Source organism: Calidris pugnax, unplaced genomic scaffold (genome assembly GCF_001431845.1).
Source record: "Calidris pugnax isolate Ruff unplaced genomic scaffold, ASM143184v1 scaffold287, whole genome shotgun sequence".
In the NCBI taxonomy this organism is placed as follows: Eukaryota; Metazoa; Chordata; class Aves; order Charadriiformes; family Scolopacidae; genus Calidris; species Calidris pugnax.
The window spans coordinates 192,175-245,202 of NW_015091025.1; the positions used below are offsets into that span (position 1 = coordinate 192,175).

At 46.6% G+C, this 53,028-nt stretch overlaps 3 protein-coding genes across 5 annotated transcripts in view; 1 reads left to right on the top strand and 2 right to left on the bottom strand.

Annotated features, from left to right (window-relative positions):
- FAS (Fas cell surface death receptor) overlaps positions 1-2,242 on the bottom strand; it is a 12,375-nt gene extending 10,133 nt beyond the window's left edge. For both annotated transcript variants that reach the window (XM_014955881.1, XM_014955880.1), the window contains exon 1: positions 2,180-2,242. In XM_014955881.1, the coding sequence (XP_014811367.1) occupies positions 2,180-2,209 (30 nt within the window). In that variant the 5' untranslated portion in view covers positions 2,210-2,242. The remainder of the gene's footprint in view (positions 1-2,179) is intronic.
- A 13,273-nt stretch (positions 2,243-15,515) lies between these two features.
- Positions 15,516-25,771, top strand: ACTA2 (actin, alpha 2, smooth muscle, aorta). Its single transcript, XM_014955859.1, has 9 exons — positions 15,516-15,560; positions 18,198-18,369; positions 20,059-20,187; positions 21,483-21,593; positions 22,086-22,170; positions 22,396-22,557; positions 23,210-23,401; positions 24,143-24,324; positions 25,480-25,771. The coding sequence occupies exons 2-9, from the start codon at positions 18,241-18,243 to the stop codon at positions 25,621-25,623; spliced, it is 1,134 nt and encodes a 377-aa protein (XP_014811345.1). The 5' UTR covers positions 15,516-15,560; positions 18,198-18,240; the 3' UTR covers positions 25,624-25,771.
- A 1,582-nt stretch (positions 25,772-27,353) lies between these two features.
- On the bottom strand, positions 27,354-49,717 carry STAMBPL1 (STAM binding protein like 1). 2 transcript variants are annotated; one of them, XM_014955858.1, is made up of 11 exons: positions 49,550-49,717; positions 37,613-37,806; positions 36,492-36,709; positions 34,438-34,513; positions 34,220-34,315; positions 33,471-33,825; positions 32,713-32,795; positions 31,634-31,771; positions 30,651-30,763; positions 28,998-29,097; positions 27,354-27,679 (listed from the first exon to the last, which is right to left on the bottom strand). In XM_014955858.1, exons 2-11 carry the CDS (start codon positions 37,694-37,696, stop codon positions 27,623-27,625), a joined length of 1,320 nt encoding a protein of 439 aa, XP_014811344.1. In that variant the 5' UTR covers positions 37,697-37,806; positions 49,550-49,717; the 3' UTR covers positions 27,354-27,622. The 2 variants fall into 2 exon arrangements, with proteins under 2 accessions (XP_014811344.1, XP_014811343.1); XM_014955857.1 differs by having other exon boundaries at positions 32,671-32,795.
- Between the last annotated feature and the right edge of the window lie 3,311 nt (positions 49,718-53,028).

Below are 53,028 nucleotides of genomic sequence, written 5' to 3' on the forward strand. Positions count from 1 at the left end.
CAGTATCACTTTTCCCCCATCTTATTTTTTTTTTTTCCCCAGCACTTAAAAGAGTATTTTTTGTGTTCAGCAGTGGAATGTTTCCAGAGTTGGTGCCCTCGTACTTTGCACTTGAGTCTTGGGCCACCCCATGAGTTTACAGGTGTTCATATGTGTATATATATAAAAATATATATATATACACACACATGGGGGTTGCAACTAGATGATCTTTAAGGTCCCTTCCAACCCAAACCACTCTACGATTCTGTGATTTAAATGCCTGCATTAGTTGCCTGGGAAATGAGAGAAAAGGGTCAGCGCAGCAACGTAGGAGTTGTGTTTTCCATTTCCAGAGAACTGCCTGCTCCGGAGTCGTATCAGATAATTGCAAAACATTTAGGTAACGCTTCGCCCTCTCGAGATGGCCTGTGCCCCTCAGACTGTGTCTCTGACTGGTGTGTGGTTTTGCGGCCTGTTTTAGGGGTGAAGTTAGCTCATTTTCTCTCTGCGTAGGCCAGCGCTGTTTTGCAGGACTGTCCCCTGTGATGGTGCCTACTCAGGGCAACGAGGAGTTCCTTGCAAAATTGAGGTCTCATTCAACAAACTACTTTCATGTTATGAATTAAAAAAAAAAAAAAACAAACCAAAACACGGTAATTTTTAAAAAATAGAAAGTATGTGGGAGTGCGACAGTCTTTCTAAGGGGTACCGAAACTTGGGAACACGTGGGAAATAAGAACAGGAATGATATGTATTCTCTGGGAGAAGTGCGAGAAGAGAAAGCATTTTTAAATTTGAATTTATATTCTGCATAGATCCAAGATATTGAGTTAGACTGACGTTTCTGCCAGTTTGCTGCTCCTGTACAGCAATAGAGAACACACACTTCTGTCAGCAGATGAAAATTCTAGTTAAATTTGTAATTTAACTGTGCTCTGGTGCTTTGTGCAGGGCACGGGCAGAACCTGCTGAATCCCTTCAGTTTACCACCTGCTGTATAGGAAATCACATCAGAATTCGAGTCTGTCTGACCTAATTTTAACCTGCCAAACCCTGAAGTAAATAAACTACGCTCATCAGCAACTGTGACCGCACCGTGAAAGAGGTTTTCAGTACGAAATCTGGTGAGTTCTCTCTGAAAGAGGCAAGAAGTAGGGCTGGGGAAGGGATGCAAACCCCGGCCAGGCTTCCAGGGGGGTCAGGGCTTGGCTCTGCCATGGGGTGTCATGTCACCTGCCTGGTCCCCACCACCCCTGGGCTCCTGCCTGTGCCCAGGTCTCCTGCCCAGGACCTTGCTGTCCCTATGGCTCTTCCAAATACCCCTGCACCAGGGGAGCTCCCTGTGCTAAAACACCTCCTCGCCCTCCCCGCTGGCAGCAGCCCTTGGGAGTGAGTGTTTGTGAAGGTAAATTTGCTGATGACAATTAACACACGTGACCTCTAGAGCTGCAGGCTCACACTCTGCACTGGGGATGATTAAGGCAATTAAGGAAGAGCCCTGCCCTACTGCTTCCAGTAAACCCTGCGCTTCGTGCTGCTGGACTGGGGCTATTTCTCCCTTTTCCTGGGATCCTGTCGGTCAGGGTTCAAATATTCCCTTTCCCAGCTCCCTTTGCCATGGATCCCCAGGTGGGGTGCAAAGCCAGCTTTCATGGAGGCAGTCTTTGCCCGGGCAGATGCCCACTGACCCATCCACCCACGGCTGGATGCTGACCTGCCTCCCCAGTGGCTCCAGGTGGCCACGGATGGTGGCCAACGCCACTGGGGGTCGGGGACACCCCGCTTCGTGCCCTGGATGGATCCACCACATCCAGCCATGGCGTGAAGGACACCTTCCCCGACAGCCACCTCCATCCATCCATCCAACCCTCCTTTTCCCACCCTCCGCGTTCCCCCAGCACCCTAAAAAGGGAAAAACCCTAAAGCGCCCCAACTTGAAGGTGGGGTTTTTAAAAAGTGGGGGGAAAAAAAAACCGCAAAAAAACCCCAAAACGGTAGAAATGAATTAGCTGAAATATGGGGAGGGTATATATATATGTATATATATAAAAATAATAGTGGCCGGGGCCGATAAGCAGCCGGGCAGCGCCTCCGGCACCGCGTCCCCCCAGCCCGGGGCTGTCCCCGCCGGTCGCGGCGCTCCCTCCCGTCCCGGTCCCGTCCGGTGTCCCGTCCCCCGCCTCGGGCAGACACTTACGAGGAGCACGTCGAGGACCCCCCAAGCCATCCCGCCGCCTCTGCCCGCCGCCTCTCCGGTAAAGCGAAACCGTCCCGTCCCGTCCCCGCCGCCTGCCCTCCCCCGGCTCCTCCCATGTTGGTAAACACGGCCCGGGCCCGCCCCCGCTCGGCTACCGACGTGGGGGGGGGGAAGGAGGGAGGGCAAGTGGCGAGCAGGGCTGGCCATTAGTCGCCCAGCCCCGGGGGACAGTCTGTCTTCCCCCCCCCCATCCGCCCCGAGGGCATGGGACGGGGCGTCCTGCCCGGGGGCACCCCCTCGGGCACGGTTGGGGCGGGGGGGACACACACAAGGGTGTTCCGACCCCTCTTGGGGGTCGTAGGAACCGCACCGCCCTCCGGGGGGGGGGTGGCTTGGTCACTGGATGGGGCTTTGGGCAACCTGGGCTAGTGGGGTGGGCAACCTGGGCAGGGGGGGTTGGGAAGAGATGGTCTTTAAGGTCCCTTCCAACCTAACAGGAGTGGCCCTGGGGGGGTCGCTGGGCTGGGGGGGCTGGCTTGGTCACTGGATGGGGCTTTGGGCAACCTGGGCTAGTGGGGTGGGCAACCTGGGCAGGGGGGGTTGGGAAGAGATGGTCTTTAAGGTCCCTTCCAACCTAAACCATCCCATGAGTCTGCGTGTCTCAGTGGCCCGGGGCGGGGGGAATGGCCTCCCTTCCTGGGGCAGAAACCCCAGTTTTGGGGCTGATGGTGAGGGTTTGGGGCAGGGGGTGCTGGGCCCACGGGAGGGGAGAGGTTGTTCAGCCCCAGAGAAATTCCCTGCAGCAGGAGATGCTGCTGGTGGCTCCATCAAAAGGGTCTCACAAGCCTCTTGACTTTATTTCATGGCCCTTTCACTGAATTTCACTGAATTCCCAGTCACTCCTCGTGTTTTTCAGTGGTTTGGGATGCCGGGGGCCCAGGCCTCCTCCCTGGGGTTACCAACACCACCAGGGGGAAAGTGTTTTGATTTTTCAGGTTGTGAGCTGACCCCCACACCCCGGGAGGACCATGGCTGCGACTGAGCTGGCGTTTTCATTTTAAACACCCTCTTTTTCAGTGGGTTATGACTCAGATTTCCAGAAACCCTTGGGCTGCTCCACCAGCATGGCTCTCAGCTGCCGGGCAGATAATCTGGATTCGCGATGCTGTCAGCAGAGACACAGCCATGCGCTGGCTGTTTTCAATATTTCAGGCTTTTTAACCACTTCCGGATAACCCCAAATGGCGCCTTTGCAGAGATGCTGCCTTTGGAGCATCCTTTAACAATTCCATTTTTTTGCCAAAAGGAGGAAGGAGAGGCAGCTCTCTGGGGTGCACTCCCCTTATTCCTTCTGGGCAAACCTCAGTAATGTGCCCCGGGGCTGCTAATTTTGGGGGAAATTTGCCCCGTGGGGAGGGGCGGAGCAGGGACGGGGAGCGGCATTTTCCGGGTTGGGGTGGCAGCCGCAGCAAAAAGCTCAGCAGAATTGTTTCCAAATTCACGGGTTTGTCCTCAAACTGAACCCCTGACGTGCCTGGGCCCTTGGCAGATGGTGCTGGTTGTTTGGTGGCACCTCGTTGTGCTTCTGGCCCCTCGTTTTCTGCCATTTTCTGCTAACGACTGGGCGCATGCGCTCTCCCCGCCGCCCCGGGGGGGTGGGGGAGACTGCAGAGATAGCAATATACATATATATATGTTTGTTTTGCGGTGGAGTGTTTTTGTCTTGGCCGGGAGCTCTGAGAGGTGTTTGAGAAGCTGCCAGATTCTTGTCAAAACGATAGTGTCTCGTATGACTTGGAGTCTCGCCTCCTGCAGTTCATAACTGTAGCTCCTTGAGGTTTGGTTTGGTTTGTTTTTTAATATATACATATATATATATATATAAAAGGGATACAAACCAAGAGACAGCAGTGTGTTTGGAGGATGTTTTTGTTTGTGGTTTGACTATCCCGAGCTGGTATCGCTGAGCCAAACGCTACCAACCAGTGTTCTCCTCTTTGCACCGTCCCTTGGGTTGCTGCAGGGCTTTTTTTGGCTGGTAAAAGTGCCAGTTTGGGCTGTTTTCTTTCCCCACCCTCACCTACAGCTGGAATCAGGAGCACAAGGCTCTGCTCTATTTTTCTTACCAGCAGATGGCCTTGCCCCGTTCCTGATGTGCCAAGAGGGATCCCACCAGGGTGGCATCCATCTCCAGGAGCAGGCAACGCAGGGAAGAACAGCTCTTAGGTTCCTTTGCAGTTCCACCTTTAAAAAATATAAGGTTTTTGGAATTAAAGTGAGGTTTTTGATTTATTTCCTGGGCTGGTTTGATTATTTTATTTTTTTCTCACTATCATTATCCCATGTCCACACACGTGCACGGGTCCTAGGAAATTCTGTCCAAGGGAGCTGGAAGAACACCCGAGGGATAATTTTGGACACATTCGAGGGATGATTTGGGATACACAGGACTCTGGGAGTCACTGCCTTGGAATCTGTGCTCGTGCCTCACCCGGCATCAAACCTCTCCTTCCCTCCCCAGAGCCCTGCTCCCGCCCGGAGAAACGGGCTCCATCGGAGGGTTAGGGTCTTAGGAATTAATAAGTTTTTGGGAAAGCTGACTTAATTCATCTCTGCAGGTGAAGGAAAATTTGTCAAGGTGAAAATAAGACACGACCAAGGCCCCAGAGGCCTGTGCCATGTACTGGGCGCAGCTCAAAATGTTGAATCCATATTTATATTCCAGAAGGAAAATAACAGGGACAGGGGTGAGGGAAAGCATAAGGTCTGACCTGCTTTCAGCTACTTCTTCCTTTGTTAAATTGTTACAGATTTATTTTTTTAAAATATAAATACACTGTTTGGGTTTTTTAAATACTGGGTTTAGATTTGTTTTGGCGTATTCATAATTATTTAACAGTTCTTTTGTGCTAAGATCGGGCAGTTAGATTAATGTAGTGCAATTTAACCAAAGTAGTACCATCAAACTTAAAATTTTCTTTACAAGACACATTAGAAGATTATTGCTACACAGGAGACTTAATATACCTTAATATAAGGTACACCTTATATAAATATACCTTAACAAACGTAGGAGCTGTTGAATTTGTTCTGAACTCCTCACTGCAATTGTCTCCCATTAGCTTTGCATTTTTTTTGTCTTGTATATGTTGAGTTATTCCTCTCTCTTTTAGCAGATACCAAGTTTGCCTTAAAATGTGGATTAGGGGACACAACATTTTTATTTGGACAACTTGTTTTGGCTGGAAAAGGAGAAAAACAGGTGAGAATAGAGCATCTATGTTTTGGAGATACTTAAAATGAAAACGTTTTGTTATATGATTCATGTTTTGTGAATAACCTGAAGTTTAAGGGGAAGGGGGGTAAAGTTTAAGTAGTTACTCATCAGGCCCAAGGCAGAGTCTTTTTTTTTTTTACTTTCTCTCTGCATTTTGGGGTGTTTTTTTCTTTTTTTTTCTCTGCTTTTCTGTTTTGCCTCCCCCCTCCCTTCTCATGTGTTCAGAACGACTTTAATGTTGACTTTTGGTTGAAGTATGAGCCCGAGTAATCCGTTCCTCAGGCTGCTGCCTTGCCTCTCCTTCCTCCTGGGAGGGCCAGAAATGATCAAAACCCCACCGTAACTGTTGGGTATTTTATGGAGCAGATTCTGACAATGCCATTTTACCTTTCTCCCTTTCTAAGGAACTTCTGGTAATCGCCCAGGTTTGTGGTGCAGTGAAGGGTTCTTCTTGGCTGGACAATGTGGTCCCAAAGCACCGTGGTGGCCCAAGCACCCCGTTGGGCAGTGGATGGAGAAGATGAGATGATGACGTAGACGTAGGGAAGGAGCATGTGATTGGAGGTTTGTGAACCCCCTGTGGGATTGTTTTTTTTGGTGATGGTGCTGCCTGGTGTGACATCAGATCAGATGGAGGACTTGGGGCAGGCAGCACGGTCCGATTAGAAGTGACAGTGATGTGATACCCGGCCCTGGGGAGCCTAAGATCCTGATGTTTACCCAAAAAAAACCCCCACACTAGCAACAAAGAGTGAAAACACAACAAACCCGAGTGGAACAAAACAGGGTGGAAACTGAAAGTCGTAGCGAGTGGCTTGTCCCCTCTGACAGCTCTCCTCTGGGATGGTGATGGAGGAATAGTCCCCATCTCTCTAAAAGCAAGCTGAAAGAGGTGCCTGGCCTTCCTCTGGCAGTTCAGCTTCTTGCCCCAGCCCTGGGTTCACTCTTTTCTCCAGCAGACCCTGTTTGGTGACGTCAATGCATTCTTCACAGCAGGGGAAAAAAAAAAAAATAACAAAAAACAACAAACCATTTTTCAAATAAACTGAGCATTTCCTTCGACTGGGAAAGCAAACTGGCCGGGAGCCTGGTGGCTCCCACAGCCAATCCCTGTAACCTTACCATAAATGTAGATGTGTTTCTATCTTAGGGCTGGCTATTGACTTTATTTTAGCCCTGGGACCATCCTGTCCCAGCCCCCTGCCCTCTGCCAGCGGGCGCTGAGATCCCCAGCCCTGCATTATTTGGCAAATAGATGGCACATCGCAGGGGCTCGCTTAGAATTGGACTTTGTGACTCGGTATTTCGTAAATGCATCTCATATAAATGTTTCACAGAGCTCTGTCTCCACCCAGAACTCACAGTTTAGCTTCAAAGGCCCCCCCCTTTTCTTTTTTTTTTTTTTCCAGGCTCACTGCTCTTAGCTGTTTGTCGAGGATGGTATTACTAATACTAAGACTATGCCTTAGACTTGTAAAACCTGTTGTGCAGCAAATACTAACTGTCAGATGTGTAAGGGATGAGCTGTAAAAGCTCTTGAGATAACGTGCTGGGGAGGGGAGGGCGGATGTTCTCCAGGGTTGGGCGAGGAAGGGCTCAAAGGCTCTCCCTTGCTGCCCAGCCAGAGCACCACTCATTGACTGTCTGAATAGTGGCTCCTTCCTGCTTTTGTGAGTTAAATCTGAGGCTAAATCCTCGCACTGAGGATGGGAGAGGAAAGATCTGTAGAGAAATGCCTGGAGTTTAGAGGAAAATGTGAGTTAAAGGAGGTCTTTAGTTTTGCTTTTAGCCATCCATGTGAAGATGGCAGCAGCAGGCGCACCCCCCCGGCTTTGTTTCCGATGGTGAGTGACACCCCAACAGCCACCCTTCGAGGAGAAAGGTCTTCATAAGAGTTTTGAAGTTAACTCACACTTTATTGCAGGTGGTGGTGGGGAGGAGCAGCTCAAGGACACATTTTAAAAGATCTTGGTGTGCTGTAGTGGATCAGAATTTCTGAATCTTTATATTATAATATATAAAGCAGAAATAGTATGTGTTTTGGGGACTCAGTGCCACCGGTTTTGGTCGCTCTGTCACGCTCCTCTCTCTGGGACGTCACCTCACAAGTGAAACCAGCCCTCTTGGATAAAGCAGCTCCTCAGGGCTCAGACTCCAAACCTCCCAGGTTTTTTTGGATATCACTCAATTCTCTGGCAGGGGTTGGGGGGGGGCAGTCAGTGATAGGAAGAGTTTTTTCTCCCTCCCACTAACGTCTCGGGTGCCGTTTAGCATCCTCTGCGACATCAAAGGCTCTTCAGAGTGAGAACAGGATGCAGACACCTCACCCTGAGCCCGTGTCTCCTGGGCGCTGCTCTGAACCAGGGCTCGCCCCCCAGGTGCTCCATGGAGGGCTGAATTCTGGGCCGAGAAGGGGCTGTTGAATCAGGGGCGAGGTTTGGAGGTGGTGGGGCTGTCGCTGCTCCCTCCCCGCTCCTTCACCCCCATCTCTGCCCCACATCTGCAGAGGCAGAGGGGACGAGTGAGTCATCTCTCCTCCCTCGGGCTGCAGAGTCAAGCTTTCGTGAGCACCAAGCAGATTGCAGGAGTGCAGGTTGCACGGGCTGATTTGTATTTCCATTTGATTGTTGGCTGTCGGTGGCTCTCCTCAGCAATTCAATTAGAAAGCTCTGCAGCTCCAGGGGGGGGGTGGTCCTCACAAGAGGGCACACGGCGATGCTTGCTGCCTGAAGCAGGCTGTGAAGTTCCCAGATAAGCACGTTGGTGGTGGTTTTTCAGCTGAATCATTTCTCAAATACCTCTCTGAAGCCAAGTGTTTCAGACGAGGCATCCTCTCTGCTGTCAGCAGCTCAGCCCTGTGGCTCGGGCAGCAGCGGGAGACCCAGCGGGGAACCAGGGAGGGATGAGCAGCAGAATGTGGGGTTCTGCTTCCCCGGGATGGGCAGGAGGGACCGGTGCCAGCAGAGGCCAGGGCTTTTAACAGCCACAGGGTTCCCAGGCATCTTTCCCATCTCAGGGGTGCTCAGAACACCCCCCTCTCTGGGGGTAACCTGCTGAGAGGTTCCTTAGTCTGGTGTGAGAAATGAGGGAGAGCTCACATCCCTGAGCTGTAGTGGTGTAAAGAAATCACCTTCCCTTCTTGAAATGGAAGTTTTGGGCTGGATTCTTGGCTCTCATGGGGATCACTTCAGTGCGACGTGATTTTACGTGAGATCGATGGTAATTTTGGTGTGGTCGGAGGTATTTCCAAGCTGGGCAGACGTGGTGCTGAGGGACATGGGTTAGTGGTGGGCTTTGTCAGTGTTGGGTTGATGGTTGGACTGGATGACCTGAAAGGTCCCTTCCAACCTGGGGTGATTCTATGAGTCTAAGATTTCACTACACGTGCATAAAGCGGATGTAAAGATATGTTATATGGGTAGCTGGGGACTTTGGGGACTTCCACTGGCCACCAGCCCCTTCTCCATCACCCCCCCCGCCAAGGGGCAACCCGGTCTGCCCTGCACTTGCCACCTGGGCTTGGTGCAGCGACGGGCTGTTGGTCCCTGGAGCTTGTTCCTGCCTCTCCTGGCTGCTGTCCCACCCTTCCCACAGGTTTTCTTTCCAGGGGGCCTGCCCGAGAAACAGGATCTGACAAAACCAGGAAGAATTAACTATAAATTATTAAAATCAGAGTAATAGGGAAGGTTCAGCCCTTGTGAAAACAGTAGCTTGTATTGTGTAAGCCAAAAAAAAAAAAACAAACAGATGTTGGCACTTTCTTTTTCCCAGGTGTGGTTGTCCCCTGTTGTCCCCTGTTCCCACCAGCTCTCTTTTTCTGAGGAAGCCAATTGCAGGGCAAGTGGCACTGGGTTTTTCCTGCTTTAAAATTCTTTTTCTGAGGAGGCCTGGCCAATTGCAGGACAAGTGGCACTGGGTTTTTCCTGCTTTAAAATGCCATAGCAATGCTGTTTTGTTTAAGTACGAGTCGGAATGAGGGGAACGTGTTTATGCTGAAGACCTGCTAATTGCATAATTTTCTTTTTATTAAACAATGTGTTCACGCTGTGCTAAGGAGGCTAATCAGAGTGCAGAGGAAAGATTTATATTATGCTGACGAGGTCTGAGCTTTTGACCTTGTGAGTGAATTCCCAGCGAGAGCGAAACGCAGCGCAGTAAGTAACAGGCTCTAATTGGGAAGCTGAGAGAGTTGTGTGTGGTTCTGGTATCCTGACGTGGAAACTGTCCAGGCATTTTCAGGATCCTTGGGCAACTGTTTTGCAGCAGAGGAAGGCGTTACTACATCCATTCAAGAAGTTCCTCGTGAGGAACTGAAAGAAATAGGGACCTGCCAAGTGCCTGCGGCAGTCACAACGCGGTAGAAACCATCCTTCTGAGACAGAGATACACAAAACCTTATCTTTTATTTAGCGCTGTGAATCACTTGCATCAAGAACAGAACATGAATCGCCAAGATTTAGCGTTTTCTGCCTGTAGATACTTGGGATGTTCTTGAAGTCCTTGAAAACCACAGTGACACCAGGCTGACGTGAGCCTTCCCTCTGTGGGATGGAGAGCTGTGTCTCTACTGGTCACTATGGGTGTATTATATGTGTGTGTCCAATACAGAAAGGTATTTGGGATCTTATCCTGGTTAAGAAGTGGATCAAAAAGCAGTTGAGATTGGAAAAACCTCCATCTGGGCTCTAGGCAGGTTTGACTCGAGTCCTGGCAGTTTTCACCCCCCACGAGGCCAGAGGTTCCATCGGTTCCAGTGGTTTCAATTGGTTTTGGAATGGGCTGGGATGAGCAAAAGCTTTGCAGAATTCTGTGCTTTTTCCTTATTTCTGAAAGGTGGTTGTGTTAGTCTCAGAAATGTGTGTCTTAAGTCAATCTTACACGTCTGCACCAGCTGGGGTGTGGGCTGTGGGTGCTGCCTTGCTGAGAAGATGTAGAGCTTATTTCCACAAAAGTAGTCTCCAGAACGATGTGTTTAATTTGGGCAAATTTATGGAGGAAAAAAAATATCTGTCTGCTTCTATTATAGAATCATAGAGTCATCTAGGTTGGAAGGGACCTTTAAGATCATCTAGTCCAACCATCAACCTAACTCTGATAAAAAAAAAATAATAATCAAAAGAAAACTGTGCAAAAGAACCTCCCCCCCATTACTAACCTATATCTCTAAGCACTACGTCAACCCCTCTTTTGAAAACCTCCAGGGATGGTGCCTCAACCCCTTCCCTTCATTGTGCATGACGACATAGGTACAGGCTCCCATCTCAGGAAATCCTTATGCTGCACATAAGGAAGCAGAAAGAAAATAGGAAGAAAATTATCTCTGTAGGTGTCCCGTTTCTTTCCTAAGCATCTGCTGTCAGGAAATCTCTGAGACAGGATCCTGAGCTGGGTGAATCTCAGCCTGACCCGGCAGGGCTCGTTCTTATGTTCTGTTTATTTATCTAAGAGGGATGGGGAGGGGGCCATTAGCTCATTTTTGCTTTGAATACATTCCTTTGATTTTTTAATGGGTGAGAACTTCACCTTACATCACCACAGGGAAAGATACCTTGTCAAGAAGATGAAGGAAGGTGGTGAATTAAGGTGCTCCACCAAGAGGCTCAGGAGGACAATGCTGTACCCTCTCACTCCGGAGCAGCACTGGAAAAACTATTTTCCAAGCTCTGTAGGTTGAAAACTGCCATATTTGAGAATGATTAGAGCCGGTTTGTCTCAGCTGTTGGAGAGAGACCAGTGCAAGAGGCTGAAAATCACAGAGAAAGCTGGTCTTGTGGGTCTGACAGAGGTCTGAGACTTCACAGGGGAAGGGCGTGTGACAGCTGCAATGAATCAGGTTCTTAGAGGGACTTTCTGCTCCCTAAAGCTGATTTATTCCTGCCTTCCTCAAAAAGGGGGGGGTGGGGAAGCGTAAGGCCTATCAATGAGATAGAGGAGAGGGCCTGAAGCCAGACACACCAAAACATCCAGAGATTCTGCTAATGCTGGGAAGATGAAAGGAATCCCCAAATAAAAAGGAGCCAGGGACATATTTAGCAGCGTCTCGTTCCGAAGCAGCCCATTGGGCGCAGGCAGGAAGGTCTCCACGCACAGCTGAGAAGTTGTTTTCCCTTATAAAGTAATGGCTTGTCATGTTATGAGTAGAGAGGTTCCTTTATTCCCCGTTTTCTGCAGTGGTTGGGTTGGGACGGCAGCTCCTGCCCTCCTTTACCAGAGGAGCAGGGACATCTTGGAAGCGGGGCCTGGGCTCCGAGCGGGTGTTCCTGGGGCCAGCTGAAGCCCATTTTCCAGGCCTGGTGGCCACACAGCCCCTGCTGCCCTGGAGTCCCCAAGCACTTTTTCTGTCCACACAACAATAATCTGCACAACCTACTGAAAGCCAAAGAGCACGTAGCTAAGAGTTGTTACACTGGTGTCTCATCTTGACATCTTGTGGGAGCTTTGGTAAAATGACTATAAAGAGAGCAGGGAAAAGGGGATGAAAGAACGAGGCAAAATTACTTTTTTCTTCTTATTTTCCTTTCTCTGGTGATACTCTGGAGATGCTGCTGTGATGGAGACTGCAAAAGGGTTTAGCCCGGACAAAGAAAAGTTCTCAGGGGAAGCCAAATAAAACCCATGGGTTTTGGCCATGGATACGATGAAAGAACCAGAAGCTCAGGGCATGGACACTCTGGGCACATTGTGCTGTGGGGGTTTCTGTACAAATGAGCAGGGTAAGTACTGAAGGACAGGCAGCAGAAAGTGGTGATGGAAGTGGCTTCCAGAGGGGAAGCCAGACTACTCTCAGGAATGGTGTTGTGTTCTTTTTCTTGCAAAAAGTTTATATATATATATTTGAGCTAAACTGGTACTTGTCCATAGAAGAAGGTTCAGAGGTTTGATCCCCAGCATTTGGGCTCGGTTCTCAGAAGATTTGTTCTGTTCAGTTCTCTTTAGGTTCTTACCCCTGTCTCATGCCAAGTACATTCTCCCCTTTGCCCCTACCCCTGGGGCAGTGACCTGTGTTTCTGAGAAGAAAGGTATAAACTACTAATGTCATTTTTTCCCCCATGTATTTTTATCTGTAGTAATATCTGTGTGGTCATAACTCGAGCATGGAGTCACTAAAAAGAAAACAAATACCTGCAATGTCCCTTGAGCTGCACTGACCTAATTTCCTTGTATAGTTCACCTTTTTGCCTTCCTTCCTTCCTACCCCGGCACCTTCCATAACGTAACGCCCCAGGGACCAGCTGAGCGAGGACTCTCCCTTGTGTGCTGGAGTCATCGTTGGGCAACCTCTGCATGGACAGGCTGAGAGAGTTGGGGTTGTTCAGCCTGCAGAAGAGAAGACTGTGGAGAGATCTTAGAGGCCCTTCCAGTCCCTCAAGGGGCTCCAGGAGAGATGGAAAGGGACTCTTGATCAGGGAGAGGAGCCATGGGATGAGGGGAAAGGGATTTAAACTGAAAAAGGGGAGATTGAGATAAGATCTCAAGAAGAAATTCTTTTTTGCGGAGTGGGTGAGAGCCTGGCCCAGGTTGCCCAGAGAAGCTGTGGCTGCCCCATCCCTGGAGGGGTTCAAGGGCAGGTTGGAGGGGGCTTGGAGCAACTTGGTCTGGTGGGAGGTGTCCCTGCCCAGGGCAGGGGGTGGCACTGGGGGGTCTTTAAGGTCCCTTCCCACCCAAACTATTCTATGGTTCCCTGCTGTGGTGTTCCTGTGTGCCTGTCACTGCTGCTCAGTCGGTCTCCAGTTTACTTCTCCCTTCTGGTCTGCATCACACCAGCTCTAACAAATACCCTTCATATGGTAGATCCCCTCAAACAGCTGGTGTTTCCTCTTTATCAACAACTGCCTGGTCTGACTGAGACTCTGTGTCACCCATATCTTTTTCATGAGCACCCTGAAAGCTGGGATTCCCACATCTTTGGTGCCCACCAGAGGCACGGTTCTGTGAGATCCCCACCCAAATGAGCATTCCTCATCGCAGCCAAGGGGCTGCTGCCACCATTGCCACCACCAGTAATGGTGGTACACACCAGGCTGAGTTTATGGAGAAGCTATGGAGAAGCTTAACAGAGATCCAAAGTGCCTGTGGTATCTGCGTGGCCTCCTGTAATGCCACAGGGACCTCTTGTAGAAAACTGTGAATGGTGGTGGACCAGTTCTGCTGAAGCGTTATTTGGCTCTGCAGTCTCATGTGTGCTTCATACACTACAGCATCATCACCGGTAAGCTTTTTGGGGAGTTTGAACCTCTTCTCATTAAGACAAAGAGTTTGGATTCTTTTGAATCTTTGTCCCAGTCTTGGGATTTCCAAAGAGAAGTAGTAGATGATGCTTCTGAAAACCTTGGATTATGTTTCCTCTGGTCTAGGAGGCAATTGTATCAAAATCAAATGTGGTAACTGTGGTGAAGAGTTCTGCTGTGTGAAATTTGAGTTCCCTTATTTAATACCATACGTTCTATGTGAGGTATGTAATTTTTCTCAGCTGTGTTTTGCAGTGTTGTTTGAAAGCGAAGAATTTGGGTTTGGCTGTCCTTGGAGTGGCAGTTGGAGATGTGCAAAAAAGAATCTCTCTATATCTGCTGTTGTAGGTTTCTTACCTTGGTGGGGTTTTTTTCTTTTTTTTTTTTTTTTTTTTTTTAATATCTCTTATCTTTTGCGCTGATGCTTCACTGGGAGTGAAATAACAAATAGCTTTTGCATGGCTCATGTTCCAACACTTGCTAGCTTCTGTTTCTGACCCTCCAAGGCAGTTACATTCCTTAAAAGTTCCTTTCCTTAAAAGTTAAATTCCTTTTGGCCTTCAAGTCCATAATTCTGCCTCTCTGCTCTCTCTACTAGTGGCCTGGTCCTGATAATCTCTCCAGCAGAGAAGCTGCTGCCGCGGCTCTAGGGGAGATTTTCGTGCATTAAAACCACTCAATTAGGCAGCAAACACACGATGCTCCTCCCAAAGCCAGGATCTCACTTGGGTTCTCTCATCTTCCGTGGCTTGTGGGCAATTTTGAATTTGTAATGGTTTAGGACTTCGGAGGAGTTTAGAGATGCTGATTTCTGGTCTTTGGTGCAAACTCACTGACAAAATGTGGTTGAGTGCGACGGGGCTGCTTTGTTGGAGTCTCCCTGCCCAGAGAACAGCTGGCTCCAGCTGTGAGAATCCAGCCCAGCGCTGAAAATAACTTGTGCAGTGAGAACCCTCGCTTTATGCGCTAAAAATATGCCCAGTGGAAAAGAGCTGGATGGGGGGGGGTGCATGTTGTAAAATTTAACAACTTAATTAGGAACAATTTGAGATGAGCTTACCCTGGTCCAGCCTTGTGGCCATCCGTGGAGCAGCGCTGGGGCGAAGCTGCCCCCCGGGGTCCTGGGGGTTTGAAAATGAACTGATGGAGAAAGAGGATGGACTCTAACCCATCGTGGTCCAGAGGGGACCCTAAGGATCTGTTAACAGAATGTTTTCACAACCTTTGTAGGCTTTGCTGTGAACCTTGTACCACAGCAGGTGCTTTTTTCATTACCTACGGGTAATTTAGCATACAGGAAAATTTAGCACGCAAGAAAAAAAATGAGCTTTCAAAGAGACTGTTGAGCTTGCCAGAAATATTTTCATTGTTGTGTTTTTTGTTTTTTTTTTTTTCTCAAGATCTTTAATGAAAGCAAAGTGTTTCTTATAAAAACGCCTCCCCCGTTATAAATGACCGCTCTTCCCATTGATCTTGGGTGTCACCCTGGAGAGCCCTGGACCTCTCCTGGTTGAACACGTGTTCCTCCTGCCAGAGGGTGCCTGTCGCTCCCTCCTTCTCTGTTTTAGCAACTCTCCTGAAGTTTTGAAAGTGTTTATCTTGCACAGCTGAAAGTCTCCTCCCGTTTCATGAGCTCCGCGCTGGAATGCGGTGGAAGAGACCCAGGGCCCGTGGCCACCCGGATTAGAGGATTTTTGGGATAAGGTCCCTATATGGTTTTGTTAGAGACTCCGGCTCTGTCTCTGCCTGTCTCTGCTCCTTGTTTGGGAGGCGGGTGGGAGGAGAGGAGCCGGGGGGGGTATATAACCAACCTCCGGGCTTTCGGACAGAGAGAGCATCGTCCCAGAACATCCCTCCCCAGCCCAGCGCTGTCAGGGTAAGTGGCACCCAACCAGTGCCCTGATTTGCAATTGCCAATTAACTCGTGCCAGAGGGGAGCCGTTTGGGAGGAGGTGATGCTGGGCTGCAGCAAACACACTCCTGGGGTCAGGTTGATAAAATGCTTGTCATGTCTCTGCTGGGTTGTCTTTATTTTAATGGCACTTGTGAAAGGGAAGGAAAAGTGCTGCCTGGTGGTTTTGCTGATTCCCCCGGCGCTCCAGCAGCTGTGCCAAGACAGTAAAGCTGGAATAAAGCTGGAATTACAGCTTTATTCGTGTTTAAATGAACCCAGGTGACCTTGGGGTGTCGGTTTGGGGGCAGAACAGAGCTCCTGAAGGGGTATATCGTGGTGTTTCTCAGCAGGATTGCCTTAGTGCTCTTACCTCAGTGTGAGGTGATGCGAGTGTTTTGAGGAATGTGGCTGTAAGAAGAGCTGGAATTGTGCAAATGAGCGATGTCTAACAGGCTGTAATGAGGGGGTGTGTGTGTTCAGCCCTGTCTCTGTCTGGATGTGTGTGTGTTCAGCCCTGTCTCTGTGTGGATGTGTGTGTGTTCAGCCCTGTCTCTCTGCATGTCAAACTACTGCCATATAAAATGCCAAGCATTTCATTAAGGAACAGGCTGCACACAGGATTTCTTGTGGGGCTGGACTTCTCTTAACATCTTGTGGAGATCGGCAAGGGGATTGGTTATCTTTAGATAAAAAAAGCAAGTAGGAAAAAAAGAGTCTAAATACTGTCATTAATTACTTGGGAGAAAAATTTCCTTCCTTCCACGGTGCAGAGTGGCATTTGCTGCTGTGAGATGTTGCCCCCACGTGCCATGGGGAGCCCTGAGCCGTAACTCGCTGCCTGGCAGCAGAGCGCCCCGTCCCAAATCACTGCGCTTGGATTTTTCAGCTTTTTGTGCTTTATTACTAAATATGGTTTTCATTTAGAGGCCGCTGAGCTCAGAAGCGTAGCCTTTCCTGCCCTCTCCTTCCCCCTCCCCCAAGTGGTTTTTGGCACAGCCTGAGCTGCATGGGTTGGAGCAAACCCCCCCTGACCTCCCACTCCCTCCCAAAAGCGGGCGGTGGAAAAGCCTGCTTCCTAATTAGGAAATGGTTTGTCCAAACCAGCCTGTTCATTCATGCCAGATAACAATCGCGCTCCATTCGGGACGTCTTCGGATGTAAAGAGCTTGTTTTCCCAGGAGCCTAATAAATACAGAGATTGCAACCTACTGCTTTCCTTTAATGATATGATAATGGTAACATACCTGGAGCACGTCAAGCTGGGATTCTCCTGTCCTTCTGCTGGCTGGGGAAAGCTGGGGGATCCCAAACGAAGGATTTGGGAGAGTCCTCTCTGCTTTTTCTGTGCGTTTTAGAGGCTGAAGAGGCCGGGGGCTCCTTTCCTCACCAGCCACGGCTCTCCCTGACCCCATTCCCACTTTGTCCAGTGCTCCCAGTATTCCTGCAGCAGGAGGAGGCTGGGGACTGTCTGTGGATGGCAGCTGTCTCCCTTAGCTGTTAACACAGCACAAGCTGTTGGACTCTGCCTGGAAGCCCCAGGCTCGGAGCGAGCCAAGTGATTCCCTGCCACGCTATAAATTGTGAGCAAATAGTTGTGCTTGACTCCTGGAATTCGGGGCTTGTGTCTGTAATCGACTCTAATACAAAGCCTTCAAAGCATTTTTATTACCCATATTATCTGCCCGTTGCCAGAGGAGGAAAAGAGCTGCTTCTTACTGAGACAAGGAGCCAACATGAATTGCTCTGCTGCTCCACGAGTGCAGTTTATTAACTGCTCTCAAATGATGCTGGAGCACACGCTACGGCCTGATTTTAAAACACACACTGTCCCTGAATTCACTTTAAAAGTGGGTTGTTTTTTCTGGGTGACTCCGGGAGGCCTGGAAAAAGCTTTTTCTTTTTTTCCCCTTTTTAATTGGGAACAAGTCCTCTCTTTTAAAAGGTTAAATGTAAACTTCATTGGCCACCTTCACCCAGTGGGTTAACATCTCCATTGGGAAAATGCCCCTGGTGTGTGCAGAGCATTTAGTGGGGTTGGTTTTTGGGGAAGCCTGAGACTGAATGGGGGAGACCAACCTGCTCTGACCTTTGAGAGCTTCCCACGTGTGCCAGGGCTTTGTTGGGGTGATAGCAAAACGGGGGAAATTGTGCCGAATCTGACGCAAAGGCATCTTTGGCTTTGCAGCTCCCAGCCCAGCGGTCTCTTTTATCTTCCACCCACCTCCAGATTTGGGTTTTCTGTGACCAAATTTAGAGTTGCTGCTCCCCGATACGTCTGCCCGTGGCGTGGGACTGGGAGTCTCCTCTGGAATCCCCTGGACAATCTCTGGTGCATCCAGCCCTCCAGCAGACGTGGCTGAAACCTCTCCCCCTTTCCAAAGGAAGCCCATTCCCTCGGGTGGCCCCGTAGACCTTGCCATGGCCAAACCGCTGCCATCCCTCTCTTTGCTGGTGCTGGTTTCCACACGAGTATGGGGTTTTTTTTTGCTGTTTTTTTTAAAGTTTTTAATTATTTCCTGCTGTTTCCATAGGGTTGTTTTCTGCCTGGAGGGCCTGAGGAATTATGCGGTTTTTTTGCTGTTTATTTAAGTTTTTAATTCTTTCCTGCTGTTTTCCTAGGGTTGTTTTCTGCCTGGAGGGCCTGAGGAGGTTGAGGTAGAAGATGTGTGAGGAAGAGGACAGCACTGCCCTGGTGTGTGACAACGGGTCTGGGCTCTGCAAAGCCGGCTTCGCTGGGGACGATGCTCCACGGGCAGTTTTCCCCTCCATCGTGGGTCGCCCCAGGCACCAGGTGATGAACTGCTTTGGTTAATTCCATACTGGGTTTGTGGAAGGCTTTGCTGCCCTGGCCCCAGCCCTCCACCCCAGGGCCACCTTTTCCCATGGGTTGCTAGCCCAGCCCTGGGTGACCTGTGTTTCCAGGGCAGCAGAGCACTCACCCCAGGCAAAGGAGGTCTCTTGCTGTGTGGAAGGAAACTTTCTAACGTTTTTCACTCCCTTCTATGCCCTCTTTTCCCTGCCCCTTAATTTTGGATCACCCAGAGAATTTGGTGAGTGAAGCTACTTTAAAAAAAAAAAAAACAACAAAAAAGCCCAATAGAGAAGTGTCTGGAAATTTTGGCTGCCCTAACAGCCGATGATGGGTGATGTGTGGAAAAGTAAAGGAGAAAGGACAAGTTTCCAGTCCCTTTATTCATTTAACTGTGTCACAAATGGGGCTGAGTTTCTTTAGCTTTCAGGTTTCCATTCGAGTATCTGACACATTCCTCTTGACTTTAATAGCTTGCAAAATACATTTATTACCTGAGATGTTAAATACAGAAAGTTTCTGAGCCTGATCGACACCAGCATGACCTAGAGCAGCTTGGCTAGGCCACAACAAGCTAATCCACCTAATTAGCGGATCCACCTAATTTCTTCTGTGGCATCCGAGGCCCTGGTGAAGTGGAAAGAGGTAAACTGGTTGTAAGATGTGGCACTTTATATTCCCAGCAAATGCATTTTAAGTTCTTCAGGGCTGGAGAAATGTCTGCCTTTCAGTATAGCAGCGAGGGATGGAGCTCTAATTAAGGCCTCTGGGCATTAATATAATTAAAAAAATATATTCAAATGCCAGCTTCTGTTGGTCACGTGAACAGTATTAGTTGCTCAAAAACAAGTCCTACAGTCACAGTGAAAATAAATACAAATTTCTAGAACTTTTCTTTCCTGGTCATGTATCACAGATAGTATTAGTCCCCTGGAGGAAGGATCATCCCATCAAAAACTGCAAATCCAGGTTGCCTGTTTTTAAGACAAGAGAGTTGGAGATGCCAAAGTTTGGAGTTTGTAGGGACTAAGTTCTGATAAGAGTATTATGCACTCAAAGCATCCTACTACGTGCTATTTCTCCCCAGTATTTCTGACTTAAACATCAAGACTTGTGTTTATCCAGAGTATTTTCTGGCTTCTGGTCCATAGACCATTTCTATAGCATCCATGAAAATACCTGACAAGGAGGCTGTACTAGCAGGTTTGTATTGTCTGGCTCTAACGACAATGTTAGTGTTCAAAAAGAAGAATAAAAAATGTTGAAATCTAAGCTGTGGAAAGTGTACAGTGGGACAGTGTTGCTCTGTCTTGACCCTTAGATGGCACAAGATCACTTTCTACTTTTACTCTTTATTATAGTGTAGTGGGCAGTTCATCCCTAAGCAATAATGAACATTAAACCAACCTTGTTTTTCCACTTTATCGCGATGCATTTGACATTGTAGTTGTTGGGTTTACTTAAACTGTAGTGGAAGCATGAACTCCAGAGGTTTAAGTGAACTAAACATTTAATCGTGGCAATTAAAGAGCAACAAGTAATTCTCCATTCATTAGTATTTATATTTTGTAACTCGTATGACTGGCAACCGGATTTTTTTCACAGCTAATGGTCTATCTACTGTGTGACACCCCTCCCTGAGGGACTGACTCCCTTTGTGTTATTTTGCAGGGTGTGATGGTTGGTATGGGCCAAAAAGACAGCTACGTAGGGGACGAGGCTCAGAGCAAGAGGGGAATCCTCACCTTGAAGTACCCCATAGAGCACGGCATCATTACGAACTGGGATGACATGGAGAAGGTACTTCAGCTTCCAAAAGTTGATGTGTGTCGCTGGTAAACAGAAATACTCAAACCAAATGTTTATGGAATATCCACTACGTTTCAGATGAAAGCATCACGCTGTCAGGTGTGGCTTAACGAGAAGCTTGCTCCCAGCAAAGGGCAAGGGCTGACCTGCTTCTAAAGCTGAAGTACCACCAGGAGTGCATCAAAGTAGTTATTGGGAGTTCTTTCACTCCAGTGTGACCTATAAATCTTTGCTAATTACTGGAGGAGGGGCTGGGGAAGGAAAGAAAGGGAATAGCCTCAGTCTGCTAGGGAGGAAATGGAATTTAAGAAAGAGGCTGTTTCTGCAGAAAGGCAAAGTGTGTGTGTGAATCTGGTGTGAAGGACACTGCTCACACACAGAAGGTGTAATGCTTGAAAGATCAGGGGTGTTGCAGTGCAATGCACCCATTTCAGAGCTGGTATTTGGAGGAAAGGCTTCAGGAACCATTTTTATAGTCATGGTCTGTATGGTTGGTATGATTTCTAAGATGGTATCTCTATTTAATGTCATGGTCTGGAAATAAGGCTATTTGGAATAGCCGGGACATCACAACACTCTGTGGAGTCACACAGGGCTGACTGACCCCCACAGTGTTGTAGCTTTTACTTGGAAGCAAAACCTTTCAGATGCTTAGCTTATCAACTGGACTCTGATCACCACCAGCTTGAAAGCAAGCTTAGAAAGTGGCCTTTAGAAAGTGTCTGGTGGTTTCACTTCTTCCTGGTGTATTGACCTCCTCATTGTGGTCCATGTGGCCTCAGGTTTTTACAGCTGGTAGGAGTGTCATGTGGAGGTGTTAAACACGAGGTGACTTTCAGCCTCACTAACCAGTTATTTGCCTTCTTTTGGTTCTGTGAATTCTTGGGCTGGCCTCTACAAACCCAAAGATGAAACTGCCTTCAAGAGACCTATTGACCTCTACTGCATGGGTTGGCTTGTGTTCCAGAGTTGTTCCGGGACTGTTTCCCTTTCAATCATTATCAAAATAGTGTTGCTGGAACCAAGGCTGTCTGTCTTGCTCTGTCACTTCTACTGTAAGAATAACATATTTATTTACATTAACTTACGTGTCCTTAAAATAAGTCATATATTACAAGGATGGTGCTTTGCTTTACTTTGGTGATCTCTCTGGAGGCAATAAGAATAGCTGAGTGAGAAAGGTTCCTAGGTATCTCTAGGGCTCTGGAGCACAATGCCTGGCTGGAATGATCCTGTGCTGCTGGCTGATGGTCTTTCTTTCCTTTGCCTTCTCCCATTGTCCTCAGATCTGGCATCACTCTTTCTATAACGAGCTCCGCGTGGCACCTGAAGAACACCCCACTCTGCTGACTGAAGCCCCGCTGAATCCCAAAGCCAACCGGGAGAAAATGACCCAGGTGAGCTCTCACTAAATGGAATATGCGTGGAATTATTATGTAATAATTCGAACTTTGTGTATTCAACAGAGTGGGAACTTCAACATTTCAATTAGTCGTGCTGCCCAGAAGTCTGTCTCTTAGTTAGGGAAGATGGGAAGTCCACAGTGACCACTGTGCATATTATTACATTTAGTTTAGAAAATCAGTGTATCTGCTTTGAATGGGAGTACTTCAGTCTGTCCAAGCTTTATGGCATCTTAGTCTGGTTTTATCCCCAAGCCTATTACTAAATTATCTTTAATATGTGCATGTGTCCATACGTTAAAGATATAGACCAGATACAGGGAGATGTCTTGTAGGATAATTATTTTTCAATTTAGGTTTTGTATTTTCCTTCCTTGTTATTACCAACCACCAAGAAATAGGAATATCTTCCCCCTCTCTTTCAGTAAATTGCTTCAACTAAACTAAAACCCTGGCGTTAACGCAATTACTTTAATTGCATTTCAGATTATGTTTGAGACTTTCAATGTGCCAGCCATGTACGTCGCTATTCAAGCCGTTCTGTCCCTCTATGCTTCTGGACGTACCACAGGTAGGTCTCTGGGCTAGAGTCTGAAATAGTTTGATGTGTTGATAGAATCACAGAAACATAGAATTGCCGGGGTTGGAAGGGACCTTTTAGATCATTGAGTCCAACCATCAACCCAACACTGACAAAAGCCATCACTAAACCATAAAAGCCATCACTAAATCATCAAAACCGTCACTAAACCATTGATGTGCACCTGGGAATGACTCGTGTGTTATCTCCTCCAAGGGATTGTGCTTGACTCTGGGGATGGTGTCACCCACAACGTGCCGATTTACGAAGGCTACGCCCTGCCCCACGCCATCATGCGCCTGGATCTGGCTGGCCGGGACCTGACAGACTACCTCATGAAAATCCTGACAGAACGGGGCTACTCCTTTGTCACCACTGGTAAGGACACATGCTGATGCACGAGGAGGAGAGCTGTTGAATGTACAATGTTTCTAGTGGCCTTAGAAGGACTGGTGGAGGTTCTGCAGTTGAGTAGATGCAAGAAGGTGTCTGACAAAGAAGTGCCCTGCAGGACTAGCAGAGGATTTGTGTAAAAAAATGGGGAGGGTGTTGGGGGATGAAAGGGAACAACCTGTCAACGTAGAATCATAGAATTGCCCAGGTTGGAAGGGACATTTCAGATCATCCAGCCCAACCATCAACCCAGCACTGCCCAAACCACCACTAACTCATGTCCCTCAGCACCACGTCTGCCCAGCTTTTAAATCCCTCCAGGGATGGTGACTCCACCACTGTCCAGGGCAGCCTCTTCCAAAACTTAATAACCCTCTCAGTGCAGAATTTCTTCTTAATATCCATCCTAAACCTCCCCTACTTTATAACCCTCTCAGTGTAGAAATTTTTCCTAATATCCATCCTAAACCTCCCCTGGCACAACTTGAGGCTGTTTCCTCTTGTCCCATCACCTGTTCCTTGGGAGAAGAGACCCTGGGTCCTTCCTCAATGCCATTCTGAAGGTTGAATCCTCTTTGACAGAGAGACCCTGGGTCCTTTCTCAGTGCCATTCTGAAGGTTGAATCCTCTTTGACAGCCGAGCGTGAAATTGTCCGTGACATCAAGGAGAAGCTGTGTTACGTGGCCCTGGACTTTGAAAACGAGATGGCCACTGCTGCCTCTTCCTCCTCTCTGGAGAAAAGCTATGAGCTTCCTGATGGCCAGGTGATCACCATTGGAAACGAACGCTTCCGCTGCCCGGAGACCCTCTTCCAGCCATCCTTCATTGGTAGGTCGAATGATTGTTCTGCCTCTGTCAACTGCATATAAATAGCAAGTCCCTTTTTGATTGTGTCCCTTTTGTCACCTGGACCTACACACAAGTATGTCCAAGCACCCCTTATAAAATAATATTTTAGAACAGTGCTATTGGTACGGTGGGAGGAAATTTGTGTCAAACAATAAGGCCAAATGCTTCCCCAAAATAAATATTGGGGGAGCAAAGCCAAGGCGATGCATTGCTGATGGACAGCCGTGAAGGCAGACGTGCTGCAAGGTCACACCGAAATCTGCTGTCAGTTCTGCCAACGGGCAGGATTTCAGCTCAGAAATAGATAAAGTAGTTACATTCTTAGGGGTATTAGGACATTTTTTGACTGTTCCGTCTCTGAGCTGGCTCAATTTAAAAAAAAAAAAAAAAAAAGAAAAAAGAAAACAAAATATTCCAAGACCTTATAAGGAATTCTTAGGACATTTGAGATTGCCTGCAAAGGCCCACTGGAAACTTTAATATCCCACACCCCCAGCTTTCTTTTTAAGGAGGAGTTGTGTGTGTAAGGGGGAGAGGAGGGCTGAACACCAAGGAACTCCTAAGTAAATAATTCAGGCAGCTGCAGAACAACTTTCCAGATTTCCTCAGCTCTGAAGAGCGAGCTCTTCCAAAGAGACATTAAAGTTGTCAGTCCTGCGTTAACGATTTGAAGTCTCTGTAGGGAGCTGTTTCCTCAATGTTCTTCTGTGACCTCCCCAGGCATGGAGTCTGCTGGCATTCACGAAACCACTTACAACAGCATCATGAAGTGTGACATAGACATCAGGAAGGATCTTTACGCCAACAACGTGCTGTCTGGAGGCACCACCATGTACCCGGGTATCGCAGACAGGATGCAGAAGGAAATCACTGCCCTGGCTCCCAGCACCATGAAGATCAAGGTACGGCGCAATTATTTGTCAACTATTTGAGTTGGCACGTGCAAAGTCCTCCAAAATCTGATGAAATGTGGTAACACTTTACAGAGTAAGTGCTTTGTACATATTTTGAAGCATGTCTCTTCCTTCTAGCAAATATTGACCAGCGAGTAAGTTTGTTGCTGGAAGAGGAGAACCTTCTCTCCTCTCCTTTCCTTGTTCAGGGGGAATTCTCCAAACTGCCTGAACATGAATAGCGTGGACCCCAGCAGCATAAATTTCCTGCTGGGGCTACATCTGAGCTTCTTTAGCCCTTTTGGCTGGTGCGGATGGGAGAGAGGAAATGCTGGGTTTTGTTCTCGGCCAACAAGTTCAGAAAAGGAAGAGTCTCTGAGGAGCCTGTCTTCCTTCTGCTGCTTCAGATCTTTGGCTCCTTGCTCTGCCGGCGTTTTGGCAGCTGTACCAGTAAGAGTGTCCCGTAGGTCACTCACTCCCCCAGGCCCTCCTCGGATGCCACTGTGTGTTTCCAGAGCAATTAGCTCCCTTTTTTTTCATACCCTGTCATGAATACACAAATACATGACTCAGGCAGAGAAACTGAGGATTTACACTTAAATAACAACTTTTAAACTTTACTGCTTCCAGCAGTAAAGGGCGGCAAGGGAGATTTAGATTAGATATTAGAAAGAACTACTTTACTGAGAGAGTGGTCAGGCCCTGGAACAGCCTGCCCAGGGAGGTGGTGGAGTCACCATCCCTGGAGGGATTTAAGAAACGTATAGACATGGCTCTTCAGGGCATGCTCTAGTGCCCAAGGTTATTGGTTTATGGTGAGGTGTTGAGTGTGGGGTTTAGTTGGTGGGTGCGGTGTTTTTGGTGGGCGTTTGGTGTGGTGTGTTTTGTATTTGTTTGGTGGTGGGGTTTTTTTTGGGTTTTTTTTTGTTTTGTTTTGGTTTGGTTTTTTTGTGGTTGGACTCGATGATCTCAGAGGTCCCTTCCAACCACTAAGATTCTGTGATTCTGTGAGATTCTGTGAATGGCAAACTGTAACACCAGGGATGACACTTGCACGTAGATACAGTGCTTTTCTTAATATCAAATATCACTGCTTTGGTATTATAACGACTGTACTTTCTTCACAGCAGATGGCTGTACTTAATGCTTGTATTTCTTAAACAGATCATTGCTCCCCCTGAACGTAAGTACTCCGTCTGGATCGGGGGCTCCATTCTCGCCTCCCTCTCCACCTTCCAGCAGATGTGGATCAGCAAACAGGAGTACGACGAGGCTGGTCCCTCCATCGTTCACCGCAAATGCTTCTAAATGGCTTTCTCTCTGCGCGTGGCCTCAGCGCGGTAACTGTGAATGTATTCAGGAAAATACATTCTTATAGTTTCATTCCATAAATCCTTCATCGTAGTGACTCTAATTAATTGGATGCTATGGGTTTTTTTTTAAATATGCTATGAAATTGCTGCTCCTATTTAAAAAACCAACCCACCAACCCAACGTGCAGCTGTGAAGGGACCTTTACAGCTGGTTTAAAGCTCCATCTTGTGACATAAACTTATTACTACATTGTCCTGGGCTGAAGAGAAAAAGCAGTACTTTTTGCTCAGTGCTGGCATCGATAGAAAACACCCAGCTCTGAGGCTGCACGGTGTCAAAGTCTGGCCCCAGAAACATTTCAGTCTGCAGAGAGACCCCAAAGTTCTGGGCAGTGCTAAAGGAACAGAACATCTATTTGATGTCAGGATAAGCACGTGCCCTCTGCTTGGTGTCTGCTCTGGCCAGAAGCATTATCCATCCCCATCGCTCTTAAGTCAGAGCTGTCGCTCTGGAAAGGCCAATTTTCTTTGTGGCCCAGAGGTGCACGGTGCATTCTACAACAATTCTGGGGCTTTTCTCTAAAGAAACCAAACCTATTCCTTTGGGAGCACATCTAAACCCCCATATTACATTGACCACAAAACTTTCCTACCGTATGCCCTCAGAATGAGTGCAGCCTGTTATTTTTATGTTTCGATTCCTGGCACGGTCTAAAGGGTAATTAAGCTGGCTTAATACACTTTCTCTTCAGAACTTTTTTTTTTTTTTGAGGGGGGGGCTAATGTAATCAAAGTAGATAAAAAAATGTAGACAATTTTTCTTTTTCTGTGATTTTTCTGATTCCTTTTATAGTCTTAAATAAATCAAAACTAATATTCAACTAGAAATATATGCATAGAAGCTGAAGCCAGTAATACTATCTTAAAAATATAAATATATGACTAAAGAATTCACTGAGACAGACCTGGAAAAGGTCAGTTCTGAGGAACCTGCTGCAATCTGTATTCATTAGAGTTCAGGATAAAGGATGCTATTTATTTTTGTTACCTATTTTCCTGTCTAAACTGAATAGTTTACCTCACGTGCCTGTTACTTGTTCTCTTGCCAACTGTAAGCTCTTTGCCACAGCACCCATGACTTACCACATCTGGGTAACCCCTGGCTTCCAGGTCTTGTCCAGCCTCCGACTGTTAGCACCTTCCAAACTTTTTTTGTACTAAACTTATTATTTAAAGTATAGGTTTATCTATAGGTTCTTGGAACAGATCTTAAATAAACTCTTGTGAGAGCAAATAACTTTGTACTGTTCTTCCTCCTAACTCCATCTAGAGCCTTTTATCTAACTCTTTATAAATCCAGGGAGTCCCTTTCAGGATAAGAACCTGGTTTCAAATAAAAGTTTCTCCTGGAGGGCTGCTGGAGAAGACACGTTTCTCCAAGGGACTCTGGTGCATCTCTGCTCTTCCAAGACGTGTCGAGGGTCAGCTCTCAGGTAAAGGACTTGTGTTTTCAGCTTAGTAACTTGGCCAAAACTTGAGCTGGACAAGGATGGAATGGGGAAAAAAATCACCCAAACTGATGTATTTGCTGTTACTACATATAATGTAAATTCACAGAATCAGTGCATGGCTGGAAGTCACAAAAAGCCAACCATTGTTAAAAAATCTCTAATTCTCAGAAACCAATTAACAGCAACAAGAGAAACATCACTTGTTCCACCATAGTTATGGTTGTTTGAAGTTCATTTTATTGTTGTGTTTCATGGGTGAGATGTTGTTTACAGATTCAGGGGTGATGCCACTGAACTCCATCTTGACAGAGCAACAAAATAACTCCAAACCAGCCTAGAGCAATAAATATCAAACCATTCGATCTAAAATGTATAAATATAAAAGTCATTTCTGAAAATGTAGGAAAAGCAGGAATCCCTTTTTTTTTGTTGTTTTTCCTGTTTTGGCCGTCTGTGTGGGAACGTTGCCATCATCCGCCCGTATCACCTCAGGTCCAGCACAATTATCTTCACGTCTTTCCCGACCACGTGGGTACACGGCTGCAGGAGAAGTCCACCCGTTACTCACAGAAATTAATGTCAGTAAAATAGCATGAAGGCTACAATTGCCTTTTAATTTTCCAAGCCTGGCTACCCAGCTTTGGGACCTGTTGCTCTGCCCGTTCACAGGCCAACCCCACCATCACGGGCATGGACTGCTGCATCCAACATCCCCTTGGAAATACATTGATTTATTTAAATAAATTAATTATTAATTAGTGCTCAGCCTGTGAAACAGATTCTAGGTACAGATTAGGACTCTCTTAGTCAAGTTTCATGAAGCTTCCTGTATTGTCACCCCTGAGATTTTTTTCCTTCAGGAAATGAGGCTCTGATCTTCTCACTGGTTTTGCTGGAAGATCCCTGTGTTTTGGGGCTTGCCCTTGGGAGGATGTCTGTGTTTGATGTGCAATCCCAGCAGTGTGTCTGAGGATTATAAATGGGCTCAAGTGGCTGGTAATGTCAGTGATGAGCTGAGTCCTAAAGGACCACTGGAAAGAGCTCATCTGGAACAAAAGTCTTCAACTTTTTCAGAGTTGGACTTACCTCCTCGTTATCCCCACAGTCAGTGATAAAAGAACAGAACGACACAAAACAGAGAACCTCAACCTCTCCTCCTTTTGGGGAGTAATATTCTGAGGGTCCTACAACAAAGAAGTCATTTCCCATGCCTTTCAGCATTGCTTCTCTGCATGTCATCAATTTATTTTGACCTGTATGAGATGCTCTATATTTGAAGTGAGCCCCATTTAAAAAAAATAATAATTATTCAAAGGCAAAGACTGTTGTCTTCCACAGAGCAGTGACATTTCTAGTAATTGACTGACTCTACTGTTCAGCCATCCATCCAGTGTACTATGCTAACAAAACATTAAAAAATATGGCAATTACTGAGAAAGGCTTATGAGAAGCCAGTGGAAAATTACGGGCAATGAAGGAAACAGGGTTTAATCTGCTCCCAGCTGCACCTTTTAGCAGCTGGGATGTTCTGTTGGGACACTACAGCTGGGGAGACAAACTGAATTCCTTGTTTAAAAACCAAAGAGCTCGGGAATAACTCCCACTTTTGAAACTGGGGCTTTTTGCTTCTTCTGAAAGCAGGTAAAAGCGGTGCCGGATGGGGACAGCCTCTGGTTTGTCACCACTCGAATGGCCGTGTGTAACACTTATCTCACGGCTGTGAAGTGAGGGTAATGAATTCTTAAAATGTGGGGAAAATTCTAACCTAATCTAATCTGGAGCACGTATAATCTCTGCTTGCAGCAGAACCGTGGGCAAGAATTTAAATAGTCAAACCCATGTTGGGTTATTTACTTACATTAAATAACCTGGGGTCCTTCGTATGTGGATGGAATCCCTTCTTTTTACAGGCAGAGACTTCCAGCATCCCAGCGTTGGTGAGCCTGAAGATGCCAGTGCTGGAAAGCAAAAGTGGACACTCCTGTTACACGCTGTGCCTGTAACACACCTCCAAGGTCCCACCTAAAAATCACTTTGTGTAACAGAAGGACAAGAGACTGGTGCTCAGTGACCTTTGCTGCACAGGAGCCAAGGCTAAGTTAGACTCTTAAAGGTATTTGAAATCAAGGGAAGTTGTGTTCCTGGGAAGGATGAGGAGGGGAAGGGGAGGAAAAAAATATAAATCACAGTTCTGGTGCTATTGCCATGAGGGAGGTTATTCCATAAGGGCCCAGGCTGGTTCATACAGGAACAGACAGAAACCAGAAATTTAGGTGTTCTGGGTTGCATTTCACTTGCTGAACTCCAGAGGGGTGATTTAAAAAAGAGCAGTCTTTAAACCAGTAGTATAAATGACACATCCTCCCCTCTCTCCTCGGTCATCAAGTAGTACAAAGCGCTAGAAAATGCACTGCTGCATATGTATGAGCTAAAACTTTAAGTGTGGACTAAAACATCAGAAAACCCACCCTTCTGTAAAGAACATTAATACCTAATAATTACAGGGCAGCACCTGGTTAATCAATGATACAGACAGGAGTAACAGGTTGGAGTTGGGTCCAGGATGTCAGCATAAACTATGAGAGACATTTGGAAGAGCAGAGATTGGAAAAGGTGTGCTGATGTGCTCTGGGTTCCAAAGCCTTACACTTCCCCTCCAGCTGTATCTACAGCTCTGCTGCCTGAGTGACCCACATAAGAAGTCAGGCAACCAGACTGGGATTCACAGTAGCCATCTGTGAAGGCAGGAGGCCAGAAAGGCTGGAGAAACGCATGGTCTAAACACCAGGGTTAGCCCCAAGGCCTTGAAACACCAAGCACACCAAAGCAGAATCACAAAATTGTTGAGGGTGGAAGGGACCACTCAAGGTTGTCTTGTCCAACCCCCTCCTCCAACAGAGTCACCTCGAGCAGGTCGCCCAGGACCACATCCTGGCAAGGTTGAGTTATCTCCAAGGATGAAGAATTCACACCCTCCCTGGGCAACCTGGTCCACTATAAACCTTCACATCCATACTTAGACAGTTCCAGATTTTCCAGATACTCACTGTTTGCATTTTATGAAATACAAAAATAGGACCTTATCATAAAAAAAAAAAAAAAAGATCTTTATCCCTCTGCTCCCCAAAGTGTGATTCTCAGATCACCCTGGAGAAATACACCCAACCCCTCCTCTTCCTTCATCAGACAGAATGAAGACAGGTCTGTGGTGGGGCGCTGGCAACGAGGGCTCTAGGAGAACAGCTCCTGTCAATACTACTTGGGTGAGCTGAGTATAAAAATAAATAAAATTTAAAACCTGGAGCTGGGAAGGGAGGAGGAGAGAGACGCCAGAAACAATACTGTGTGTAGAGCCTGGAATGCAAATCTAAACAACTCAACGAAAACAAACTCCCAACGCAATATCCCTGCCCTTCATCCCAGTGGAAACGTGCTGCTCCTCTTTGATCGAATGTTACGATAAGGAGCAAGGGAAAAATACCTAAGTATTACTTAGAAAATCAGAACTCACTCATTATGCTTTGGTGAACAAACAATTGCAATGGCCTCTGGCAACATTAGCTGATAGGAACAATGGGTGTGAAGATCAACACTGGATAAGAACGCGGTTTGTGTTGGATGTGTCTACAAAAAGAAAAGGAGAACATCATGAAGTATTTCTTACAAATCAAGGTCAACAGACATTCGAGATCAACATCATGAAATATTTCTTACAAATCAAGGTCAACAGACATTCGAGAAGGAAAGTCAAAGCCTCAGTACTTCCCCAGGCTGGTTTCTGAAGGTCCTATTTAAGGCAGAGTCTGCATTTTTAGGGTGGCTTTTCAGTAGGGGTTTATGGGGGCACATTCACAACTGAATTTACGAGCAATTTGATTGTCCAAAATCCCCTAGAATGAAATTAATATACACTACACCATACCCCCCCCCAAATTTTGAATATGCTAGAAAACCAAACAGCATTAGAAAGTAATAAAATACCCCTTTCGAGAAGGAAAGTCAAAGCCTCAGTACTTCCCCAGGCTGGTTTCTGAAGGTCCTATTTAAGGCAGAGTCTGCATTTTTAGGGTGGCTTTTCAGTAGGGGTTTATGGGGGCACATTCACAACTGAATTTACGAGCAATTTGATTGTCCAAAATCCCCTAGAATGAAATTAATATACACTACACCATACCCCCCCCCAAATTTTGAATATGCTAGAAAACCAAACAGCATTAGAAAGTAATAAAATACCCCTAAATCCACATAAACAAAAGTTGCACTGGCAAAAGCAGGTCCATTTTGTCAACAGGTGCCTCATCTGCATTAAGAACTACTCATCTGTGCGGAATGTTAGTGCTCATTTCCATCACTACAACTAGAATTAAGTGAGCAAATTAATTTGGATTATTCCAATTATTTCTTTAGTTTGTCATTTCCAGGTTTGGCTTTTTTTTCCCCCCCACAACGTGCAGAGTCAACACAGAAAAGCCAGAATCTCTGAGTCACACCTACGTGGATCCAGCCCAAAGTGAGGAGGTCGTACTGATCCTGAATCCCAAACAGTTCCTCCACGTTCTCCATGTCGCAGTAGTCTGGCCCTGCAGATTGCTTTGGCACGATTACATGGGTGATGGTAAATTCGTTACGTGTCTGCAAAACAAACACGGGCTTAGGGTGGAACAAATGAAAGCAATGAATAAATGCTGAATGGGCACCTGAAGGTTGCAGCCCATCGGCTAAAATAAGGAATATTGCTCCCCTGGTTCTAGTGCAGCCACACAGATTTACTGCTCTTAGCCTTTTAGCATGAAAACATGCAATTAGTATGATTTTAGTATTAATAACAATGAGATCCTTGTGCTGAAACGTTCTCAGAGACCAATGTGAAAAGGTGGTCCTTTAAAATAATTAGCAACGTGAAAAAAAAGAAGAGGTTTGAGAATACTCCGATTGCTTCCTGTGAAACTTGGCACATCACTGCCCTTGCTATTCCTTCTCCTTGTACCATTCAGACAGACTTGGACATCATCTTTAAAATTCTTGGTGTGCCAGCATTACCCACCACATCTCTCCCCGCCCCAAGAGGATGTTAAGTGATATTTAGGTCAGAGGAAAAAAACAGCCTGGAAATCAGATGTTTTACAGCCCGACACGGGGATTCTCCTCGTCTATTTTTTTTTTTTTTGTTGTGCCATTATGAATTTGATGACTCCGGTAGATTCTAACAGTCTTTATGTTTCATTGTCCTGCGACTAAAGCTGCCTTACCTTCGATGAATGCCAGAGAAAGTGCTGGAAAAAGCCGGTGTTGCACGGCGTGCTGGAAAGCTGGCTGCATTTTATAACGACAGCAGGCAACTTAAATCACATGTTTCCCTACTAAAGCAAGCCCAAACTGCTGAAGCGACCACTTAGGTTACAACATGAAGTTAATTGTGTTAAATCATTAATCATTTAGATCTGCTTTTGCTCCAAAACGGATACGTTACAGAAAAAATACAGCCCTGTCAAATATGCCTTCCCCATACAAACGTGAGGGTGAAACTGTACCAGTTTTCCACAGAGAATTCCACATGTCTCTATTCCTCTTACTGTATTTGCCTCTGCGAGCAGCAGGAATTTGTGACAGAGATCCCTGGGCAAAATGACGCCTCTGAGAGCTTCGGCCAATTGAGCTAACAAAAAGAAAAGAAAACAAAACAAAAATAAAAGAAAAAGAACACAAATGCGAGAGAGACAGAAAGGCATTTGCAGCTTAGACAGTGAAGTTCCCTAAAATAAGAAAATATACATAGTTCCAGGAAATTACTGGAAGTGATGGAATTGTACTTACCACGTCACGGATTTCTAATGAGGATCAATCTACATACAAAGTAGAGTGTCATCTCACCCACCAGCCCATAGGACATGCTCGTTAGCCTGCCCCTGGGGGGACAGTGACATGATACCACCCCCCAGGCCAGGGTCAGCCACCCTTCTGCTCCCCTGAAGCCCAGGGCAAGATCCAGGCTTCATTCTGCAGGAACACCAAGGCTCCATCTCTGGATCTATCTATTGGCTCCACTGGAAAATGCAAAACAGCTACTAATCTCCTCTCTTGAAATGATCTCCATCTCTGGATCTATCTATTGGCACTCAACAGGAAAATGCAAAACAGCTACTAATCTCCTCTCTTGAAATGAAGAAGCTCTGTGGGACTGTTGTGTGTCCATCAACCTGCTCAGGCTCGTTTCACCATGGACATCCTCACGGTGAGGAAATCCGTATGGAATGTGTGGGCTGCTCTAAGCAGCAAAGTGACTGGTAAAAGAAAAAAGAGGGGGAAAAAGGAATCAAACCTCTGCACTTACTCTGAACAGCACTTAAAGTGGCTGCTGGTTTCAAGACCCGGTTTACTGGGGGTGAGTGTCCAGCGCAGCCAGAGGTGCTGCTCCTCTCCTTTTTCTCCAGCAGCGTGGTGGATAAGGAACTGTTCTCCGGCACGGAAATACAGGACAGCATATTCCCATCTATCTGCTCGGGCAGGACCACGCTCTCCTTGATTTTCTGGTCTCGAGCGAGTTCTTGCTTCTTCAGTTGGTCCTCGAAGAACTGGAACTGCTCCGACTCCAGCTGCTGCTGCCGCATGTGGGCGATCCGTTTCTTCTCCGCCTCTATCAGCTTCTGATGCTCCAGTTTCTTCAGAACTTCAGTTCTATATTTGATCTGAAATATACGCAAAAACGGTGACGTTCTCAGAACACTAAAAAAAAAAAAGATACAAAAAATGAAGGGCTTAATAAACCCATAAAATCCTGCCATTAAAAATTACATTTTTTTGGGGAACCTGCTTCGCTGACCTGGCAAAAATACAACAATGTTCCCCAAAGCAGAGTGATGTGGAAGGAAAAACAGTGAGGAATTCCTAACACAAAGCTTCCAATCTGCACATGGGTGGTGCTGTGTGTTTTCACTTCAGCAGTGATGGCACCAGCCTCGTTTGCTGATCAATTGAAGTAATTTTGAAGCATTTACTAATTTTGATATATAATAATTTTAAAGTTTTATGTGACAGAAAACATTCATACTGACAACTGTTTAATAATCACATGAAACTTACCTCGTTTCGCATGTATTCTTGATATTCTAAGTTATATTTCTTTAAAAGATCTCTCTTCAGTTCATCTGTCCGTGGAAATGCAACCTCCTTCAGTTTCTGTGGGGTGGGGGAAAAGGATACTTAAGGAGCCCAGCTGTGGAGGCTGGTGTGGGCTGCGGGAAAAGCAGTGCTGGGATTTGGGAAAAACATTTCTTAAAGGCCAGAAACCGTAACCTTACCTTAATAATAACCTGTTTTTCTGGTACTGCACATTGGTGATAGTCTCGGTGACTGGGCAGCTTTTCTACGAACAACCTGGGAAATTAAACAGGCACGTGTTTGCCTCGGTAACCACGGGAATATCCACAAGAGCTTTTATGTTGGCAGAAAAAACAAGGTTGACATAACTGTTAAACACCGAATTCCAGAGGTCTTGGAGCGGATTTCTATATATTTGTTTAAATTGAGACTTAAATTATCCTGTAGACTTGTACGGGACACAGAGGGTAACGACAGGAGAGTGTCTCCCACATCTGAATATATTTTGGTTTTCATTAGTTGGGCTAAAAAAAGGACTAACTAGCAGCCAGCGCCTAAAAATAGCCCTCAAAAGCACCGTCCACCCAGTGTTAATAAGTCCTATTTTTACTATTTTAGCTGTCCTCAGCTGAAATGCTGCATCTGAAATGGGAAGTCCAAATTGCAGCACCGACTATCATTAAAGCAGTTATTTTTACCAGACCAAGCTGCATTGCTAACTATATTATATTATATTGCTAACTATATTATAAGAATATTATTAACCTGCCCAGATGTCTAAATGATGGCAAAGCTCAGCTGCAAAGGGTTGGGGACACACGGCTGGTGCCATTCTCTCAGCAATTTGTACCTTGTCCACCTCCAGTCTCCATCTCTTTTCACACCCGGACATTTAAAATTATAAGAGAGATTTCCTCTAGTTTTCCGAGTGTGGGGAAAATAAGGGGGGGAGGAACAGGGTCTCCTATTATAAAAAATTTCAAATATGCATATGAAAAAACCCAACCTTTCAGAAGTAAGACAACAACCCAATCAATCTCACAGCCAAACCAGCTAGTGAAATAGTTTAAAACTGCCACTGATATATTTTTCAGGTGGCTATTTTGAGAGTTGTAATGAAAGTTGTCTGGATTTAGGGATTTTTTGGGTGGGGAGAATAATCATAAAATAAAGATCTATTATGGATTTTGCATTTACTCCTGTAAGAAACAATAAATTATACTAAATTCTTTGGAGGAAGAGAAGTTAAGAGGCAAAAAGCCACTTTTTTCATGTTTTTTAAGTGCTGTGCAATACTACCATCTTTAAGATCAGCAGAAGCTCATGGGGAGTAACTATAAAAGGCTCAGAAATCTTATCTAAACTTTGCTTTTTGAACAATTTACAGCAAATGAACTGTATTTAACCAACCTGCTGATAGACACAGAGCAATCTGTGGGAAGCAGTGCTTGTAGTACGGCCTGGTACGGCAAAATTAAACCCCTCCGTATTGGGTTAGTTCATGCCTGGCAGTTAATAGATGGGTAGGACTATTATATTAACAGCTGAGATGAAATTATAACAAAGTCCATGAAAGATCTCCAGAGAACAAAGCTCTTCTGCAAGAACACACTGGACATTTTTCTGCTGATCACAGAATCATAGAACGGTTCAGGTTGGAAGGGAACTTAAAGATCATCCAGTGCCACCCCCTGCCCTGGGCAGGGACACCTCCCACCACACCAGGTTGCTCCAAGCCCCATCCAGCCTGGCCTTGAACCCCTCCAGGGATGGGGCAGCCACAGCTTCTCTGGGCAACCTGGGCCAGGCTCTCACCACCCTCACAGCAAAGAAGTTCTTTCTAGGGTCTAATCTCAATCTCCTCTCTTTCAGCTTAAAACTGTTACCCGGTCTAATCTCATTCTCCTCTCTTTCAGCTTAAAACTGTTACCCCTCGTCCTATCACTACACCCCCTGATCAAGAGTCCCTTCCCCTCTCCTGTAGCCCCCTTTAGGTACTGGAAGGGGCTACAAGATCTCCCCAGAGCCTTCTCTTCTCCAGGCTGAACAGCCCCAACTCTCTCAGCCTGTCTTCGTATCTGCTGGACCCATTCCAACAGATCCACGGCCTTCCTGGGCTGAGGACTCCAGAGCGGGACACAGTGCTCCAGGTGTGGTCTCACCAGAGCAGAGTAGAGGGACACCCTGATCTCAAAGGTCTTCATTTCCATTTTCTGGGGATTACAAGTCGTAATGACAACAAAAGCATTCTTACGTGATGAACTTATTATAAAAGACGAAGGCGTTCTCCAGGTTCCCCTCCTCCATGTAAACTGAGGCCATTCTCTCCATCTCTACTCCGGATCTGAAGTAGCGCCGGGGGGTGATGTCTTCGTTGATGGTGATGTTGCTGCCCAGTTTGCTTAAGGCACGGACTCTCTCTTCGGGGCTGACGGAGACGTCAGTGTGGTCAGGGATAGCTACCAGCTTTTTCTGGAAAAGAGCAGAGAGATGGGCAGGGAGAAGCAGACGTTACGTTTTTGCTTCCAGTAAGTGATCTCATTTCAAGGGACTCAAGGGAGAACTTCAGCTTTTTTCTCTCAAAACAGGCATTGGTTTCCCCACTGGTAGCCCCAGTTGAAACATTCCAGCGTGTTTCTCAAGTGCAAATAAATTGTGAGAGCAATTACAACTAAAAAGTGATCTCATCCCCCTCCACAAGTCTTCCAACTACAAAAAAATCCTAGAAAAAAAAATTTAAGATAAAATTAAGTAAACCCCTGTAGAAATGACCAAAGGCAACACTGAGAGTGTCCTCTTGAGAATCCCACACGCATGAAATTCTACAAGATTCTGCCTTAAGTTACTGAAATAATTTGATGGGGGCCCTGAATATTCAGAGTTCCGTTACATGAGGCGTAGGGCATGGCTGCTGGGTGTAGTTCAGCTAAAAGGAGAGCTGTAAATTCCCCTGGTGAATCAACAGTTCACTTCTAATGGTCATTTCCAGTTTCAAACCAGGCAGCTGAAGCCTGAGAAGTCGGAACTAACTCTACTGAAGAAGTAGTGCAGCTGCTTATTATAATCGTTACCTTCCTGTTGAGTAGTTCAATAATTGGTTACTGTGAGTTGCTTCCTCTTACTTTCATGAAAACTTTTACTCCATGTATTCAAAACGTTCACTTCAGCTTCTTAAAGACCTGGTGCCTGAAACAAGCTAAACCCCCATAAACCGCATGTATAGAAATACAATAAATCCCAACAAACCCATCGGGCAGGAGGTGGGAGAATCTGGGAGCGTTGCAGGAGGAGACCCCTGTATCCAAACATCTCCTGAATGGGTTCCTATTTGAAAGAGAGGGCTCAGCCACCAGAGCATTTCTGTGCGACACATACCAAGGAGCTGATGGTGAATGGTTGCTCCATGTTGTTCTCCGTCTGCAAGGCCAGGAGGTCGCTCTTCTCCTCCAACCCCTCCATCTGGCCGCGAAGGGCGGTGTCAACCCAGCTCCCAGGCTTTGCAGCCACGGTCTCAGGCTTGATCAGCCCCAGGGAAAATTGGACGTAGATGCATTGATTGTGGTTGTGTGCTGGAAAACATATGACAAGTCATTCAGACTAAAAATGCATTCAAATGTCACATAAATTTGGATGCCAGCACCCACTCACCGCTTGGGTATCACAGTACTTACATATTTAATAATAATCTAAAATTTACCAGGCATATAAATTTCAAACTGGAATGCCTGGGGGCTTACAGGAGAGTCGTGGAGTGGCTGACCTGTTCTAATATTATTACAGGGAATCAGAACACAAGACAACCAATTATTTTTACTTTTTCCTTTTTTTAAAAAAAAAACACACCACAACTTTCAAGTAGAAAGTGAAAAACTCAAAGGTCGAAGACTAACACAGAATCTGTGTTTCCTTGAGCATATGTTTTGACAAACACATTTATAAACAGTGTGAATCTGGCATCGCTTTTTCCTTCAGAGCCCACAATTAAAAATAAAACTTAGCATACAAACTCCTATCGGTAATAAAAAGCAAGGAAAATATTTCAGGCACCGTGTGTTCCACCTGCACAGCGTCCTGGCTCCAACAGCTCTCAAAATACAACGAGCTCTGATGAATCAACTGATAGCAACGGCCTCTTGCACAGCTTGCAACAAGTAGAGACAAATATTTAGACACGTCGTGGTCATCAGCAAAAAAACCAAACCAAACCAAACCAAAAAAAAAAAAACCCAACCCAACAAACCCCTGAAAGGGAAATGAATTATTTAAATGACACCGGAAATATGAAAATGAAGCTCCTAATGTGTTTTTTCACTTCCGTGCACTCAGTCTAAACAGATTCGAGCCTGAACGTCGAAGGCACTTCATGCACTGCAGTAAATAGGCTTTATGCTTTTGTGAAAGCATGAAGAATGGGTTCAGCAAAGCCATTTTCTCAGCTCACCTCTCTCCAGAGGCCGGAGCACTCTGGGTTAGAGAAAAACAGCCCTAATGTGTTTCTCACCAGCTGCCTTTCTCAAGTATTGATTTCTGTATTTGGGTCTCATTTTTATTTTTTTTTTTCCAAAACCTAACAGTATCTATTAGATGAGTCCTTAATTTTAACAATTAGTGCAAGTATTACAGAAGACATTAAATTCACTGAACTATTACACTTTCTTTGAAACAAGCAGACTCCTCCTGCTTTACCTGTAAAAGCCCTTACTGGTGTCCTCAGCCTTAATCTGCTTTTACCTATGACCCCACAATCTCAATGAATACATTCTTCCTTGACTTTACACCCATGTTTTCTATCCTCAAGATTTTTATTCTCACCATCAGGAATGTCACGGGTCTTTGAATTCCATGAATTCAATTTCAAGACCTCCTTTTTTTTTTTTTTTTTTTTTTTCAAATTAAGGTATTCAGGCCCGATTTGTCACAATTTGTGACCAAAAAGACCATGGAGCATGGCTCATATACAGCCAAGACATCGACACTAGTTGTGGTTGCAGGGCTAATGGAAACCATTTAATTTTACGTAGCTGGAGCTCTGGTGGAAATGCTCAGCTTGGCTCTGCTGCTGTTCGTTGCCCATTCATGGGCTGCAGAAAGGCCCCGTGGGACCACGATAATTAAATATTTTTGCTTTAGCCTGCGCCAAGAAACGTGCTGCCTTATGGCTGGTTCCACCTGAAACCCTTCTTCAGCTGGACCACTGTCCGTGTGGGGTGGGCTGTGAAAGGAGAGGGCTAAAAACTTGGCTCTTAAACAGAGCTCGTGTTAGTCCTCTAACTGCAGCTCACATTCTAAGCAGAAGTAAAATCTTCAATTAAGAGACTCTGCATTCATACGCTTTGTGTGGGTCAGGAATAACAATTTTAAAAAATATCCAAGAGGTGAAAAGCATGCGTTTTAAAACCCTTTATTACTCACTTATCCATCACTTTGTTTTTATTTCCCTTAGAAGCTATGGGGAGATGTGCAATAGAAAGCTAGTTCTGCTCTGAAGCATGCATCCAAGCATGGCAAACTGCAAAATAGTCTATTATCATTCAATTTATATATATATGAAAAAATAATTTCAAAGGCAAAAGGGTGCAGAAATGCATTTCTGTTCAATTCCCTATTTCAGTTGGCAGCTTTTGAGCCAGACAACTGCTTTTCCAGCTCTGTCTCCCTTACAGACTTCCTTCAGAGTCTAGTGAGGAAATGGACTCTTGAGAGAATGCTCTGGAGATGCTCCCCAACGGAGGACATGGGATACGGATCATGGGCTTCCTTCAACTACTACCACACCCGGAAGACCTTCCAGTGGCAAAATGTCAGTGCAGCAAGTGGGAAACACAAAAGCCACTAATTGGAGTTTTGTTTTGAGTTTTTTGGATCCCCAAAGGGATCTTTGTTAAAGAAACCTGTGGTATCACCCAGGCAAAATGTCTTTGGAACTGGCACAGGAAGACATCAGAGGACCCTTCACTTGCAAAGGTTTCTCACCTTGGTTGTCTCTAAGAATAATGAAGTTATAAATACGTTGAAATAATAATATGTTGTTTAACCTAAAGAAGCATTAAAAATAAGGCGGGGTGGGGGTGGGGGGGGGAAGTGTGATACCAGGTATTTTAAAGAGGAGACATCTGGTAACAGCAGAAAAATCACAGTTCCTCAAAATTGTGCCAGAGCTTTGAAGAAGCTCTGCAGAGAGCACAAGCCAAGCCATGGAGCAAGGGCTGAGCAGAAAAATCGCTGCAAATAAAAAGAGGAAGCTGACTTTTTAAGTCTGGTTTCAGGAGCACATTGAAAACTAGACACTGTAAATGAAGAACTACTAGGATGAATTTATAGCACTTTTACAAAAATGTCAAGTAAAACTCATAAATATTAGCTATAAAAATGTCCTAAAAAGAACATGGGCTGTCTTATGACCATACTCCAATGTATTATTACCCTTAACACGTGGGCATGCTGGCCAGAACTATAAATCATTAATCATTAAAATACAGAAGGTTAAGCTTTACTAAAAACACCACCCCGGGCACGTCCGTCGGAATGTCCCTGTGCACGACGTTCCTCACGGCGCTGCCCCACAGTCACCTTCAGCTCCATCTTTGTACAAGTCATAGCTGATCCAAATTAAAATCAAATGGACTTTTAAAAGTTTCCTCCTCAAACTCAGGCTGTAAGGGAGGTGGCAGAAACACGAAGCCAGCAGAACAGAGAGATTTGCCCCTTTCTGAGGCAATTCTGCCCTACACGGATACGAGCTGGCTACAAGAATTGCCCAGTTCTGATGAGCGACTTTTTCTTTTGGAAATACCCTCAAGAGCAGAGAGAAAGTCAAATACCAAACCTCTCTGTGCAACAGAACTTCATTATATTCACAAATACAAAATAATTATGCTAATGCAGCAAACAACACTCCAGCCCCAACCGCAGGGGACAAGCAGCAACACCACTGTGGAGCTGCCTTAGTCTATTTAGAGTGAAAAGTGCTCTAAATTATAAGAGTAAACGTGCGACTTTTTCTTTTGGAAATACCCTCAAGAGCAGAGAGAAAGTCAAATACCAAACCTCTCTGTGCAACAGAACTTCATTATATTCACAAATACAAAATAATTATGCTAATGCAGCAAACAACACTCCAGCCCCAACCGCAGGGGACAAGCAGCAACACCACTGTGGAGCTGCCTTAGTCTATTTAGAGTGAAAAGTGCTCTAAATTATAAGAGTAAACGTGTGGTTTTTTTCTGCTTTACTATTTCAGACATTTCAACTAACTTAGACAGGCTTAACATTTGATTAAGAAGAAATATCTGGACGTTTAACATGCAAATCAAGCTTTTCCTAATGATGGAACTTCTGAGAGTTGTTATCGGAATATCTGAATTTAACATCTATCTCTATATATTTATATATATGTATTTATTGTATATATGTATTTTTTCTCACTCAAAGCTTAGGTTCTGTGAAAAATAACAGTGATTTGGGGTATTAGCTGTGCATACTTTTCAATAGTGGCTTATTTCAGAAATACCCATCCTTTTGCTTAATATTTTGGCAAACTGTAAAGCACAGATGTGGTTCCCATCAAAGTAATCGCTCGAGTTCATCGGGATCAGGATCCTTGCAGTGTATCTAGAAATATTTGCTAATATAAGAGCTAAAATGTGGTGCAGTTCCACTTTTTACCAGCTACTCAGGAGCACTGTTCTGCATTCATCCTATGATGAAAAGAAAAGCTTACTTTAATACCGTAATAAGAAGTTAAACCAGAAATACTCTGTTTCACTACACTGTGAAGAGCGATGATTATAGAATCCTACAATAAAGGCGTGTCTCAAACCACACAGGGGTCAGTCCTCACTAAAATAACTGCATTAGAAGGTGCAAAAACCACCTTTTAGTTACCCATAATGGAACCAAGTTGCCTCAACAAATTTGAAACAGGGCGCATCCAGTGATTGCCAGCTGAAGGTAAAGGACTGTTTCATGGGAAGTCGTCCCCCACGGTGCAGGCACCTGCCCTTCTGGTCTTTGAAGTGGATGCTTAAGTGAATTTTGTGAGAAATTAGGTTAGAAATGCAGGCACCCCCCTCGTTCAGCTGGGTTTGAAGTGCCAGGCCGCGTATTGGCACGGCACGCCATCATTTACACACACACTTGGGTTTGATATAAAATATGCTAAAACCCAGCCTAGACAGCAAACCGCCTTCTGCTGCTTCTCTGCAAAAAGAAACAGCCTCTTCATCTGCCAACAGGTTTTGTGAAACAAGCATTACAGGAGGTGATTCGGCTGGCGTAGTGAGTAGTCTCTTCTGGAGAAAAAAAACACCCAAACAACAAAGCACTGAACATTGTGGCAAGATCATTCTCTTGTGCATGGACAAATACAATACCAATTGACCAAAACCAACAGAAGGGCCTTCCAGGGAAGAGAAGTCCTACAAGGAGCTGCTTGCTAAGAACCTCACACCTTTCCTTGGAGAAATTGCTCCTCATAGTAGGAGCTACCAAGCTTAGCTCTAGAAAAGCCTGTCTCAGTCAAGGTTCATCATTAGCTCCATGGATCCATTTAAACAGCATCACCAAGATCTCCTCCCAGGCCCTCCCAGGGGCAGCTCCTGAGATACACAATCATCTTCTCTGGAAAAGGGTCAAGGTTATGTCTTCTTTTTCACCCGCTATGAAGGACCAGTCCTACCCAGCTCCTGGTGGCACACAGACAGCGGCACCTTCACCTCCTCATGGGCAGTGGACATCCTCCATCCACAGATCTGCCAAACCCGAATCTTGCCTGTAGGGTCACACTGCTCCATGCTGGACTTTACACCACAAAATTGAGCCTCAGTGTCATCTAAAGAAAAGGTGGGTGACACCACGGTCTGCTTTCCCCCAGTTAAAAAAAGTTAGAATAATTATTTGAAGACTTTAAAAATTGTTCTGGAAATATTTGGATGGCAGCCGTTAGTTAATGCATCTACTTAAATATCATTGACTGGCTGTTTTCTAGGCACAGCTTTCCTCTTGGAACAGACACAAACATTGCTGCATTAAGAAGGTACATCAATAAAATGAGATTGCTGTGGGTCTGCTAAGACTCTGATAAACCACCATGCCGACCACGTCCAGCATGAGACGTGCAAGAACCTGACTTCTATTCCCTGCAGAGAATATGAACGTAGAACCTACAGGCTTTTCCCCGTTGCTTCAGAGCAGAGGAGACCTCTGACCTTCACCTCTTTTCTCCTTCATTTTTATGCAGACTGTTTTCCCGTCAAGATCTATGTGTCCCTGCCACTACAACACAACCCTATGCATTTGAGCTGCATACATAGGTGATGGCTCCCCACCAGGGGTATTAATCTGCTCTGTCGACAAAGACATCAGTCATTTTTAAGAGAATGTCCAGAAAAACGTGTGCCTGGGAACCGCTGACTGGTGGACAACAGGATGGCCATGAGCCAGCAATGGGACCTTGTGGCCAAGAAGGCCGATGGCATCCTTGGGAGCATCAGGAAGAGTGTGAGCAGCAGGTGGAGGGAGGTCATCCTGCCCCTCTACTCTGCCCTGGGGAGGGACCATCTGGAGCACTGGGACCAGTTCTGGGCTCCCCAGTTCCAGAAGGACAGGGAACTGATAGAGAGGGGACAGCAGAGGGCTACAGAACATCTCTCTTATGAGGAAAGACTGAGGGACTTGGGTCTTTTTCGTCTGGAGAAGAGAAGGCTGAGGGGGGGGATCTGATCAACACCTATAAATACTTCAAGAGTGGGTGTCAGGAGGATGGGGCCGGTCTTTTTTCAGTGGTGCCCAGGGACAGGACAAGAGGAAATGGGCACAAACTGGAACATAAGAAGTTCCATTTAAACATGAGGAGAACTTCTTTCCTGTGAGGGTGGCAGAGCCCTGGCAGAGGCTGCCCAGAGAGGTGGTGGAGTCTCCTTCTCTGGAGACATTCCAAACCCACCTGGACATGTTCCTGTGGGACCTGCTCTGGGTGACCCTGTTCTGGCAGGGGGTTGGACTGGATGATCTCCAGAGGTCCCTTCCAACCCCATATCACTCTGTGATTGTGTCATTCTGTGATTGACAGTTCTTTCTCTTGTGGTTTCTTGTGTCAAAACACCATCCTTCCCCTCCCTCCCTCTCCTTTTTCTGGAAACACCGGTCAGTTTGGGCAGAAAAGGATTTTTAGCACAATGGATAGAGCATCACCAGTGTTAGAATGCCTGGGACTGCCAGCAGTGGCCTCCTCCTGCTGTCACCGAGATCATACTTATGCAACTCAGAGCAGCATCTTCCCAGTGACCCACTAAAAGGATGTTCTGCATGAGGTGGAGAAAAACAGTGCTGTTTCCTCCCTTCAGGAAATCCACAGCATGTGGGTTAAAATGCACGTACCAGGGCACAGGGAGCCAGAGAAGAGCAGAAACAAAAGAAATTACATGATTTGCTCCCAAACGTAGTGTCTCTGATAAAAGTAAGTTGCAGCGGGGCGACGCGGAGCCGGGTTGCCAAGGGAACCAGGCGAGAGGCTAAAATCAGCGCAGAGGTCTGCAACACCCCACGGGCTTCCACCAAACCCAGCAGAGTCTTTGCAAATCCCCAGCTTTTGCAGGTTTTTCTGCCTGTGGCCCCGTTTCTCTCAAAGTCCTACTGGGAGACAAAGGTTAAGAACCTCCCTCCCGTTCTTCCTCTAAAAGGCAATCATTTTTCTGGCAATATTCGCTGCTTAATTTTGTAGCCCCGTCAGACTCCATAACCTCTAATAGGGACATTTGTAGTGTCTCTGATAAAAGTAAGTTGCAGCGGGGCGACGCGGAGCCGGGTTGCCAAGGGAACCAGGCGAGAGGCTAAAATCAGCGCAGAGGTCTGCAACACCCCACGGGCTTCCACCAAACCCAGCAGAGTCTTTGCAAATCCCCAGCTTTTGCAGGTTTTTCTGCCTGTGGCCCCGTTTCTCTCAAAGTCCTACTGGGAGACAAAGGTTAAGAACCTCCCTCCCGTTCTTCCTCTAAAAGGCAATCATTTTTCTGGCAATATTCGCTGCTTAATTTTGTAGCCCCGTCAGACTCCATAACCTCTAATAGGGACATTTGTTAATTGGGTGAGCGACCAGTTGCAACAGTTTAATTTCCATTTCTATCTGATGACAAATTCCTGCTCTGTCTTAGTTCCTCATAACGTAGGTGGAAAAAAAAAAAAAAAAAGAATAATTTAATTGGCATTTCTGACATACAACTTCACAGTTCATCCGAAGCCTGTTAAATTGCCTGGAAAGAATGATGCTTGTCACGGGGCCTCAACTCTAGAAAAAAAAATAATTCGGGGCATCGGTTCGATGGATTCTCACTATTTTGCCCACTAATGGTTAAGTAAGCAAAGTGTAGATGGAAAATGGGTAGTGGTGTTACCTGCAGGAAGGAGTGTGGCCAACCAGTAGGAATAACTAGCAGTTAATCTGGCGTGTTTCTGCAGCGCAGTGCTGATATTAAGAGCATACAGTTAGCTGATTTCATCAGGAAGCCTTTGACCTCCTGCCCTATCCCAGATGATTCAGGATGTCTCATGCCATGAGCAGATGGGAAAAAAAAACCAACAAAAACCCACGACAAAAACCCAAGCAGGAATGCCTGGCTCTATGAAAAGAATTCAGCAGGCTTTAGATCGATTTTTCTACTTGGGTAGTTAGAATATTTCGGTTTCTCTTTTAGAAGATTGCTAAGGCTGACAAGGATAAGCACGTGTTTTATGGCAGGGACAGGCTCAGCTCACAGGGCTGCTTGGAAGTCTGTTAAATTGCCTGGAAAGAACGATGCTTGTCGTGGGGCCTCAACTCTAAAAAAAATAATAATTTGGGGCATCGGTTTGATGGATTCTCACTATTTTGCCCACTAATGGTTAAGTAAGCAAAGTGCAGATGGAAAATGGGTAGTGGTGTTACCTGCAGGAAGGAGTGTGGCCAACCAGTACGAATAACTAGCAGTTAATCTGGCGTGTTTCTGCTGCGCAGTGCTGATATTAAGAGCATACAGTTAGCTGATTTCATCAGGAAGCCTTTGACCTCCTGCCCTATCCCAGATGATTCAGGATGTCTCATGCCATGAGCAGATGGGAAAAAAAAAAACCAAACACAAAAACCCACGACAAAAACCCAAGCAGGAATGCCTGGCTCTATGAAAAGAATTCAGCAGGCTTTAGATCGATTTTTCTACTTGGGTAGTTAGAATATTTCGGTTTCTCTTTTAGAAGATTGCTAAGGCTGACAAGGATAAGCACGTGTTTTATGGCAGGGACAGGCTCAGCTCACAGGGCTGCTTGGAAGTGACAGAATCACTGAATCACCTGGGTTGGAAGGGACCTTTAAGATCATCAAGTCCAACCATTAAAAAAAAACAAACCACAAACCAAACCAAACCCCACCACGACAACAAACCAACACTAAAGTCAGCCGAATTATCCAGAATATCCTAGCTGAGCACAACGATGCGTGGCTGACGTTCCCTCCCCTCGCAGGCCCTTCATCCCAGCCGAGCCACGAGCCCGTTTCCAAATTAATTAATCGCTTTTCCCCTTCAGGATGAGCCTGATGATCTTCACAGCCTTATCCCAGCTCCTTTCTGCATCAGCAGGGAGAGCCGGGCCTCTCCGGAGGGCTTGGGACAGCGGTCCAGGGATGCTAAAAGGGGAAGAGACTCCTTGGTGGAGGATGTGGGGGAGCCCCCGGTCTCCCTGAAGCCGTTTGATGACCCGTGAGTCAGCGGCAGGCGCCGGGGGGAAGCTGTAGGCAGCGGGTTGTGTCTGGGCAGACGCCTGACTCACGGCGCTGCCATCAGGTGTCATCGTTGGCGTCAGGCTGAAAACGCTGGGTTTTTGTCAAAGGGAGGCCTACGCCACAGCGGGGCTACGTCACAACACAGGGATCTCTCAGGAGCTGGGCAAACAAGATCCTTCTCTCTCACAGACCGGTACTTCCATTTATACTAGAAATTATGACTAGAGAATATGTTTTCTGGTAGGAAAATCTGAATGTTAAGTGATTATTGAAATTATATAGGCAAAGGCTTTCACTGTCTAGCAAACTAAGTACCAGAACACGAACTGGAAACGTAACCTTTGACAAGGTAATAAAATCTCAGGAGTCAGATAAGAAGAGAAAAAAGCCCCATTATGCCTACGTCTGGCAAACACGGGCCAAATATTTGCTTTTATACCGCATTTGCTCAGGGTCTCCACACCGAAGTCACCTTGCAGTTGAAGATTTCATGACAGCCCTCACCTTGAGCTACTGCTCTTCCTCTCCTGCTTGGAGATTGACTTCCAGGAAACGCCTGCCCTTGAGCACACCTCGGGCACTTAGAGAAAACCACAGGAGAAATGCCTTCCCAGTGTCCCCACAGCCATACCAGTAACACATACGGATTGATCAAGCCGCTGGAGCCTATTTTTAAACATAATACTACAAAATACTCCCCACACACACACTCACAGCCTTTTAAAATACTATTAAAAATAGTGTAACTACAAAATTTGCACCTGTAGAATGGCACAGGATTGGGGAGGAATGCTTCCTGCACTCTCCTGTGTCCCATAAAACTCCAGACTTGTCAACACTGGCCTTTGGTTAATTGTTGGTAACCTTTAGCACCTGGACACGCAATACACCGGGCAGAAACGCATTGAGCACGTCAGAAAATCCAGGTTGTGCAGAGAAACACAACACCCTGCCTCAGCAACACCCGCAACACCAAACCTGCGCTCCGCTCCCCCGGGAGTATCTCATGAATCACGGGTCTCTACCCTATTTTCTAGGACCTGACAGTCTAAGGCAATTTATCAAACACATGCTCACGACAGCTTTGGAGAGTCAAGCAGTTTATCCTGCAATGAGGAGACACCCCGCTCCTGTGAAGACAGAAATTTCTCAAAGCTGGTCTTTGCCCGAGGAATGAACTCTCCAGGAGCAACAGTCCATCCAAGACCTCATCACCTCACCACTTTTCATTCTCTGCAAAAGGTGGATTTTTTTTTTCTGCCCGTGACTTCTCAGACAAAGATTCAGAGCCATGTGCATAACAAATAAAAGGAATTCCAGATCATGAGGGGTTCCTCCAGAAGGGACTTTCAGCCACCCTTCTGAAGCAGGACAATGCATCTGTGTATGAGAGAAGTGAACCATGTTCCTCGGTGCGCTTCGGAGGGACACCTTAGGTCCTATGGAAGCCAGAAGGAGGTAGGTATAAAACCAGGTACCTGAGCAGAAATAGCTCATGAGAGAGTGAGGCTTATGAAGTCCCCCCCTAAAGGGGCTCCAGGAAAGCTGGGGAGGGGACTCTTGATGAGGGAGGGGAGCCATAGGAGGAGGGTGAAGGGTTCTAAACTGACAAAGCAGAGATTGAGATGAAATTTGGGGAAGAACTTCTTTGCTGTGAGGGTGGTGAGAGCCTGGCCCAGGTTGCCCAGAGAAGCTGTGGCTGCCCCATCCCTGGAGGGGTTCAAGGGCAGGTTGGAGGGGGCTTGGAGCAACCTGGTGTGGTGGGAGGTGTCCCTGCCCAGGGCAGGGAGTGGCACCGGGGGGGCTTTAAGGTCCCTTCCCACCCATGATGGGGCTTCCCGAGCTCCCACCGTTTCTTGGCCCAGCTGATGGACCTTGTACCGGTCCCCGGGGCTCCCAACCCCCGGCTGCTGGAGCTTCCCGAGCTCCCACCGTTTCCTGGCCCAGCCGGTGGAGCTCGTACCGGTCCCGGGGGCTCTCACCGTTTCCTGGCCCGGCTGATTGAGCTCGTACCGGCCCCGGGGCTCCCAACCCCCGGCTGATGGAGCTTCCCGAGCTCGTACCGGTCCCGGGGGCTCCCAACCACCGACTGATGGAGCTCGTACCGGCTCCCCAGCTCCCACCGCTTCCTGGCCCAGCTGATGGAGCTCGTACCGGTCCCCGGGGCTCCCAAACCCCGGGCGATGGAGCTTGTACCGGTCCCCAGAGCTCCCAAACCCCGGCTGATGGACCTTCCCGAGCTCCACCGTTTCCCGGCCCAGCTGACGAAGCTCGTACCGGTCCCTGGGGCTCCCAACCCCCGGTTGATGGAGCTCGTACCGGTTCCCGGGGCTCCCAACCCCCGGCTGATGGAGCTTCCCGAGCTCCCACCGTTTCCTGGACCAGCCGATGAAGCTCGTACCGGTCCCCAGGGCTCCTAACCCCCGGTTGATGAAGCTCCTACCGATCCCCGAACCCTACTCGGACACCGTATTTTGCTTTTTTTCCCCGCAAAACAGAAGGATGGAGGACTGACGGAGGAGGATGAGGGGTGGGATGGCGGGGAGGAAGATGCTCCTTACCCGTTCTCCGGGCATCCGTCCGCTCGCCGCCGCCGCAAAGACAAAGCTCCGGGGCGCCCGCCCACCGGAGAAGCGCCTTCCGCCGGCCCAGGTTACGGTGCGGGGCGAAGGGAGGAGCTTGCGCGGATCCCGGGCGAGCAGCGTGGCTGTAGCCCCATCTTCCGCCGTTAAAGCCCACCGGCAAGGCACCCCCCCGTGGGCGAGGAGGAAGGTGCTGGTGGCCACCACGGGGTCCTTGGTGAGGGTGGTGCATTTTTTCCTCCCCTGATGGGCTTTTAAGAAGATTCCAGTGGCTGAGCTGGTGGAAAGAGGCTCTGTGGGCTTCAAGTCCTGGTGGCCAACTGGGTGATCGTGAGCCAGCAATGGGACCTTGTGACCAAGAAGACAATGGCATCCTTGGGGGCATCAGGAAGAGCATGGAGAACCTGGAGGGAGGTCATCCTGCCCCTCTGCTCTGCCCTGGGGAGGCACCATCTGGAGCACTGGGACCAGTTCTGGGCTCCCCAGTTCAAGAAGGACAGGGAAGTGCTGGAGAGGGGACAGCAGAGGCTACAGAGATGATGAGGGAACCAGAACATCTCTCTTATGAGGAAAGGCTGAGGGACTTGGGGCTTTTTAGTCTGGAGAAGAGAAGACTGAGGGAGGATCTGATCAATGCCTATAAATACTGAAAGGGTGGGTGTCAGGAGGATGGGGCCAGTCTTTTTTCAGTGGTGCCCAGGGACAGGACAAGAGGAAATGGGCACAAACTTGAACATAGGAAGTTCCATTTAAACATGAGGAGGAACTTCTTTCCTGTGAGGGTGGCAGAGCCCTGGCAGAGGCTGCCCAGAGAGGTGGTGGAGTCTCCTTCTCTGGAGACATTCAAACCCCCCTGGACACGTTCCTGTGGGACCTGCTCTGGGTCCAGTTCTGGGCTCCCCAGTTCGAGAAGGACAGGGAATTGCTGGAGAGGGGACAGCAGAGAGCTACAGAGATGATGAGGGGACCAGAACATCTCTCCTACAAGAAGAGGCTGAGGGACTTGGGGCTTTTTCGTCTGGAGAAGAGAAGACTGAGGGGGAATCTAACCCTAACCCTAACTGCATTCCTGGTGCACGGCAGTAAGAAGATAACAGTTGCTTGCAGGAACCTTTAGGAAGTTGTCTGATGAGCGTTTGGAAATTGTTGCCTTCCATTAGAGAATTTGGCAACCCTTTGTAAAACTTGGGTCAGAGGTGACGTTAGGTTGAACACTAGGCTGATTTAGGTGTTCAGTGTGGAAGACACTGCCCGGTGTGTTCTTTTCCAAGAAACACTGATCACTGACCTGGATGCTTCTCCATCACCTTTTGCAGGGTGTGGCTGTGGCGGGTTCTTCTTGTACAGCGTGGGAAGGCCCTCTAGAGAAGTTTAAACCTGATGCTCTGGAGTATGCTTGATTGATTGATCTGCCAGGGAAGAGAAAATGAAACCTTAGTTGTAGCAAAACCAGGGCTATAAAAGTTACAATTTTCCACAACAAGTGATCCCTGAAGTGTTCCTTCAAAGACTTTTGCATTTTCAGTGCTCAACCCCACGTACCTTAACTTCCTCAGAGAGACTGCAGTCACTGAAATAACATAATACCATGGAAAGCAACATTAAAAAATTTGCAAACCAATTGATGGTGGTTTTTAAACTCCTCTTCCAAACCCTATTCCCATATTCAGCTGCTAAATATAACATCTTTGGGGTTTTTACTGGATGAATAACTTGCCTGAGTGAAGCTTCAAGGGTATTTTGCCATTAGTTCAATGATCTTCAGATACATTTTCTCAGTCGCATCAAGGCCCCAGATGAAATCAAGGTGCCCCCAAGAAGGAAAATGCTCGTGGTAAATGAGGTTAGAAATCCGAGGAAGCAGCTTTGCCATGTCTTTGGGGTCTGTTGTTGGGCAGGTCAGAAATCCAGTGAATACAATCTCCTAAAGTACCATGGTGTAGCAAGACTGCAGGCTTTTTCCCTGGAAAAGAAGAAGGGTTTCGTATGCTGTAGTAGTAAGGAATGTGTAGTTAGAACTGGGGTGCAGAGTCTGGTTTTTCAGGAGTTTTTGAACCTGTGCCCGTGAACCGGTTGTGGGGAACGGGATTTCGGGGAGGTCAGGATGGGTCTGTACCAACCACGAGCTCCTGGAGTTCAACCACAGCATGGGCTGTCACAGAAGTAACCCAGCAGCGACCATATGCTGCCCTGACATTTAATTTACATTTTGTTTAAAAAGAAATGAGTTGCCCTTATTCTTTCTCTGAGGAAGGCCCTTCTGGCAAACTCTTAGCTCATTTCTGGCTCAGATGAAGCTTTTGAAGTGTGGTTAAATTGTTTCACGAGGTAAGAGTCTGAGTAGGTGACAGTTTGCCCATGCATTGAGTCTTGGCACCTTTTGGAGAAAAAAAAGACTCATTCAACAAAAAAAGATTAAAATTTTCAGGATCCAAGTCCTCATTTATAAGCACAGTAAAGAACACTAGAGCTATATGTGGAGCAGAAGGGGACATGTGGCTACACAAATTTGCATGACACTCATACCTCATCGTGGTTGGGCTGCTTATCTCTACCCCAGCTGAAGCTCTGACCAAATTAGTCACCTCAGTGATTTTCAGGAGGGCCTGAGGTGTGATGCTGGGTTAAATGACAGTTTACACTATTTTGGGAAAGGTGTTTCCCGAAGCTATTGCTCTGCTTTGTGGAGGGAGGAGGGGGGTTTGGGTTTTGTTTTAAATACTTTTCCATCTCACCATGCATTTATACACTGGTGTTAGGAGAGGATTAGGTAAACTACTAAATTGTTATATGTAACAGCTGAGTGATTTGACTTGGGTTTTTTTCAACAAGCTGTAGCTTATAAATTCCAGCAGCCTGGCCAGCTGAGGTGGGAGGGTGTCTGTTCCTTAGGATTTGGATGTGAAGGAATGCTGGCAGGGAAAGCCTTCTCCCCTTTGAGGTGCTACTGCTCTGTGCCTTTAGGCCAAGAGAATATTCACTGCATGCTGAATGATCAATCTGCTGGGAGGATCCTCGTGGGGTTTGTCATGAGTAGGAGTAGTGTATATTTCTGTTACAAGCCAACCTAATTTTTTTCAGGTAAACAGCCATTGGAAGGGTCAGAACTGGTGTCAGCAAACTAATACTACAGCCAGTGTGGTTATACTGCTTTAATCAGAGAAGGATGGAGACCTTAAAACCAATTTTTTTTTTATGGTCCTCCATCTTACTGGAGAATAAATATAGAATTTATATGGAAATGAAAGTTCTCACACATAAGGTAGAGGGCTTGGATTTTAGACAGACAGTTACATGCGTATGCTTTAAAACTGGTTTAAAAATATACTTGAAATACAGGAAATGTGGATTTAAAACAAAAAGAGATTTTGGGGTGTTTGCAGACACTTGAAATACACATCCCTTACTCGGAAAGGCTGTCAGGGTGCAGTACAGAAATACCATCAGCATCGTGTCTT

What these genes read in the sequence shown, in the direction of transcription:
- ACTA2 (XM_014955859.1), top strand. Translation starts at nt 18,241, where the DNA reads ATGTGTGAGGAAGAGGACAGCACTGCCCTGGTGTGTGACAACGGGTCT. An exon ending in ACCGGGAGAAAATGACCCAG is followed by an intron (nt 21,594 to 22,085) that starts GTGAGCTCTCAC and finishes ATTGCATTTCAG; the next exon opens with ATTATGTTTGAGACTTTCAA. An exon ending in CCAGCACCATGAAGATCAAG is followed by an intron (nt 24,325 to 25,479) that starts GTACGGCGCAAT and finishes TTTCTTAAACAG; the next exon opens with ATCATTGCTCCCCCTGAACG.
- STAMBPL1 (XM_014955857.1), bottom strand. Translation starts at nt 37,696, where the DNA reads ATGGAGGGGTTGGAGGAGAAGAGCGACCTCCTGGCCTTGCAGACGGAG. An exon ending in CACTTTAAGTGCTGTTCAGA is followed by an intron (nt 32,796 to 33,470) that starts GTAAGTGCAGAG and finishes TCTTTTTGTTAG; the next exon opens with CTCAATTGGCCGAAGCTCTC. An exon ending in TGTTCACCAAAGCATAATGA is followed by an intron (nt 29,098 to 30,650) that starts GTGAGTTCTGAT and finishes TTTGCTTTCCAG; the next exon opens with CACTGGCATCTTCAGGCTCA.